General features: G+C 40.1%; 1 protein-coding gene and 1 long non-coding RNA gene across 4 annotated transcripts; one reads left to right on the top strand and one right to left on the bottom strand.

Moving 5' to 3' along the window:
- Window positions 1–285: 285 nt before the first annotated feature.
- Window positions 286–21,963, bottom strand: LOC114684497 (zinc finger protein 883-like). The gene is made up of 4 exons (XM_028859091.2): window positions 21,733–21,963; window positions 21,095–21,133; window positions 19,230–19,356; window positions 286–2,681 (listed from the first exon to the last, which is right to left on the bottom strand). Exons 1-4 carry the CDS (start codon window positions 21,808–21,810, stop codon window positions 892–894), a joined length of 2,034 nt encoding a protein of 677 aa, XP_028714924.1. The 5' UTR covers window positions 21,811–21,963; the 3' UTR covers window positions 286–891.
- A 22,567-nt stretch (window positions 21,964–44,530) lies between these two features.
- LOC119087775 lies at window positions 44,531–52,964 on the top strand. Of its 3 annotated transcripts, none has more exons than XR_005091256.1 (5): window positions 44,531–44,567; window positions 47,518–47,572; window positions 50,383–50,535; window positions 50,640–50,723; window positions 52,923–52,964. It is a non-coding gene; the product is annotated as an uncharacterized LOC119087775 (long non-coding RNA). The 3 variants fall into 3 exon arrangements; XR_005091255.1 differs by lacking the exon at window positions 44,531–44,567 and adding an exon at window positions 44,581–44,716; XR_005091254.1 differs by lacking the exon at window positions 44,531–44,567 and adding an exon at window positions 44,581–44,716 and having other exon boundaries at window positions 47,518–47,588.
- The last annotated feature ends 2,131 nt before the right edge of the window (window positions 52,965–55,095 follow it).

Below are 55,095 nucleotides of genomic sequence, written 5' to 3'. Positions count from 1 at the left end.
GAAGGTAACCTGTAGTCTAAATAAAAACAAAACACCCTCCTCCCAACAACAAACAAAAAGCAAGCACTGAGGTAAAAAGCGAGGACTGAACACCCTGTTTTGTCCCACTAAAGGTCTTGGAAAGCAACATAAACGAGAAGTACTCTTTCCCATGACAGTATCCCCACTGAGGCACAAATGGAGCTGCCTCAAAAAACTGTTCCCATCTATACAAACAGGGCCTATGGTAGCATTTTACCCACTCAAGGCTGTGAATAGAAACTCTTGATTAAAAATACACAAAAATAACATAAGGCCTTTATTATTGCACAAAACAGCAGGAAGTTACTGGCTAGTGATCATGGAGTATGTAAACAGTAATATGAATCATATGAGACAAAGAATGAAAAAGAAGATAATCCTTTCTTGAAGCCTCCAGCTAAACCCAGACCAGGTTCTTTTAGGCAAGATATAGACCAAAAAAAGGGATTAAGGTCATTTGCAAGGCACAGGCAATTGAGGCTTTCACTAGGGGAGGGGAGAATATGGGCATGTTGGGGGGACTATGCACTCAATTCAAGATGCTAGAGAAGAGACACTTTCGAGGAGACACTATGGCAGTTATTTAATTCTGGCAAAAGAGACAGACCATATAGAATGTGCAGGGGACCTCCAGTACAAATTACACATGCCTGGAACTCATAGCACTTTGCCCCTCTGAATACTCATGTCAGGCTCTCTAGTCTGCTACAAGGAACAACAATGCAATTCTCTGGGAGGCCTAATGGTGTCTTCAAATGTAGGCTTCCAGGAGCTGTGATGGTCTCCCCAGTGCTGAAGGATTTCCCATATTTTCTGCCTCTCTGACATTTTTCATGTTAGAAGATGCTGGAGGGTTGTCTAAGACATGCCTCATTTGCTATATTTAGAAGGTCTTTCTCCAGCGTGAAGTAACTGATGCCGAGTGAGCGTAGATACTTGGCTAAAAGATTTCCCACACTGGTCACACTCATATGGCCGTTCCCCAGTGTGAATTCTGCTGTGTTGAACAAGGTTGGTGGTTCGGCTGAAGGTTTTCCCACATTCGCCACATGTATAAGGCCTTTCTCCAGTATGAACCCTTTGGTGCTTAACCAAGTCAGCTCTCCGGCTAAAACACTTCCCACACTGATCACAATTGTAAGGCTTTGCTTTTGTGTGAATTTTCTGGTGTTCAGCAAGATTGTAGCTTTCCCTGAAGAATTTCCCACATTTGGCACACTCATAAGGCCTTTCTCCAGTGTGAGTTCTTTGATGGCGATCAAGTCTGGATTTGTACTCAAAGGCTTTTCCACATTCCTCACATTTAAAAGGACTTTCTCCTGTGTGGACTCGCTGGTGTCTAAGAAGGGTGGCTTTTTGCGTGTAGGATTTCCCACACTGTTCACACTCATAAAATTCTGTTGTAGTGTGAATCCTACGGTGTTCAATGAGGTAGAAGTATTGTTTAAAGAACTTACCACATTCCCTACATTCATAAGGCCTCTCTGAACTGTGGGTTCTCTGATGTTTCATGAGGGTGGCTCTTTGACGAAAGCATAGACCACATTCCCCACACTCATAAGGCTTTTCTCCAGTATGAATTTTGGAGTGTTTAATAAGGTTGGCGCTTTGGCTAAAGGACTTCCCACATTCTTCACAATTATAGGGTTTTTCTCCAGTGTGAACTCTCTGATGCACAGTAAGAGTGGCTTTGTGACTAAATGACTTTTCACACTGTCCACATTCGTAAGGCTTTTCTGTAGTGTGAGTCCTCTGGTGTGTAATCAGGCTGACGATCTGTCTAAACAATCTTCCGCAGTCACCACATTCGTACGGCCATTCTCCTGTGTGTGTTCTCTGGTGCCGGAGAAGACTAGAGTGGCACCCGAAGGCTTTCCCACAGTCCACACACTCATAAGGTCTTTCTCCACTGTGAACTCTGCAGTGTTCACTGAGGTTGGAGCTTTGACAGAAAGACTTTCCACATTCGCCACACTTATACGGTTTTTCGCCAGTATGCCGTCTCTGGTGTATTCTAAGTGTGGCTTTTTGGCCAAACAATTTCCCACAGTCATGACACTCATATGGTCTTTTGTCAGTCTGGTCTGTCTGGGATGGTACAAGTGTGTACTTGTTTAAGTCTTGCTTACATTTGCTAGATTCAACACCCCCCTTTTCACTACAAACTCTCTGGTACTCTAGAAGCCTGTGTTGGGGGCCAGAAGATTTCTTATACTCATTTGACTTAGAATTATTTTTATCACTGTGAAAAGTCCTTCCATGCTTAATTTTGTTTTGTTTCTCACCTTGGGGAATGACCTGGGGTTGGAGAAGATTCCACATAGCTGGGAATTTCTCTCCAGTCTTACTACAGATGAAAGGATTCCTTGATACATGGAATATACAACTCTTCACAAGGGAGTCCACATCTCTTTTTAACCAGTTCTTGGCTCTAGGATGCTTCTGGTCCAGGAGGTTTGCACACACCTCATTCAAATATGGTTTCTGACCAGGAAGGTCATTCAGATGCAAGATGTCTTTCAAGACTGAAACACAGATGTCAGAAGGATGAGTCTTCTTTGTGGGTAGACCCTCCTTTGAAGTCCTGACCTGTGGTTCTTCAACTGGCGAAACACTCTGTACACAGGTTGTTTCTTCAGCGTCTGCTTCATGCCAACAAACTGAAAGGGCACAGAACATATTCACTGTGGCTGAAACTGCTAATTATGCTTTAAATTTATTTTCCTTATTGACCTCACCATGAAGAGTGGCTATTTAAAAAAAAAATATATGCTTAGCTTTATATTCAGATTATCTTATGATTTGAAAGGTGCATGAGAAGAAAACATTTGCTTGAGCTTCTAGTTACTTTTATTGCAAAGACATAAGTTGTGTCAACTGGAGAGAGGGAAAAATGACATAAATCAATTTAATCTTTCAGAGCAAATATCCCTCTTTGGCAGATTTCTATCTGAAAGACTAGCTAGTGTTCAGCAATCTGCTTGTAGCCAACTATCTACAGGTGGATTTCATTTTTGTGCTTGTTGGAGGAAAAAAGGAATATTGTTTAAACCTTTCCATACTGAGAGCTGATGGTAGCAAAAGTCCATGGCAGTATACAGCAATGACAACTAGAGTTCAGAAGGTCAAGCTATCAGAACTAAGGGTTCTGTTAGAGGAAACCATCACGAAAGGCATTAAGGAATTACTGCCTTTTGAATGAACCGGCTGTCTCTTGTTGTAAATTGTTTCTTGTTCAATAACAGCTATGATTCTCCCCATTTACCGTGCATTTCCATGTTATGTGTACATGTAATTTTACGACTGCAACTCAATCTTGGGCACAACTTTCCCTATACATTTGGGGTAATTGGATAACTGTACCCAGCTGTGTTTATTTTTTTTCATTAACATAAATCTGGCCAGGGCCATTTTCCAGACACAAGTATTTCAGCTAAGATATCTTTTTATCCAAGGACAAATGCAGATCAACATTAGTTCATCTCAGTTACAGATAAGAAAAAAATAGCCACTAGCAAATAAATCTTTAACTCCTTACCTTCACCCTGGGTTATTTACACAAGACCTTAATTTAAGGGATTTACTGCTCACATTCCTGGTATGATGTTTTAGTAACTTGCTAGTTACTGAGTTAAGGTAATTGCTTCCCACTAACCCAAGGAGATTGCTGTCAAGGCCTGCATCAAGGCCAGGCAGGTTCTTTCTTGTACAAATTAAGTTTTACTTCCTTCTCAGCCAGGTGCTATTCCTTGATTCCCTAATTGATGTTAGCCTTTAGTTGCCACTACCAGAGACCTCCCCTTTAGTCACTCCCCTTTTGGGTTGTAATTAGAGGCTGACATTTATTGCTTTATGTGTGGATCCTTATCAACTCTCTCTGCAACCCTGAAAACTTCAAGGCTCGAATTACTTTGCCAAAGAATTACTGCTTATGTATATATACTGATTCCCTCACAGCCTGGGGAGAATGGATTTAGAAGAACAAAGATGAGGATAGGGATGGAAAGAACTAGATAGACATGAGAGAACAGCAGAAGGGACTGAGAGCAGGAGGGACTGCGAGGAGCTAAGAATGAGAATAGAAAAGAAACTGCAGATAAAATTGATTTAGAAGAATAAAGTGGATGGACTAAAGAATTTAGGTGCTTAGATTAATTTGATATCCCTCAGATTAGAATCCTCACCTGGTTGTTAGACTCTTCCAAGGACCCTGGGAGAAAACAATAAAGGCTGGACCTTTTATTGTTTTTGTTATTTCCAGAAAAGATGAGAGTAAAGACTATAGGGCAAATAACCAGTCCTTCCCTTATAGGCTCCAATCTAGATGGTAAATGGAAACATCTCTCCAATGTCTACCTCTTTAGCTCCTTTTTTTCTTAAAGATTTATTTTTGCATTTCTATGTATTATGTACATAAGTGTATCTGTGTATATATGCACATACACACAGGCCACAGAAGGTGTCAAACCTCTTGGAGCTGGGTTGTAGATTCTGAGCTTCCTGATGGGCATGCTAGGAATCAAACTCCATTTCTCGCCAAGAGTAGCAAGCGCTCTTAACCATGGAATCCTCCTCTCTCTCTATCTCTTTTCCTTTCCATTTTTTTCCGTCCTCTCTCTCTTTCTTCCTCCCTGCCTTCCTCCCAACCATTTCATTCCTTCATGTGTGGGTAGGGAGGTCAGTTCCTTTTTTTTTTGGGGGGGGTGTCAGTTCTTAATAGATAGCATAAAACTTAACTTAGTTCAGTTGCTGCTAGAATAATCCAGATCCAGCACTGCAACCATGTTTTCATAGTTTGTATATCCAAGAGTAGACTCCTTTGCCCTAACTATCCCAGTCATATTCTAGACAAGAAGGCCATATCCTAGGGATGGAGATGTGTCTCAGTGGTTAAGAACAAGCACTGCTCTTCCAAAAGATGCAAGTTTGGTTTCCATCATCCACATCGGGTAGCTCACAACCATCTGTAAGTCTAGCTCCAGGAGACGCAATTTTCTTTCCAACCTGCACTCAAGTGCACATGACCTGCCCTCCAGTTAATCCCTTTCTTACATTTGCATCCTCAGCACCTGCTGTTTCCTCGCCATACTCTGAATGATGCAGTGTCCCTCCTTCTCTCAGAAATAAATCCCCTTTCAGTAGCATTCACCTCTCCATGCTGCCATTCAGTCATCTCTAGAAATTAAAGCCCACGGTATGTATCAATGAGAGCATGACAGCAAGCAGGGCCGCTCAAGTGGTGCAGCAGAGGCCGTTCCCTGGATTACTCCAGTTACTGCCTGAAGTACTGATCAACACATGCTGCCTGACCGCCCTTCTGAGCACAGCATGCCTGTGCTCTGGTAGGTACTTGTTTGTGCACTGTTCAACTTAAAACTGTTACAGGTCACACTGTATGGTAAGTGTTATGTTTTCTCAGTGTATCTTTGGGTCTAAGGGCTGCAGGTTACTTGTGTGTCTCTGGGCCTGTTTGTTCCTGGGGACCATTGGGTAAGGTCCCCATAGAGCAGGATGGGCTATTGCTGTAGCTGCAGGAATTGTCAGGGCTACTGGCTATCTGATGGGAGAAAAAAGCCCCAGAAGAAAAGAGAGTGAGGTGTCCCTCAGTATAATTTAAAATGGCTGAGGGTGCCACTGGACTGGCAGGCAGTGAAGGGTAACATGATGGGCTAAAGGTTGGATACTGAGCCTCAGTGGCATTCTACATTGACTTTATAACATACTCTCTACCTTTATAGATGATGGTAAAGAGGGTCACAAGGCCCCTAGTTGATAAGCCTATTTAGTTATCACAAAACAAAGAATTCAGAAAAGAAAGTTAAGTTACCACTGTTCTCCCAGATATAGAGTCCAAGCACATTATGTGAAAGCAGAATATCTAAGAAAGAGAGGTCACCATTTCTAACAGAGACTATTCCTAACATGAGGAGCTCATCAAGCAAACATCAACCCAGAAGGTGAAGACCCCAGGCCTTTCCTACCTCCTAGGGTCATCTGATGTGCTAAAAATGGAAACTTAAGAAACCAAAGGTTCAGGAAGTTAAAAGCCCATATTCAACAAATAGCAATTCAAACAGAGATAAAGAGGGGAAAATTAAAAAAGAAAAAAATTGGTAAGAAAAAGTAATACTATGATCATATATATATACACACACACACATATATACATTACTTTGATCACGTATGTGTGTGTGTGTGTGTGTATGAATGTATGTTTTAAAAGAAGATTCAACTCCACACCCAAAGGTCTAGCTCCAGACTAAGGTTCTCCTCAGACTGGCTTTGCCTGGCCTAGGATCAATCAAGCAGTTAATATACCAGTTTTATCTGCCTAGCTCCATCCCACAGATCCCACACTTGCCCAATCTAAGGCAGGATGGAATCTCACATCAGACACACAACCAAAGAAACAAGTCTACATGCCCAGGCTACACTGAAAAAACAAATCATTATGAAAGGCCAAGACAGCATGTCTCCCATCAAAACCACTGGTCTGCTAGAAATGTTCTTTTATGAGAATTACCTAGCTAAGTCCCAGGATACAGAATTGAAAAGGAATATCATCATCAGGTGTAGTGGTACACTGCTGAGAGTTTGAGGCTAGCCTGGTCTACATACTGAGTTCCAGGACAGTCAGACGTACATAGTGTGACTCTGTATAAAAAACAAAGAAAACAAAAACAAAAACAAAATCATAAACTTTATCAGAGACTTCAAGGAGTTTAAAGAGAACATGAACAGACACCTAACTGAACAATCAACAGGATAACAATAAACACCCGAGTGATGTCCAAGGAAATACAAATAAAAGGCTAAATGAAATGACAAATATGATTCAGGATTGGAAATCTCAATTCAGTACAGAAAACTCAAGCTGGAATGAAGATGGAATTGAAAAACCTCAACAACCCAACTACAAAACTAGCAAAAGCCTTACACATGGAATAGATCAAGCAGAAGACCAAATACCAGGTCTTGAAGATAACTCAAGAAATCAACTAGAAAACTCAACAGAAAGCCTTATAAGCAGAATGGATAAAGCAGAAGGCAGAAGATCAAGTCTTGAAGATGAAGTAGGAGAATTAGACCACGCAAACGATGATTTTGAAAAAAATTAAAAACATAGGAAAGGAATATGCAGAAACTTTGGTGTGGTGGTAATCTAATTGTACTGAAATATTATTTTGATTGTATGTAATAAATAAAGTTGTCTGGGGGTCAGAGCTATTAGAGCCATAGCAAGAGTGTGGCGGTGGTGGCACACGCCTTTAATCCCATAAGATCTCTGTGTGTTCAGGGTCAGAGCTATTAGAGCCATAGCAAGAGTGTGGCGGTGGTGGCACACGCCTTTAATCCCATAAGATCTCTGTGTGTTCAGGGATACAGTCAGCATTGGAGACATATGCCTTTAAGACCTAGGGGGCTGTACATTCAGACAGTGACGAGGCAGTCATGTGTTTGGGTTTACAACCAATGAGAAGGCAGAACGACATACTATAAAAAAACGAACCGACAGGAAGTAGGTCTCTTTTCGTGAAGCTGGGACAGCAGAAGGAAGGGTGAGATTTAGCTCTGAGCTCTGACCTCTCGGCTTTCTCTTTTACATTGTTTCTGTGTTTCTTATTTAATAAGACGGTTGGTTACATCTACATCTGGCGCCCAACGTGACAAGAATCCATTAAAAACTGCTTGGCTTGGCGGCAGGTCCGCTTTCCCGCAAGGGCGGCAGGCGGCGGCGGCGGCGGCACGCGGCGGCGGTGGCACGCGGCGGCCGGCGGCGATCGGCTTCTTAGTCCGAGCAGCAGCTTCTTAGCCTGGGTCTAGTTCTGCTTGACCTCAGGCTGGACTATCGGTGAGCTGCTTGCTTAAATCCTGCTTGCTTAAAGCCGGTGCTACAAACAACTCAGAGTTGCCCTGCCGAACAGGGCCCTGCCTGTAAAGCCAACGCACGTGGTCGGAGCTTAAGGAAGCCAGACCCAAGCCTTGACTCGGCACAAGAGGGAACACGTGGCTGCATTTAAACTTCAGACAGCTACGCTTTCTTGCTCTCTCTCTCTCTCTCTCTCTCTCTCTCTCTCTCTCTCTCTCTCTCTCTCTCTCTCTTTCTCTTTGGATTTACACCTGGGACACTAGGTGGCTGCTTTGAAAATCCCCTCGGATTTCTACTGTTCTACGCAGATTTGGTAAGTCATAATATATCAGATATTTTAAAGGAAACTATCTAAAAGAGAATTTTTTTCCACATTAAAAAACAAATGGGTTTTATGTGTACATTGGAAGAAAATTGGTTTTTGTTCGAAATTTTAGGCAGTCTGGCAATGGAACAACTATATAATATTAGTATTGGTGGAATTATGCACCTTATCACTATAATAATCCACATTTTAATATTTAAAAAGATAGTCAATTTAAGTGCCAGGATAACAGCTTTAGAAGAACTTGTTAAACCTGTAAAAATTCAGACAGAAGAAATTAACAGTGAAGTTGTTTCAAGTCGGGATCATAAGGTTGCAGAAAGAAAGCCTGTTTTCACACAGTCACCCTTAATTTATCCTGTAACCGTACATCAGATGCCTGATCAAATGGCTACACAAAATACTTGGGCTCCAATTGAAATGTTGGATTTAAAAAGGTTTAAGGAGGCAATAGTATCTTATGGCATGCATTCCCCATATGTAAAGCAAATGTTAAACTCTTGGTCAACATATAATAGGATAGTACCACAGGACTGGCGGGACCTCGCACAAGGTGTTCTGGAACCCAGCCAGAGACTTCAATTTCTGACTTGGTTTAAGGAGGAAGCTAAAAACATAGAAAAACAATGGAGGGATAAAGGAATACAAGTTTGCCAGGATCAGCTTATGGGCGAAGGCCAATATGCTTCAGCACAAACACAATGTTTATATGATGTCCAAACCCTAATTTTATGTCGAACGGCAGCCTTGAATGCATGGGACAAAGTTGAGGAACCAGGAAAAAAATCTGAGTCATTTACAAAGGTGAAGCAAGGCCCAAAAGAGTCTTTTACAGATTTTTTACAAAGACTGGCTTCAGCAGTAAAGAGAATGGTCTCGGATTCAGAAGCTAGTAAGGCAATAATTGAATCTTTGGCCTTTGAGAATGCGAATGCAGCATGCAAAAGAATAATCAGGCCATTAAGGGCAAGATCTGCACCTATGGAAGATTGGATTAGAGAAACAATTAATGTTGAAGCTGATGAGCATGATGATACATGGGTAGGAGAAGTAATTTCAAAAGGTTTGAGGAGTGTTAGATGTTTTGGATGTGGAAAGCAAGGACATTTGAAAAGGGACTGTAGACAGGTCATTCCCAGAAACAATGTTTCTTCAAGGAACAATGGCAACAGAAGGCCCCTTCCTTCTGGAGTATGCAGAAGGTGTGGTAAGGGAAAACACTGGACCAAGGAATGTAGATCAACAAAGGACAGACAGGGTAATCCTTTGCCTCAGTCTTCGGGAAACTCCCAGAGGGGCCTCGCGCAGGCCCCCAGTGCAAATCCAGTTCAAACCTTTCCTGCAGCCATAGAGGAAATGCCTGCTCTGGAGAGCGATTAAATAACCAAATGCCTATTGGAATAAATCATGCTGGTCAGGATGATGAAACAGAGAGAATAGAAAATTCAGGAGAAAACATAAAGAAAATTTTTTGGCAAACTTCTATTAATGAACAAAGACCAAAATTAACAATAAAAATAAATGGTGTTTTGTTGTCTGGTCTGGTAGACACAGGTGCGGACGTTACCATAATTGCACCAGAATTTTGGCATCCAACTTGGCCTCTTCAGGAGGTAAACGTTCAACTGTTAGGAATTGGGACATTATCTCAGGTGAAACAGAGTGCAAGATGGCTCGAATGTATAGGTCCAGAAGGACAGAGAGGAAAATTAAAACCATATGTGGCTAACATAACTATGAACCTGTGGGGTCGAGACTTGTTGCAACAATGGAATACTCAGATTAACATCCCTCCAATCTCAGAAACAAATCATAAACTAGCACATGTTACTGAGAGAAATATTAGAAGATATTGTTCTAATGAGTGGTCACCAGCCATCCATATTATACAAGAACAGGGCACAATAACTGATGATCTTCCAAAGACACCAACAGCTCTACCTTTAAAATGGTTAACAGACAAGCCTGTATGGGTCCAGCAATGGCCTTTAACAACAGAGAAACTCCAGGCTTTAGAAGAGCTGGTAGAAGAACAGTTAAATGCTCAGCATATTGAAGAATCAACCAGCCCTTGGAATTCTCCTGTATTTGTTATTAAAAAGAAATCTGGTAAATGGAGAATGGTAACAGACCTTAGAGCAATTAACAAAGTAATTCAGCCAATGGGCTCTCTACAATCTGGGATGCCTTTGCCTACTCTGTTACCAAAAGGATGGCCTCTCATAGTTATTGATTTAAAAGACTGTTTCTTTTCAATACCCTTACAAGAAAAAGACAAAGAAAGATTTGCTTTTACAGTGCCTACTTATAATAATTCTCAACCGGTTAAAAGATTTCAATGGAGGGTCCTCCCACAGGGAATGTTGAATAGCCCAACTCTGTGCCAATATTTTGTGCAACAGCCATTGGAAGTGATACGTAAAAAATTTCCTAAATCTATAATTTATCATTATATGGACGATATTTTACTAGCTGACTCAAATGCAGATACTTTAGAAATAATATTTGAAGTAAAGAAAATTTTGCCTTGCTGGGGATTACAAATTGCTCCTGAAAAGATACAAAGAGGAGATTCTATTAATTATTTAGGATATAAAATAGAGCTACAAAAAATTAGACCCCAAAAGGTGCAAATTCGGAGAGATAGACTACAGACTCTTAATGACTTTCAAAGATTATTTGGAGACATTTCTCATCTACGAACTATTGTTGGGGTAAAAAATGATGAACTGACTAATTTGTTCAGAACCTTAGAAGGTGACAAGGACTTAAATAGTCCAAGAGAATTATCACCTGAAGCTGAGAAAGAATTAGCCTTGGTAGAAAAGAAAGTGCATGAAGGACACGTGAATCGTATTGATCCAAAGCTGGATTGCATTTTGGTTATCTTACCTTCTAGGCGTTCTCCTACTGGAATATTAATGCAGAGGGAAGATATTATATTGGAATGGATATTTTTACCAAATAAACCAAATAAAAAATTAAAAATTTATGTGGAAAAAATCTCTGACTTGATTTACAAAGGAAAATTGAGACTTCGTCAATTAGCAGGCATAGACCCAGCAGAAATTGTCGTACCATTAACTAAGGAGGACATTGAAAAATTATGGTCAGAAAGTGAACCTTGGCAAAGAGCTTGCAGTAATTTTTTGGGAGAAATTAACAGCAAATATCCCAAAAGCAATAGAATTGATCTTATAAAGAGAGCTGAATGGATCTTGCCTCAAATTGTACGGCAAAAACCCATATCTGGAGTTCGTACATTTTATACAGATGCCAACAAAGAAGGAAAGGCAGGTTACAAATCAGAAAATTTAAGTAAAGTGGTTCAAAGTCCGTATAATTCAGTTCAAAAATCAGAATTGTATGCTATTCTATTGGTATTAATGGATTTTTCAGAACTTCTCAACATAGTAACTGACTCTCAGTATGCTGAAAGAGTGGTGTTACATATTGAGACTGCAGAATTTATCCCTGATGCTTCAGAATTAACTTCACTATTTATTCAATTACAAGATACAATCAGGAAAAGGAATCATCCTTTATATATAACTCACATTCGATCCCATACTGGTCTGCCAGGCCCTCTAGCACAAGGCAATGATGAGATTGATAAATTATTGATAGGAAATGTGCTGGAGGCCTCAGAATTTCATAAAAAACATCACGTCAATAGTAAAGGTTTAAAAAAGGATTTTTCCATAACCTGGCAACAAGCCAAAGAAATAGTAAAGAAATGTCCTACTTGTTCCTTCTACAATCAAACGCCATTACCAGCAGAATGTAACCCAAAGGGTACTCAGAGAAATGAAATCTGGCAGATGGACGTGTTTCACTTTGCAGAATTTGGAAAACTGAAATATGTACACCACACCATTGATACTTTTTCAGGATTTCAATGGGCAACTGCTTTGAGTTCTGAAAAGGCTGATTCTGCAATCACTCATTTGCTAGAAGTTATGGCCATCATGGGTATACCTGCACAAATCAAAACTGACAATGCTCCATCATATGTCTCTGTTAAAATGAAACAGTTTTTTGCTTATTACAATATAAAGCATATTACAGGCATACCACATAATCCTACAGGTCAAGCAGTTATAGAAAGATCAAACAGAACTCTAAAGGATATGCTAAATAAACAGAAATGGGTAACAAAAACCCCCAGAAATAGACTGCATAATGCTCTTCTAACTTTGAATTTTCTGAATGCCAATGAGAAAGGAACAACAGCTGCAGAGAGACATTGGATAATAGAAAAAACTACAGAATTAAATCAGCCTATATACTTTAAGGATGTGCTGACCTCAGAATGGAAACCAGGGTATGTATTACATTGGGGACGTGGTTTTGCTTTTGTTTCTACAGGAGAAGATAAGCTGTGGGTACCATCAAAATTGATAAAGGTTCGATTTGAACAAGAGAGACCTCTTAATTAGAGGAGGTGATAGTTCATCAACCAGCATGAACATTCAATTTAAACTAACTTGTATCAATAAAACATGCCTTTTCAATTAATCAGATAATAACTTGCCAAAAAGGAACATCCCCAAAATTAGTCTTGGGGAAAGGTTTTTGTTTTTGTCTTTTAGGAGAATGAAGGTTAAGGAATCTGAAGAACACTGGACAAATGAGACAACTGAAGAAAAGTGACAAATCATCTATCCCAAGAAACAGAGTGAAACGGTGTATGGGTATATATTATCTAAAAAATTTTTTATGTCTTCCTAAATGTTTGTTTCTGCTTTTCTCTAAAGATTTAACACTATTGGTTTTCTAATAGTCCCAGTTCAATTAAAATTTAAAGCTGACTTTGGAGTTGGAGAATGGCTCTCTCCTTCTTTAAACTCAAGCATGTTGTTAAAAGGAAAATGCAAACTCCCTGTATCATGCCAGAATAAGAGCCATCTTCTGCTATGGTACAGGACAAAAGCAAAATTAATTAAGGGACTATTCTATTACTAATCTCAACTCTTTGATTCTATTCCGATTCTTTAAACTTTTCTCAAAGTATAAATTTTATATCAAAATTTACAAGATTAATATATATATATACATTTTAAACATTGTTAAGATATGAATGGTCACATAGAGTACTAACTAATTCTAGAAAAAAGGCTAGCTGCATATATATGTTTTTGTGTTCGAGTCTCTTATCAGTTTTCTGCAGGAAATCACGGCCAGGCCTAACATCAACTGAAGTCTCCAGAAAGAAGATGGGGCCCCACAACAACAACAATTCCACGTGGACAATAATAATATCATTAAGCTGACAAACATCATCCACAGATCAGCTTTGAACTACAAGGTGCTCAGAGCAATTTTGAGATTACTAGCTGAGATGATCCAGTCTCAAAGACTACTTGAATAAGGACTTGAGATAAACCCTGAACTTTGGCATTATACACAGACTGGATAATGAAGGATATAGTTACCTCTCCTAGAATTTGACAATTAACCTAAAATTTTTCTTTCAGGATAAAGAAAACTTCGCCCATACCCAGAATACGACGCCCACATTCCCAAAGAGGTGGTGTGGGGCAGGTGGTTTTTTGGTCTTTTTAATGGGTTTTGGGTCTGGGATAATTTTCAGTGTTTAGGGGGGTTGGTTACAAGTTATTGTCAAGGGTTAGGAAAAAGGCTAAGCAAAGGAGATTAGATTTAAGGTTCTTGTTTAAAAAAAAAAAAGAAAGAAAGAAAGAAAAGAAAAAGACAATTACTAATTTTAAATACTTTACATTGGATTGGATTGTTTTATATTGTATACAAATTTGAAATTGATATTGTTAGAAAATGCTATATGTATATTTCTAATTGTATTTATTCCATCCATTTAACAATGTAATGCAAATTTCTGATCCTTGAATGTTATTATTATCAACTATTAGGATATAAAGAAATGAAAGCTAGTAGTTAGACATTATCATAGAACTTGTAGTCATATTAGATATGTTTTAAAATTGAGCAGAGATGTTTTAGACAGGTCATCTTCAAACCCTTCAGAGATCTACAGAATATGGCATTTAAAATGTTTTAATAACTTAGAAAATTTTTCTTTTTTGAGACATGTCAGCTCCTGGCAGTACTAATCTACTTCAGAGAAAATATGGGCATTGAAGAAACTGCATATGGAGTCAACTTTCCTTGTGGCAAAAGTTAGCCACTGGACAACAAAGTATCCTCGAATCAACAGGACAAAATGGACAGACAGAACACGAAACAAGGGACTACTGATTCTTGCCAAAACAAGTGTGGTTATGGCTTTATCAAAAGGCATCTTCTGAGGCCAGGACAATACGGCCCCATCCCTGAAATGGCCTTCGCATCCGGAAAAGGTACGGTGCCCTTTTCTTCAAAGCAGCTTAACAGGCAGAGGGCCGATGGATTCTGTTGTACAATGGAACAGCAGCTGAAAGCTCATGCCTCTCGAAAGTAGACTGGCATTTAATAGAGGGATGTGGAGAAGAAGGGGATGCTGAGATGAAGCCATATATACACAGCCAAGAAGAATGGACAGCTGAAATTAAAAAACTGTCAACAATTTCCAGAATTTAAAATCCTGAATCATGACAGGACACTAGTGGAATTCAGGTGTTTCTGGTACGTGGACTGCTCTCACCCAATGTGAGGTTGAACTGTTGACCTTGTGTACATCCTACTTCACAAATGAGTCTGTCAGATACACTAAGCCTATAGGCTGAAGATGATGCCCCAACACTGCGGAGAAACCTCAGGTGACTGCCCAGGCAGCTGGCTGTTTCTGTCAACTCACAAAATTTTTTGGAAGTTGCTTGCATGCACTTCCTGTTTTTATTTTTGTTAGCTAATATTATTCCCTTCTTGGGTCTCTGAGGAGTTGAAGATTAGTTAGTTATGGCTGAAGATTAGTTAGTTATAGTTGAAAATTAATTAGGATAGAAAGTGCATTAGATACATCTTGGATTTACCAAAATAGGATAGATAATGGAATTATTTTCTCTGATTTGTCAAATACCTGTTTAGGTATTTATTACTTGTATATATTGTATATAGTTATTGTACTTTTGTATATAGTTTTTCTTTTGTTAGTTATAACCTTTTGCTTTTTTTCTTTTTATTAAAATAGAAAAGGGGAAATGTGGTGGTAATCTAATTGTACTGAAATATTATTTTGATTGTATGTAATAAATAAAGTTGTCTGGGGGTCAGAGCTATTAGAGCCATAGCAAGAGTGTGGCGGTGGTGGCACACGCCTTTAATCCCATAAGATCTCTGTGTGTTCAGGGTCAGAGCTATTAGAGCCATAGCAAGAGTGTGGCGGTGGTGGCACACGCCTTTAATCCCATAAGATCTCTGTGTGTTCAGGGATACAGTCAGCATTGGAGACATATGCCTTTAAGACCTAGGGGGCTGTACATTCAGACAGTGACGAGGCAGTCATGTGTTTGGGTTTACAACCAATGAGAAGGCAGAACGACATACTATAAAAAAACGAACCGACAGGAAGTAGGTCTCTTTTCGTGAAGCTGGGACAGCAGAAGGAAGGGTGAGATTTAGCTCTGAGCTCTGACCTCTCGGCTTTCTCTTTTACATTGTTTCTGTGTTTCTTATTTAATAAGACGGTTGGTTACATCTACACTTTGGGATATCATGAAAAGATCCAATCTTCTAATTTTATTTATTTTTTTTAATTTTTAAAATTTATTTATTTTTTTCCAATCTTTGAATTTTAGACATGGATAAATGAGAGGAATTTGTGGTCAATGGCAAAGGCCAGATCTACGACAAGACCATAGAGAAACTTCCCTAAACTAAGAAAAGACACACACATATAGATACAAAAGCACACAGAACACCAAGTAGACAGTACCAGAAAAGAACCTCCCCAAGACATATAATAGTTATAACACTAAATGTACAGAATAAAGAAAAACTATTAAAAGCTATGAGAAAAATATACCAAGTCATTTATAAAGGAAAAGCCATCAGAACAACAGCTGATTTCTCAATGGAAACTTTGAAAACCAGAAGAGCCCCCGAGAAATGTACTCCAAATTCTAAAAGACCATGACCACCAGCCTTGACTACTCTACCCATCAAAACTATCTTCCATAATTGAAGGAAGAAAATATTGAAGGAGAAAGAAAAATGTTCCATGATACAAACAGGCTAAAAGAATTCATATCCAGCGGATGAACCCTAAACATAATGTGGAAAGCAATACTTTGGAATGAAAAGAAGAATAAGCATTGCCAAGAGATACGGACAGCAAAACAGTGACTGTAATCAACCGACACCTTTAAGTAACTTTAAATATCAATGGCTTTAATTCTCCAATCAAACAGGCTGAGTGGATCAAGATACAAAAATCCAGTCAGGCAACCACCCAGGAGGCAGCAGCAGGTTCTAGGATAGCCTGGGCTGTTACATAGAGGAACTCTGTCTCAGCTCTTCCCTGTCTCCCCGGCCCCCAACTGCCAAAAAAAGAAAAGAAACAAAAAAGTTTCTTTCTGTTGTCTACAAGGAACTCACCCTAGTTTTTGAAAAGAGACAACACCTTCAAGTGAAAGACTGGGAAAAAATACTCCAGTAAAATGGGACCAGGAAGCAAGTAGGTATTGCTATACTAATATCTGATAAAACAGACTTCATACTATAACTAACTATAGGTGATAAAGAAGGACACTTCATTCTAATCTAGGGAAAAATTAACCAGGAAGATATTACTATCCTAAACATATATACAATCATACCTGATTTCATACAAAGTGAATTACTAGAAATAAAGACTCAGATAAGCACCAACCCACTAATAGTAGACACTGTCAATACTCCACTTTCTCCATAGACAAGTCAGCTGGACAAAAAATACACAGAGAAACATCAGCATTAAAAAGACATCATATATCAAATGGACCTAACAGATAACTACAAAATATTCCCCCAAACACAAAAGAATATACATTCTAGCTACAGCCCATGGAAGCTTCTCTAAAATAGACTATATCCTGGACCTAAAACAAATCTTAACAAATTCAGAAAAATAGAAACAACTCCATATATCCTATGTGACCATAAAATGATAAAACTTAAAACTAGCAGCAAACAAATCTCTAGTAAGTGCACAAATCCAACGGAATTAAATGCACTATTGAGTGTTGGGCTGGCAGTATCCCAGAGAGAAAAGAAAATGGAAACATAACACAACAAAACCTCTGGGACACATTAAAAATTGTCCTATGTGGAGAGTGTACAGCTCTAAGAGCCTACATTAAAAAATCAGAAAGTGCTCAAATCGATGACTTAACGAAGGCAACTCAAGAATCTGGAAGGCACGAGAACAACACAAACCTAGATCAGTAGATGGCAAGAAATAATAAAAACCAGAAAGAAATTAGTGAAACAGAAATAAAGACAATGCAGCAAAGAATCACAGACCTTGACCCAACTAATCAAAAGAAAGAGAGGATCCAAATTAACCAAATCAGAAATGAACAGGGAAATATTGCTACTGGTTACTGACAGCAAAGACATTCAGAACATTACAAGAGAATACTAAAAAACCAACCAACCAACCAAACAAACAAACAAAAACAAAAAAACCTCTGCATTTAAGTGGGAGCAGTTTTTTTCTTTTTTTCTTTCTTTTCTTTTTTCAATTGTGTGATCTATTTGAACTCCTGCTAGATAAACTGAATCATAGGACACCAGTTGCTACCTGGGAAACAGAGACTTGGTGTTATGAAAAACTACAACTCTTAGCTACTTTCTTTTTGGTTAGTATGTCAGTTACTTTCCATTGCTATGAGAAAACATGCTGACCAAGGCGACTAATCGAAGGAAGGATTTATTACAGTTCCAGAGGGCTAAGAGTTCATGATGGCAGAATGGAGGCAAGGTAGATGGAATAGGAGGGAATCACATCTCAAACTGCAAGCAGGAAACATTTCACCCCACACACTTACATCATAATACTGTTAGACACACTGCAGATTTCTGGCTTGATCTGAACACAACCCAGATGTCATACCCTGCATCAGCTGTTACTCACTCATGAGGAACAGGCAACTGTTGTGACCATCTTGACATATCCACCTTGTGAAAGAAATCAGGACTTCCTCCCAACCCCAAGTTGTTCAACTCCATAGGAAATAGAAAACATAAGTCTTAAAGAAAGACACGACAGTTGAGTGATTGGTAAACAAAAAATGATCAGTATTTTAAAAAGGCCTGGATAGAGGGTCATGTACAACAGTTCAAAGTCCACATAAGCACCAAGCATCACAGCGTATGAAATTTCTGAAAGACAAAGCTATCAGACACCAGCCAGAAGGAGGCAGAATTTGGAGAAAAAGGAATTATGGATATAACATGGCCATCTGGACAAGAAAAGGGCAATGCCACTTTAGAAGCTGTGGTTATTGTTAACTGTCAATTTAACACAGTCTTGGATGACTGGAAGAAGGGCCCTCTGGTACGTCTGTGGGGGAACTGTTCTGATTACCTTAATTGAGGTGGATGATCTGCCCATTATGGGTGTCACAATTCCCTGGGCTTGGGATCTTGGACTGACTATGCATGAGAAAATCAGCTGAGCACTGGCATGCATGAATTCATTGTGCTCTGCTCTTGACCGTGGATGCAATGCAACCAGTTTTCTCAAACTCCTGCTGCCGTGACTTCTCTGCCGTGATGGAACGTAATGTGGAACTGTTGAGTCTAAATAAAGCCTTTCTACCTCACGTTGCTTTTGTCAAGGTATTTTATCAAAGCAACAGAAGAGAAAGTAAGACAGCCCCATGACTATGACCGTAGGACTTCTGCCACCCAGACATTTTGACGAATACTCGGGGTGGCAAGCGTTAGGGCTGCTCAGGGCAGTGAATGTAGCTCAGCACTGATACCCATAACATACCTGTCAAGAAAGTAGGGGAGTCAACAGGGCTTATAGTTTGGCTGTGGAAAGGGCAGAGCTCGTTCTAAGAGAAAGAGGCAGATGGGAACCAAGACACAGAGGAGGTACAGGGGCCTTACCCAGTGAAGTTATAAGTGCAAAGTTCTCCAGCATCACAGTGAGATACAGTAGCCTCTGAGCTTCATCCAGGAGCTCCCACTCTCCCTGGCAGAAGTACACAGCCACGTCTTCAAAGGTCACACAGCCCTGTCAGGATGGGGATACATCACTCAATGACTAACTTCTTTTAGGATTCCTAGTTTACTCACCACCACCCCCTTGCTTACTCCCCTCTTGAGAAGATAAAAAGCCCAACACATTGAGACTCACCTGTGACTTCATTCCCAGATCACTACAACCTCCCAACGCACCCAGAGAAAGGTGAGGAGGGAGTAGCTATGCATTTTGGACCTGTCAATAACAAGGCTATCAGAACTTCTTTTGAGGCCATGGGCCCTTAGGAGGGGAGAAGGTGGAGCATCAAACCACAGTGTGAGGACTTTTTAAAAATAGCGTTTTGCCCTAAGCAACAGGCAGTCAGTTTTGACTCCTCTGAAACAGCCTATTTCCTTTTGCATGTGGTGGGTCTCTCTGTGTCTGTTATACCACAGAGAACAGAAGGGGTTGGGACGCCCACTCTTATCCCAGCCAATCCACAGTTACTCATGCACTAATGGAAGGGGCCCTGTTACAGCTGCTTCCTTGCTCACAAACTGAGTCACAGGGTCCTATTGCAATGGCTTCCTTGCTCATGGACAGAAGTCGAGGTTCAATTGAAGGGGTATGAGACGCCTATCAACCAATAGAAAGGGGTATGGCTGGGGGGTGGGTGCACCCTGAACCCAAGATAATTCCAAATGGTAGTCAGCTCTGAACGTCCCTCTCCATGTTCTTGAAGAATTTTATCAGTAAACTCTGTTCTGCTCTGAACTCTTTTCCTGTCTTTAACCCTTTAACTGACAGAAGCAACTCACAAAGTCTAGCTGACCTAACTTTGGTCAAGCAAATTTCCTCGGGTTCCCCCACCAAACCAAGTAAGAGATTGCCTGGCATCCTAATCCCAGGGACTGCAGGTGTCCGGCTAACCTTTCCCATCACTAGGGGTTTCTTTAGTCCATACCTCTCTTATAACAGCTCACTCCCACAGCCACCTCAGACTCCAAGCCCCATACCACAAGGATCTCCTTGGGCATTGTTTAGCAGAAGGTATTTAGAGAAAGCTTCCTAAATGGAGGCAAGAGGCTTTCTAGTGTGAGAGGCAGCTGCCAGCCCCTCCCAATGCCTTTATGGCTGATTCTGTTCCTTGCTCTAAGGCCAGCCACCATCAAAACTTGGGGAATGACAGGTTGGTTCCCCACTTGTGTGGCATTCAATGCCATCTCACCAGTCACAGGCTTCCTCTAACTAAACTCGACTGAATGTCTAGCTACAGAAACCCTCCTCTCCTGACATACTGATCCTCCCAGATGAACACCTATGCCCCCGAGCTCTCCATCCGTCTGAATGAAACTCCTCAGACACTCCAAAGTTCCCTCCTAAATGTTGGTGAGGCTGCTGTGTGTGTGTGTGTGTGTGTGTGTGTGTGTGTGTGTGTGTGTGTGTGTATGTGGGTATACTCACAGAAATCAGGGGGTAATCTGCAGGAGTCAGTTCTCTCCTTCTACCATGTAGGTTCTGGGGATTAATTGAGGTCCTCTGGCTTGCCACCCAGGCACTCTGTCTTTCTTAGGGTCTCACCATGTAGTCCAGGCTGGCTTTGAACTGGTGATCCTTTTGCCTGTCTCCCCAAATGTTGAGATTACAGAGGTGTGCCTCCATGCTCGACTTCACATCCCACTCTTAAGAAGTCCCACAAAAATGAATTCTACTACCAACTTGAGACCAGGAGTGGGGTCACACTGCTGAGGTTCTCACCACCTCACCACTCACTCATCTCCTCACTCACCTGTGTGCAGACCATATGCGTTTCTGTGGACCTCGAAATCTGTGGGAAGAAAGGTGTAAGAGTCAAGGACCACGGTAGGGTTTCATGGGCTCAGGCCTTCCGGTGACTCCTGTCCAGTCCCAGATCTTCATGACCTTTGCATGTCCAACTTATCTCTAAATCTTAGTGCACAATGCTGAGTCACACCAGCTGTGGGATGTTGCACAAAGCTTAACCTTCCTGAGGATCCGTATTATCTCCTCCCAGCCCGTTCTAACTCTGTGCAGCTTTTGGAATATTTTGTAAAGCCCGTGACCACATTCATCTTCCATTAGGTCCCGATGGCTCCTAGGTCCCTGAGGACCTAAGTAATAGGCTTCACTTTGCCATTTTTAAGCTATAATGCTTCCGGCTCATGTGTCCAAATATGACATTACCAATACCAGTCAATCACTCTCCTTCTGGTCCCACTCTCCCATGCCTCATTACACTAGTTATGAGAAATGGGGACCCCACCCACAGGCTTGGCACTCTTCTGGACTCAGGTATTTCTTCCATAGGGACATGAGCTTAGCGGGGGTGGGGTGCGTGAGGGCTGCTCAATAGGCTTTAGGATTGAAGTGTCTGGGGTAGGGGAACGCCTAGCCTGCAGCACTCACCTGAGCCGCAGTCGCCATCGGACTCTGCTGATGGTGCTGGGACCCGCGCACGGCCACCACCGCTGCCGGAGGTCTCATCGGCCGTCACTCGGCGACTGCTCGCTCTCTTACCTTGAGTCCAACTTGGCTATCCCAAAGCTCAGATTCCTCCAAAAATTTACCCAAGGGAAGTTAAACCACAGACAGGACGCAATGTAGGAAGTCCCACCCAGTGCCTGTCGGTCCTCCCAGTCTGAAACTGCGCTCTTTGGCTCAGGATTTGCTATTCTGCTCTTGGCATTCTGGGTAATGTAGTTCCTACTGCTCAGGCCCGCAACAACGTCAACCGGTGGTCCATCCTCAGAAGGACCTTTACTTATTTCTGAATACTTCTGCAGTAAAGGAAGAGTGGGGATTTTATTTGGGGGAACTTATACGTATTCATAAAGGAAAGCATTCCAGACCGTGGCATATCCCAGACCATGTCTAGTGAAGGAATATGTTACTCCCTAACCAAAGGTGTTTGCTACATTGCGGTGTGATTTAAATAGAGGTAATTTAGCGCAAATTTAGAAAGTTAAAATGGCAGACAGGAAAACCTATACACGCCTCCTTTGCAAGATTTTGTAAACCTCTCTTTGCCTTTTGAACGAGCGAGTTAAGGATAGAGTAAGCCAAAGTAAAAAAAAAAAAAAAATTAGCAAGCGATAGAGAAATATCAAAACATCAAACTGAGATCTGAAAATATCCAGCAGAAACGGACTGGGGGATCCCCTTTAAAAGGCAGTCAGTTGGTATTCACACTGGGGAGGGTCCCAGGCAGAGCAATGTCTCCTCAGGTGAAATTTCTTTGGGAAAGAACAAACACCATCAAATCAGGTGTTCACCACATCTAGCAGATACTGACAGGGAGGCAAGGCAGGGGCGGTAGTTTCTGACTGAGCTTTTTCCCCTAGGATGAGCGTCCCCACGCTGAACATCTCCTTCGAATTGCATGGATTTATTTATTCTTTGTTTTTGAGACAAAGTCTCACTTCATAACCCTGGCTGTCATGGAACTCATTCTGTAAACCAGGCTGACCTGGAATGCATAGAGATCCTTCCTTCTGCCACTGCCTCTGGAGTGCTGGGATTAAAGGTGTGTGCCCTCATGCCTAGCAAATTGCAGGTGTTTTTATATCAGGAGAAACAGTGGTAGAGTCTGTTGGAAATGTTCACTTTTGAACTGTTCTTTAAGAACACGAGATTGATTTTACTCTGGGGCTGTTTTTCTACACCCTCGTCATCACAGAACCTGGCAAGGGAGCAGTCTATCTCTAGACAAGGGGATTTCGGAAAAACACTTGCATTGAGAGAGTGCCTTTTCTAGGTTGGTTTTGAGAGGCTCATCAAAGAAAGATTCCATAGAAGTGTGTGTGTGTGTGTGTGTGTGTGTGTGTGTGTGTGTGTGTGTGTGTATGTGTGTGTGTGTTTGTGTCTGGAGATCACACCCAGGACCTTGCACATGTTAGGCATGCACTAAATCACTCTAAAAAATAAAACAAAGAAAGAGCCAGGCGGTGGTGGCGCACGCCTTTAATCCCAGCACTCGGGAGGCAGAGGCAGGCGGATCTCTGTGAGTTTGAGGCCAGCCTGGGCTACCAAGTGAGTTCCAGGAAAAGGCGCAAAGCTACACAGAGAAACCCTGTCTCGAAAAACCAAAAAAAAAAAAACAAAAAAAAAAACCAAAAAAAAACAAAGAATAAAAAATAAATAAAATATAAAATAGAGACATATTACATTTAAAGATTAATCTGTAAGCAATTAAATTATGTTAAAAACACCCCAAATTCATTTAAAACTAGTTGGAAGTATCATAAAAAGAGAAATAAATAAATAGCATTTGAATGTGAGAAGGAACTCTGATGTAAAGAAATAAGGCATTAATACAAGCCACAATATAGATGAATATAAAAATATATCATGAAGGAAACCTGATGCAAAATGTGGCATGTTCTCTGACATCATTTATGTGGAATATACAGAACTGAGCCAGGTGTGGTGATGCATGCCTTTGATCCTATATTCGGCCTACTGAATTCTGGGATTAAAGACAGGGGCCAGCACAACCAGCTTATTTTATTTTACTTTGAGACGTCTCATGTCATGCAGGCTATCCTTGAACTTGCTAGATAGCCAATGATAATCTTGAACTCCTTATCCTTCGACTTCTAATTCCCGGGTGCTAGGACTAAAGATGTGCCACACCTTGCCTTGCTTAATCATGTACTTTAGATAAATATTGTGCTAATGTTTAAGATACATGTATTATATAACAGTAAAAAAGTCACTTAATAAACACAAACACACACACACACACACACACACACACACACACACACACACACTACCATTCCTGGGCTCCAGGCTAAGTGACACGTAGAATTACTTGCAGTCATAACCCAGGAATCCCAAGTCTAAATGCTGATTCCTCCCATGTACTTCTGTGAAGGACCAGGAGAAACTTGTCACCTCCTACACTCCCAGCTTGACCGTTCCTTTTCTTTAAAATGAGAGGGAAAAATAATGAATAAATGAATGCTACTATCACTATCTGCTCCTCATGCTGACCAGCCAGTCATTCACGAATCATTTACTGATCCCATGATGGAGTTTGCAGCATTGAGCAACAGCCATTGTCAGTTCTTGCCAAGACCTTTATTCAAGGAAACAGTATGGAGTTTAGCATTCTGTCTAATGGTTGGTTGCATATTTTATCCACTATAATGAGCTCCCCTGCCCCTCCCACCATGTGTGTGCTCACTCCTGCTTGAACAGAGGTCAGAGGCCAATGAGCTGAGCCTTCCTTAATTACTCTCCACCTTATTTTTTGAGGCAGCATTTCTCATTGAACCTGGAGTTCTCCCTTAGGCTAGACTGGGCAGCCAGTAATCCTCCGGGGAATCTCATCTCTGATGCCCTAGCAATGGGGTTGTGGACACACATTACTCTCCAAAAGAGACTTTGCTCTGCATTTATTGAACAGCATGGAGGCTTCACCTGGAGGAAGGAATGAGGGATGCTTTACAGAAATGTTTAAGAGAGCTTTACAAGAGGTTAAGTTACTGACTCAGTGTAAAGTCAATCCAAGTTGAGTGGCCCTCAACTGACCCAGACAACAAACAGTGCTGCAAACATCACTGCACACAGATCTATCAGCCTACAATCATGTGCCTTTCAACATTTATGGTGGATATTTGCTTTGTAAGGTTGCTTTCAAACTTACTTGCTCTTTGCAGCATTTAATGCCATAACATACACCCACACCTGCATGACTCTAGATCATGGGAATGGAAGACTACACATTCTAAGATTAAAGCTATGCATTAGCTTAGGTTTTAAAAGCTGATTACATGAGAAATCCAAGGCAAGTACAGTTGGTTGTTACTTTGTTCTCTTAAAGGCAGGTTTAAAAAACAGACTGAGCACACAGTAGGATAGCAGTCTTAAATCTTAATGAACTCAAGGTGCATTAACTCTGGCTGTGGGATCCAGCAAAACTTCCAGTCTCTTAGAATGTAAGTGATATTTTCATAACGATGCATCACCACAGTAGAGAGAACTTTCAACTTCACCCTTTGCCCTCAGTCTCTGCTCCCTAGAATGCAATGGCTGTCTGGTTATCCTACGTGAACTCTCAGCTTCTGACATCACAGGAGAGAAGAGTGACTTTACACGGCTAAATGGCCCCTCTGTGTTGCTCACTACTCATTTAAAAGTTTTTCTTGCTTATTAATGCGAACAAGTGAGTTTCATCGGTGATATCAACTCCCTCGGCATAACTGTCACTGTTCCTTCTTGCGACATGATCCCGTCGTTCTCTTGGGGGATGAACTCAGAGAACATTCAGCCTTCATCTTGGGGGTTGCCGTCAACTTTGGAGCCATATTACGGTTGTAGGCGCGATTAGCCAGTGAGTCCCCATGGAGCAGCCAGCACCACAGATGTATCCTACCTGCATACGTGAGGTGGTCTCTTTCAGACACCCAGTCTGCAGAGGACAGAGCAGTCTCTGGAAGGTGGGTGAGAGCACGGCACCTCTGAACTGATCCTCCTCCTTCAGGAAACAGCTGCTGCACAGGATGAATGCTCATCGGGGCAGGATCCGCCAAAGACCTGAACCCAAAGTGGTCTGACGGAGGCTGCAGGTGAGACAATAACCTGGATTCCTACTTTTGGTGTTCTTTTCCAAGACAGTGACAGTGTATTTGTTCTCAGTAATGTGAGGGTCCTGGTGACTAAAACAGTTTATGACTGTTTCTCAGAGTTCACCTGCACTTGGTTTTCTTCTGGGAATCCTAGACCCTGGTCACTGGGCTGGTAAAATATCTGCTAAATTTAGTTAGTTACAAGAGCAATTCGAGAAGTGTTTGATGGCCTCTGAATATTTACACCTCAAATTCTGCTGCCCACAGGGGCTTTATGTGAATGCAGAATATTTTTTCCCTTTTTGGAAGTGGGTATATAGAGGGGCATAATGACAAGTTAATATTCTTGTAGAGCGCTTCTTGTTTTGGGTTGTGAAAAGAGGAGCAACAGCAAACTGATGTTTTAATATCTAAATTTCAAGTCTGTTGGCATTTGAGTAACTGGGTAAGTTTAACCTCATGTCCTCAGGTCCGAGGCCCCTACTATTCCAACTTCCCCCAGACACAGATGTCCATGTCACCCAGAGCTTACTTTTTATTTGTTTGGTTTTGAGACAGGGTCTCTTTACACAGTCCTGGCTGTTCTGGAGCTTGTTATGCAGACCAGGCCAGCCTCAAACCCACAGGGATCTTCCTGACTCTGCATAAAGTTTTTTGGAATTAAAGGCATGTGTCACCATTCCCAACACATATCCTGCTTTTGAATCCTACAGTTACGTCAACTATTATTGGCTGTATGTTAGGGACTCGTTGCATCTTTGACTGACAGTATTCTAAAATCTGTCAATTTTCATAACATTTATCATTATATTAGTGAAATTTTATATCCCACAGTGAAAAATAGATGCTACTATAGTTCATTATTTTTTGTTGCATTTACTCTGCTTTAATTTCCTTACAAGGTTAGGAATCTCACTAGCGGTCCTCTTAATAAATAAATGCATTCATTGGATGCTGTTTTAAACACATTCACAAGTTACTTCTTATTTCTTATTAAATAATATAGAGTAATATTTTATACTATATACAATAAATTAAAAGGTTAGAAAGTAATTTTGAAAACACTTAAAGGCAAAAACAAGCGCATACATGTACACACAGACATGCAAATTCAATTACATGTGAGTGTGCAAAGAATTCAAATGTTTTCTTACCTGGTGTCTGAGGGTCACTAGTCTCTTTTCTTGTTTTTTTTTTTTATTACTCTCTATTGTTAATTCTCCAATTTGATTGCTTTTTTATTATTCTCTATGATGTTTTCTCATGTTTCAACTTTGGAGAAATTTGTATAATATATGTTGATCATTTTCATACTTCCCCCTGTTAGGATCCGGCTCTCATTCTTCCGGGTCTGGCGTCTTACATCATCGGCAGGCGCTGGCGACTACACACCCCCTGCATGGTCAGCAATCTGCGCCTTAAGCAGGCTTGTTTGGAGGTTCTAGCAGGGGAGCGCAGCTACTCCTATGCCCTTGACCGAAGACCCCAGCACTCCGGAGGCAGGCGGATCTTTGTGAGTTCGAGGCCGGCCTGGTCTACAGAGCGAGATCCAGGAAAGGCACAAAGCTACACAGAGAAACCCTGTCTCGAAAAAAAAGAAAGAAAGAAAGAAAAAAGCTGGACCCCCATGCCCTCTTTCTGTGTTCTCTCTCTACTCCTGCCATCTTTCTTTCTCTCCAGGCCTGGCTCCCTTCCTCTCCCCTCCTTCTTTCTAATCAAGCTCTTTCTAACTCTGGTAGTTGTGGCCGTGGACTGTGACTTTTCTGGCGGTAACCAGTGCCACCCACCAGCACTATTTTACTATCACCCCCACTTCTCCCAAATTTACCACCTTCCTCTACCTACCTACTTTTGTGTCTCTTAGAGTTTTTAACCCGTAAAGCACAGTTTGTGCTGCCCTGTGCTCTTGGGTGTGTGACCACTGACTGGAGCAAGGCTGATTTATTGGGGCCACCTTTTAAAGGAAGCTGACTACCCTTTCCTAGTAGATATCAGTTATTAATTGTATCTTACTCAGGGGTTACTATTTTCTCTGGAGATGAATAGTTACCTTTCTTATAAGTCTCTGCTTTTTCCCTGCTGGGTAATGGAAATTGGAGGTGTGTCTGCATCCAGGACACTCATCTGAATGCAGGCTGATCATTAGACCCTCTCATAACAGCACTGTGGATTTTAAACCAACTAATAATTGTAAAGTACTTGAAAATGCTAACATCTATTCATGGCAATATAATGTTTAATTTTTCCCACAGTTTCCTAGCTAATTATCTGCAATTCAAACACAATAAGAATTCATTGAAACCTAGTAAGCTTCTTACTAGAAAGACACATTTTAACATTATTTATGAACATAAAGTGGTAGTGACTATGCAGTACATTGTTTGACATGCTAAGAAGAAGGTATTCCAACTTGTGTAACAAGTGTTTTCTGGACCTGTTGTGCAGGTGCCCAGGACCACGACAGAATGACCTCCAGACAACTGGCTGCGGGGATCTTCTTCATGTCTCAGACTGCACTGGGAATGCTGGGGAACTCAGCCTTGCTTTGTTGTTTTATCATTGCTGACTTCTCTGGAATCAGGGCAAAGCCCACAGACCTGATTGTCAAACACCTGATCTGGGCCAACTTCATGGTTCTCTGCAGAGGAATCCCACACACCATTGCTGCTTTTAGTCAGACTTACTATCTAGATTATGTTTCATGTAAACTTCTCTTATATTTTCATAGAGTTGCCAGAGGAGTATCCCTTGTCTCTACATCCCTTCTGAGTGTCTTTCAGGCCATCACCATCAGCCCCAGTAATTCCAAGTGGGCACAACTCAAGGTCAGAGCCCCCGGTATCATTGGCCCTTCCTTAGGCCTGTGCTGGGCCCTCCAGATGCTGATATATGCCTTTATTCCGGTGTATATAACTGACATAAGGAGTGGGAGAAATGTTACTGGGATAAAATTTTTTCAATACTATGCTGTTGTGAATCCTGGGAGACAAATTAACACACTTAATGCAATCCTGTTGACATCCAATGATGTCATGTTTTTGGGACTAATGATGTGGGCCAGTGGCTACATGGTGTTTATCTTGCTAAAACACAAGCAGAGGGTCCAACACATCCACAGATTTCAGTCTCTTAGGTCATCCCCTGAGACCAGAGCCACTCGAACTATCCTTACTCTAGTGAGCAGCTTTGTGCTCTTCTATGTAATGTCTATTGTCTTTACATTTTATCTGTCTATCTTTGATAGATCTAGTAGGTCGCTGTCTGATGCAAGTGTAGCCATGGCTGCATGCTTCCCAGCATTTTGCCCTTTTCTGCTCATTAGACACCACACCTCCATTTTCAGGCTCTGCTGTCCCAGTTCTTACCAGACAACATTCTGTGCTTGTGTTGTTAGGGAGCTCTAAAAGCTGTGCTGTCTGCATCCCCCTTTCCATGTCTCAGGGGTTAAGAAGACTGCTCATTCAGAGGACTTGGGTTCAATTCCAAGCACCCACATGGCAATACAGAACTGTCACAACCACAGTTCCAGGCAAACTATTCAGCTAGATGTGCTGGCCTGCAAAAGTCAGTTAACTCTTCTGCCTCTGCCTCTTCAGTGCTGACATGATAGGCACTGTTATCCTGGCTGTTTAAAGTTTTCAGTTTTATTTCACAAGTTTTCAACCTGCATATACTTTCTGATATTATCAACCCATGATTCTTAATTATAACCCCACACCAGTTTCCTCCTTTCCCCCAACCAATCTGTATTCTACCTTCATGTCTTTATTTTTAATGCCCCATAGAATTTAATTAAAGCTTATTGCATGAGCACTGGTGGGTGATTATTTACTTGTATAAGTGCTGTTTACTGGTGCCCACATCATTGAGGGATATGATTCCCTTCCTCCAACAAGCAGAAAGTGTCTTCAGCTCCCCTGATATGGCTGGGATCTTATGAGTCACACCTGAATCCATGATGGAATGGAGGGATTGTCTTATGCAGGTAGCTAGGGCTGCTCTATGTGCATGAATGCATGAAATTTCCAAGAGAAAGCAGTTCACTGAAGAGTATCCTTCTTTATCTTAAACTTTCCCCTTTTTCAAATTAAGAAAATATTTTTCATTCATTTTACACACCAATCAAAGATCCCCCTCTTCCCTCCTCCCACCCCCAACCTCTCACTCCCACCCCCTCCCATCCACAAGAAAGCAAGGCCTCCCATGGGGAGGCACATGCAGTAGAGGCAAGTTCAAGCCCTTCTTCCTGCCTCAAGGCTGCAAAAGTTGTCCCATCATAGGTAGTAGTGGGCTCCAAAAAGCCTGCTCATGCACCAGGCATGGATTCTGATTCTACTGTCAGAAGACCTCTCAAGCAGATCAAGCTACACAACAATCTCACCATGCAGAGGGCCTAGTCCATTCCCATGTTGGCTCCACAGCCATTAATCCAACTTTCATGAGTTCCTTCTAGTTTGGTTTGGTCATCCCTGCATGTTTCCCCATCATGATCCTGATGCACTTGCTCATGGAATCCCTCTTCTCTCTCATCTACTGGACTCCTGGAGCTGTGCCTGGTGATTTGCTGTGGATCTCTGCATCTGCTTCTATCAGTCATTGGAGAAAAGCTCTGTGATGACAGGGTATTCACTGGTTTGATCTCTGGGGCAGGCAAGTTCAGTTCAGGCACTTTCTCCTCTATTGCTAGTAGTCCAGGCTGGGGTCATCCTTGGGGATTCCTGGCAACTTCCCTACCACCAGGTTTCTCTCTATCCCCATGATATCTCTCTCTATCATGGTATCTCTTTCACTGCATTCCCCCTCCTTCTCTGCTCCAGCTCAACCAACTCATTTTCTTATGTTCTCATCCCCTATCCCCTACTTCCATTGCCAACCCCCCATCCCCAGTTTACTTATGAATATCTCATCTATTTCCCATGCCCAGGGCAGGCCATGCATCCCTCTTTGGGTCTTCCCTGTTAGTTAGGTTCTCTGAAGGTGTGGGTTGTTGCCTGATTACCCTTTGCCTTATATTTAGTATTCACTTATGAGTGGGTACATATCATGTTTGTCCTTCTGAGTCTGGGTTACTTCACTTGGGATGATATTTTCTACTTCCATCCATTTGCCTGCAAATTTCAAGATGTCAATTTTTTTCTCTGCTGAGTAGTATTCATTTGTGTATATGTACCACATTTTCTTTATCCATTCTTCGGCTGAGGGGCATCTAGGTTGTTTCCAGGTTATGGCTATTATGAATAATGCTGCCATGAACATAGTTGAGCATGTGTCCTTGTGGTATGATTGAACATTCCTTGGGTATGTGCCCAAGAGTGGTATAGCTTGGTCTTGATGTAGATTCGTTCCTAATTTTCTGAGAAACTGCCATATTGATTTCCAAAGTGGATGTACCAGTTTGTACTTCCACTAACAGTGGAGGAGTGCTCTCCTTTCTCCACATCCTCTCCAACATAGGCTGTCTGCAGTCCTTTTGATCTTAGCCATTCTGACAGGTGGACGATGGTATCACAGTTTTGTTTTGATTTGCATTTCTCTGATAATTAAGGATGCTGAGCAATTCCTTAAATGTCTTTCAGCCATTTGAGATTCTTCTGTTGAGAATTCTCTGTTTAGCTCTGCAGCCCATTTTTAAATTGGATTGTTTGCTATTTTGATGTCTAGTTTTTTTGAGGTTTTTTTTTTTAAATGTATTTTGGAGATCAGCTCTTTGTCAGATGTGGGATTGGTGAAAATCTTTTCCCATTCTGTAGACTGTCATTTTGTCTTATTTACTGTGTCCTTTTTCTTACAGAAGCTTCTCAGTTTCAGGAGGCCCCTTTATTAATTGTTGTTCTTACTATCTGTGCTACTGGTGTTATATTTAGGAAGTGGTCTCCTGTGCCAATGCATTCATGACTATTTCCGACTTTCTCTTCTATCAGGTTCAGTGTACCTGGTTTTATATTGAGGTCTTTGATTCACTGGGTCTTGAGTTTTGTGTATGGTGATATGTGTGGATCTATATGCAATCTTCTACTTGTTTACATCCAGTTATTCCAGCATCATTTGTTGAAATGCATTCTTTTTCCCATTGTAAACATTTGGCTTCTTTGACAAAAATCAGGTGTTCATAGGTGTGTGGATTAATGTCAGGGTCTTCAATTCGATTCCATTCGTCCACATGCCTGTTTTTATGCAAATATCAAGGTGTTTTTTTTCTATTACTATAGATTTATAGCAGTGCTTGTGGTCAGGGATGGTGATGCCTCCAGAAGTGTCTTTTTTGTACAGTAATTTTTTTTAAAATCTATCCTGGGTTTTTGGTTTTACATATAAAGTTGAGTATTGTTTTTCCACATCTGTGAAGAATTGTGTTGGGATTTTGATGGGGATTGCATTGAATCTGTAGATTGCCATTTTTAATACATTAATACTACCTATCCATGAACATGGGAGATCTTTCCATTTTCTGATATCTTCTTCAATTTCTTTCTTCAAGGTGCTAATGTTCCTGTCATACAGGACTTTCACCTGCTTTGTTAGAGTTACTCCAAGGTATTTTATATTATTTGTGGCTATTGTAAAGGGTTCAGTTTCTCTAATGTCTTTCTCTACTGATTTATCATTTGTATATATGAGGGTCTCTAATTTTTTTGAATTAATCTTGTATCCCTCCCCATTATTGAAGGTGTTTATCAGCTTGAGGAGTTCCCTGGTAGAATTTTCGGGGTCACTTATGTATATTATCACATCATCTTCAAATAGATAAAATATGACTTATTCTTTTCCATTTTGTATCCTCTTTTGTCTTATTGTTCTAGCTAGAACTTTTAGTACTATATTGAGCAGATACAGGGAGTGTAGACAGCCTTTTTCCTGACTTTAGTGGAATCACTTTGATTTTCTCTCCATTTAATTTGATGTTGGGTGTTGTCTTGCTGTAAATTTCATTTATTATGTTTTTATTATGTTTAGGTATGTTGCTTATATTCCTGATCTCGCCAAGATCTTTATCACGAAGGGGTGTTGGATTTTGTCAAAGGCTTTTTCATAATCTAATGAGATAATCATGTTTTATTTCTTTCTATTTGTTTATATGGCATATTACATTGACAGATTTTTATAAGTTGAACCATCCTTGCATCCCTGGGATGAAACCTACTTGGTCATGGTGGATAATTTTTTGATGTGTTCTTGGATTATGTTTGCCAGTATTTTAGCATTAATGTTCACGAGGGAGTTTGGTCTGTAATTTTCTTTGTTGCATCTTTCTGTGATTTGGGTATTATGGTAATTGTAACCTCATAAAAAGAGTTTGGTAATGTTCCTTCTGTTTCTATTATGTGGAACAATTTGAAGAGTATTAGTATTAGTTCTTCTTTAAAATACTGGTAGAATTCTGAACTGAAACCACCTGGCCCTGGGCTTTTATTGGTTGGGAGACTTTTAATGACTATTTGTATTTCATTAGGGCTTATAGGTATATTTTAGCTGTTTATCTTATCTTGATTTAATTTTGATATATAGTACTTGTCCAAAAAAATTTCCATTTGTTTTAGGTTTTCCAAATTTGTGGAGTATAGGTTTTTAAAGCATGACCTGATTATTCTCTGGATTTCCTCATTGTCTGTTGTTATATCTCCTCTTTCATTTCTGAATTTGTTAATTTGGATGTTCTTTCTCTGCCTTTTGGTTAGTTTGGATAAGGGTTTGTCTATCTTGTTGATTTTCTCAAATAACCAGCTCTTTGTTTCATTGATTCTTAGTACTGTTTCCTTTATTTCTATTTTAGTGATTTCAGCCCCTAGTTTGAGTATATCCTGGTGTCTCTTCCTCCTGTGTGAATTTGCTTCTTTTTGTTCTAGAGCTTTCAGGTGTGCTTTTAAATTGCTAGTGTGAGATTTCTTCAACTTTTTCATGTAGAATATGAATTTTCCTTTTAGCACTGCTTTCATAGTGTCCTGTAAGTTTGGGTGTGTTGTACATTCATATTTACTGAATTCTAGGAAGTCCTTATTTTCTTTTTTTATTTCTTCTTTGACCCATTGGTGATTAAGTTGAGCATTATTAAGTTTCCATGGGTTTGTAGGCTTTCTGTAAATTATGTTCTTGTTGAATTGTAACTTTAAGCCATGGTGGTCTGATAAAATATAGCAGGTTATTCCAATTTTCTTGTGTCTGTTGAGATTTGCTTTGTGACTGAGTATGTGGTCACTTTTAGAGTGTTCTGTGGGGTGCTGAAGAATGTATATTCTTTTGTGTTATGGTGGAATATTACATAGATATCTATTAAGACCACTTGAGTCATAACATCTGTTAGATCCCTTATTTCTCTGTTAATTTTTTTGTCTGGTAGACCTGTTCATTGATGAAATTGGGGTGTTGAAGTCTTTCACTATTAGTTTGTGAGATTTGATGTATAATTTAAGTTTTAGTGTTGTTTCTTTTAAATATATGTATGTCCTACTATTTGTGGCATAAGTATTCAGAATTGAGATTTGATCTTGACAGTTTTTTTCCTGTGACTAATATGTAATGTCCTTCTCCATCTCTTTTGAGTGATTTTATTTTGATGTCTATTTTGTTAGATAAATGGCTAGATATACCATCTTGCTTCTTAAAACCATTTTATTCAAAAGTCTCTTCTCAAATTTTTACTCTGAAATAGTCTCTGTCTTTGAAGTTTAGGTGTATTTTTGTATGCAGCAGATGGATGGATCTTGTTTTTATATCCACTGTATGAGCCTGTGTTTTTTTTAAAATAGGCAAACTGAGTCCATTAATATTAAGGGATATTAATCATCAGTGACAGCTAATTCCTGTTATTTTTTTGGAGGTAGTATGTGTGTATTTCCCTTCTTTTGGATTTGCTGCTGTGGGGCTATCTATTGCCTGTGTTTTCATGGGTCATCTAACTTCCTTAGGTTGAATTATTCCTTCTAGTGCTTCCTGTGGGGCTAGATTTGGGGGTATTGTTTAAATCTGGTTTTGTCTTGTGTACTCTGTTTATGGTGATTGAAAGTTTGCTGGGTATAGAATTCTGGGATGGCATCTGCTGTTTCTAAGTGTCTGCATAATATCTTTCCAGGACCTTCTGGCTTTCAGAGTCTCCACTGAGAAGTCAGTGTTATTCTCATGGGTTTGATTTATAAGTCACTTGGCCTTTTTCCTTTGCTACACTTAATATTCTTTCTTTATTCTATATGTTTAGTGGTTTGATTATTATGTGGTAAGGAGGCTTTTTTGAGGATCTAGTCTAACTGGTGTTCTGTAACCTTCTTGTATCTTCATAGGCATTTCCTATTTTAGGCTGGGAAAGTTTTCTTCTATGATTTTGTTGAATATATTTTCTGTGCCTTTGTGTTGATATTCTTCTTCTATCCCTGTCATTCTTAGGTTTGGCCTTTCCATAGTGTCATAGGTTTCCTGGATGTTTTGTGTTATGACCTTTTTGGCTTTAGTGTTTTCTTTGACTAATAAATCTATTTCCTCTATTGTATCCCCTACACCAGAGATTCTCTCTTCCATCTCTTGTATTCTGTGGTTTTGCTTGTATCTGTAGTTCCTGTTTGTTTTCCAGATTTCCCATTTCCAGCATTCCCTTAGTTTATGTCTTCTTCATTGTTTCTATTTCAAGTTTCAAGTCTTAAACGGTTCCCTTCACCTGCTTGCTTTTTCATGGTTTTCTTGGATTTCTTTAAGGGATTTATTGATTTCTTCCATTTTTGTTTGTCTTTTCTTAAATTTCTTTAAGGGAATTTTTTATTACCTCTCTAAAGGCCTCTAACATCTGCATAAAGATTTTTTTTTAGTTATTTTCTCCTGTGCTTTGTTTGTTGTGATGTTCAAGTCTTGCTGTTGTAGAATCAGTAGGTTCTGGTGGTGTCATATAACTCTTTATGTTTTTGTATGTATTTTTGCACTGGCATCTACCCATTTCTTCCTGCAATTAGTGCAAGAGTTGTCTGTGTCTGATGGTCACATCTTCAATACTGTATAAATGAGGACAATTTCAGGTAGGGCTGTTCTAAGGAAGACAAAGGAGGTGCTGTTCTGACTATGTGCAAGGAGCAAGGATTTTCTAAAAGATATATATACTCTCTCTCACTCTTCCTCGCACCCATCTATCTGCTTGTTGATCCCTTCCTCTCTCCTCTATCTCTGTGTGTCCTTGCTTACAGTAGTGTATTCTAAGCCACAAGTAAAGACTTATATCACTATATTCTAAGACGCACAGAGTTTTGTTTATGTGATTACTTTCTTGCACCCATTTGAACAAATCAAACCTTCTTTTTCAAATGAATGGTGTGCACAGGATGGCTGTGGAGGCTGAGTATTCAGTGCAAGTAATTTAATGTGGCCAGGATTCCTCAAAGGATCTACATCATATTACACACATAGTTATTTCAAATTTTATGTATTGATGTCATACTTATGATTCTGCCTGTCCTGATGGGTATCTTTATGAATTAATTTGAGCAGTTGTCAGACATGCACAGCCTATTAATTTATTTCAATTAATGCGGTTTTGTTCACAGGCAGCAGACAATATCAGAGATCACATATCTATACAAAATCTATGAGGGACCAGAAATGGTCGCTCATCACATCAATGGAAGCTAATGAGGGAGATTTTAAAGCTTAAGCAGATCTGTGAAAAGTACATCTCTCTCTCTCTCTCTCTCTCTCTCTCTCTCTCTCTCTCTCTCTCTCTCACACACACACACACACACACACACACTCAAACACATATGCACATACAGACAGATACACAAACATACCATACTTGTACACACTCCTTCACTTCAGCCCTGAAGATTTCAAATGTGTAGCTACCAAAGTACCCAGATCTGAATAAATAATGGAAAATAAATCTGTAATTTTCCTTGATCGAGTTATATAAGATATTAGAAATATTAGAATAACATATATCCTTCTACTGCCTCCTACAAGTACCTACCTTTGAGTGCTTGCCGTCCAGGCATAGCATGCTGAGTTGCTGTATGAAGATGTTCAATGGCGTGTTACATATGTGTTTGCAATTTAATAACCTCATATCCTCAGTGGGAAGTTATTATTTCATCTACTAATTCAATGACAGTGTCTGTATGTGGACTGTAGTTAATCTGCAGAGGAGCTTGTGTACTATGCAAGTTTTCAAGTGCTTCTCAAAATTATCAATAATGGTGCCAGTCAGAAGATGCAGAACTGGTTCCTGAGATATAATCTCAAAATAAACAATAATCCCACAGAATTCATGAAGAGCTCAGGGAGGGTGTCATGAGTGCTACAATAAGTTGAATACAGGGCTCCGCCTGAGTTTTAATTACCTTGATGTTAGGGGTTTTTTGCTAATTTTGAGAATGCCAAGAACATGGAGTCTCTCTTCAGCTTCCTGGTATCAAACCATATAAGTGATTCCTCCTGAATTTTGGTGGCTAGTGAAGTCTTGAAGAGTTAGGAATAATTGCAAGGTGTGTGTTCCATGGAGCTGGTTGGATATAATTTCAGAATAATGCTTTTACAACATCATGTGATTTCGTATTGGGGGAAAGGAGCATTGTTAAATGAATTATACATGTCTTTATAGCTTGGGGCAGTACAGATGTCCTGTGAGAAACAGAGACTGATAAATCTGTGGTTACCTGAAATGTGAACATTGAAGTGTATCTTGGTTAGAGTCATGGTTGAAGAAGGACATGGAGATAAGTGGGTAAGTTTAGAATTCAGTTTGATGTGATGAAGAGCAGGAGAAGGAGAAAAAGCAGCAGCAGCAGCAGCAGCAGCAGGAGGAGGAGGAAGAAGAGGAGGAGGAGGAGGAGGAGGAGGAGGAGGAGGAGGAAGAGGAGAAAAACATAGTTCTTAAAATATAGGTTCTCCAAAACCAGTTTAACTAGAGTTGGTGCCTCATGCCTCCCAAGATTGTTAGGATTTGGTTTCTGTTTGGAAAGAACAGATACTAGTGACCACGTAGTTCCAGGCCTACAGCCTTCTGGGTTCTAGGTAGAGTACAGCATCCAGTGTCAAGAGACCTGTGATCTTGACACAGAAGATGATGTTGATGACCTGCTCAGTGGGAACTGGATAGCCATGGTTACTGAATGCAGCTCAGCACAGTTCCTCTTTTCACTGTAGCATCTTTGTCCCCAGAGGCCACAGTCGGGCCACTTTTTGTCTGATCAACAGTGTTAACAACATTGACTTCTGGACAAGTATTTGGCATGCGCTCACTGAAACTCTCCTGGCAGCATTATTTAATATGTGTTGCAGAACCCTTGTGCTACTAAAGTCATGGATCTTAAAGAGACTGTACTCCTGCTGTTGAGGATAATTTTCCTCTGTGTTTGAACCCTTCCATTCTGCAGGGAAGGCTCTTTAGCAGTGTCTTATTAAGAGTTTCAATCATTGTGAAAGACCACCAGGACCATGTCTACACTTATAAAGGGAAACATTTTATTGGGGATGACTCATAAGCTCAAAGGTCTTGAACATTATTATCATGATGGGAAGAATGGATGCACACAGGCAGACATGGTGCTGGAGAAAGAGCCAAGAGCTCTATATTCAGACTGGAAGGCAGCATGAAGGGAAAGGCATGCTGATATTGGCTTTAGCATCTGAAACCTCAAAGCCCACCTCCAGTGACACAATTCTTCCAACAAGGCCACACTTACTCTAACAAGGTCATATCTCCTAATAGTGCCACTCTCTATGAGCCTATGATGCCAATTTTCATTCAATCCACCTCAAGCATGAAGGTAGACAACTCAAAATAGCAGAAAGTCCCTGACATTAACCTGATTCATAAGGTCCCCCTCTTCTGCCGTAAACAATAAAAGCTGAGAATCCCCCTCAGACAAGCAAATCTGCAAAAGCCAGACAAACAAACAAACAAAAAACAAAACCATTGAGACAAAGCCAGTGACCTGGAAGAAACAAAAATAGCAGAATCGAATAGAACAGTACTAGACCAACTGAATTACTTGTAAAGACACTCTCTAACCTGTTGATCTGTTTGAAGGCTGTCCAGTTTGCTCCAGATTTCTAGCTTTATTGAGTTGTCTCACATGATGGGGTGGGCTCTGATGATACATGAGATTTTGAATCATTTCTGCTCTTGTAAGTAACCCCTCACCTTTATTCCTATAAATAACACCAATAAAACTCAGGACTTTGGAGGTATCCATACTTCAGTCCACCCTGGGATTCCTACCTGGGGTGAATAGAGATGGGTGTTTTATTCCCAGGACATACTTTATCACACATCAACTACAACTTTCCAATGGAAGTATAGTCCTTACTTAATCTTATTCTTAGTTCACCAATAAATGTAGCTAATATCCCTCATCAAGGAAACTTCTCTGTACATTAAATTGGACCAGGACAGCAAAATCACAATTTGACTCTGGAACAAGCACAGCAAAACCACAATTTGATTCACTGCAGATCAACAGATGGTGGGTAGCCCAGCTCCAGTGGATACATCTAAACCACAGGTCTTTCATTTTTTGCTCAGAGAACATCACAGAAGAGGAAGCAGAGCTATTGTAAGTGCCAGATAACACAAAGCCTGTTGTGAGGTTGGCTTATTGGGACCATTTTGGAATATTTGAAACTATATAACATGTTTCAATATCAAATATTGAGATAGAATTCTATGTTTTGGTCTGGAAATTATATGCAAGTTAACAGGATTAGATATCTGTTAATTAATCCCTAAGTATGTAATCCTTGATCTTGGTATTTTAAAGGACATGGATATATAAAGAAGTTTGTTCTGTAATGTATATATAAACAACTGAACACAGTAGGGTTTGTACAATATTATTTACTGAGTTTATTAAGTTTTTTTTAAAAATTTATTTTGTGTGTTTGGGGAAGAAAATCATGGTGTGTGATGGCCAAAGGCAACTGGCAGGAGTTAGTTTTCTCCTTACACCATGTGGGTCTTGGTGCTAAAACCAACTTTTTAGGCTTGGCAGGAAGTACCTTTATGTCTCATCCATCATTATTAAATATTTAATAAGTATAATGTTATTATATGTTACCTACATGTATTTCTAAATCAGTCTTCTGTTCACATGTCTAGTGCTATGAATTTTAAAGGAAGAGAATTGAAATTATTGACAGAGTCCAAAATCATGCTAAGCTAATTTTAAAAAGTATGTATGTTGAAAATCTACACTGTCAGAAGTAAAGCAGTCACCTTTATGCCACATTGTAATATGTGAATTAAAGTTTTCATTGGACAGGGATTTTTTTCCTCATTGATTTCTGTGTCTGAAGTGAGACAATACATGGCAGGGGAAGAGAAAACATGTGAGCCCCTTTTCTTCTGGGAAACAAAGAGTGGAGACAGGGTGTTACCAGGATCCCAATGTCTTCTTCAAATGTACAACCTAAATGGCCCAAGTTCCGACTACTAGACTCTACCTTTTGAAGTTTCCACAATGTCCAAATAACACTGCAGGCTGCTGACCAAGCCTACACATTGCTTTGGATCTTTGAAAAAGGAACCAAAGCTTAGTGCTACAGCTCCTGGCCAGTGTAAAGAAGAACTTAGCATCGATTTTCAACACTTCAAAATAAAAAGAGGAAGAGTCTGACATTGTAGAAGACAGTTACAAATGCTGAAGAGGATGATCAAGGAAGACCAACAGATTGAAGGCATCTGGATCTACACCTATTCTCTTTCATTCTGAAAGATTGGTGTAGACATAAGACTAGAACTGGCTACTATGTATGGGGAATATGATGATGAGACATGGAAAACAACTGTAAACTATGGAATAACAGCCAAAAGTCTACTTTAGTGGCAATGGTGAATAGGAAATACTACAACGAGGAATGAGGATAAAATTCAGAGTTCAATGTGAAACTTGTGAGCAACTTCCCAGTGAGAGGAAACAATGGGAGCCATACTTAAGAACAAGCTTCAAAAATAGGGCACATACTCTCAAAATTAGATTTTTGTCTTTTCATTTCATTTTATTTCTTTTCTGTTTCCCCTTCCATTCCTTCCTTTCATATTCTTTTTGTGAGAGTCTTATGTAGCCCACGCTGACCTGAAGCTATATACCAGAGGATGACCCTAGATGTCTTGCCTTTATCTTCTGAGTGTTATAGAATTACATGAATGTGGCACTACACCTATTTATGAGGTATGAGAGATCAAATGTAGGGCTTCATGTATGATGGGGTAACAGACTGTCAACTGAGCTACATCTCCAGATTCAGTAGCAGACATTTTATTTTATTTTTATTTTTCTTTATTAAGAAATTTTCTACTTACTCCACATACTTTCCACAGATCCCCCCTCATCCCCCTTACCACCCCCCAGGCCTCTTTCCCAAGCCACCCCACATCTCTACCTCCTCCAACTTGAGGTCTCCCATGGGGAGTCAGCAGAGCCCAGCACACTGTGCCTAGGCACCAAGGCTGTGTAAGGTGTCACACTACAGGCACCAGATTCCAGAGGCCTGCCCATAGACCAGGGACAGATCCCAATCCCTCTGCCTGGGTGCCCCCCCCCCAAAACAGTTTGAGCCAAACTACTGTCTTCCATATCCAGATGGCCTAGTCCAGTCCCATGGGGGCTCCACAGCTACCAGTACCCAGTTCTTGGGCTTCTACTAGTGTGGTCAGTCATCTCTGCATATCCTCCCATCATGATCTCGACGTCCCTCGCCTGCAGTATCTCTCTTCTCTCTCATCAATTGGATTCTCAGAGCTCAGCCTGGTGCCTGGCTGTGGATCTCTGTATCTGTCTCCATCAGTCACTGGACAAAGGCTCTATGATGACATCTAGGTTATTTGTTAGGCTGGTCACCAGAGTAGACTGGTCCAGGCACCCTCTAGACCACTGCCAGCAGACCAAAGTGGAGTCAACCTTGTGGATTCCTGAGAGCTCCCCTAGCACCCTGCCTCTCCTATTCCCATGATGTCCTTATCTATCATGGATCTTCCTCCCTGCCCTCCCACTCTGCCCCTGTTCCAGCTTGACCCTTCCATTTCCCTATGTTCTCATCCCCCACTCCTCTCCCTCTGCCACCCCCCCAGTCCCTCATGTAGATCTCATCCACTTCTTTGCTGGGTCATTCATGTGTCCCTCCTAGAGTCTTTCCCTGTTAGCTAGCCTCTCTGGAGTTGTGAGTTGCAGTCTGGCCATCCCTTCCCTCACATTTAGTATCCACTTATGAGTGAGTAATACTCTGTTTGTCCTTCTGAGTCTGGGTTACCTTGCTCAAGATGATATATTCTAGTTCCATTCATTTGCCTGCAAATTTCATGATATCATTGTTTTTTACTGCTGAGTAGTACTCCATTGTGTATCTGTGCCACATTTTCTTTATCCATTCTTCACTTGAGGGGCATCTAGCATCAAGGTTGTTTCCAGGTTTTTGCTATTATGAATAATGCTTATATGAACATAGTTGAGCATGTGTCCTTGTGGTAAGATTGAGCATTCCTTGGGCATATGCCCAAGAGTGGTATAACTGTGTCTTGAGGAAGACTTATTCCCACTTTTCTGAAAAACCACCCTACTGATTTCCAGAGTGACTGTACAAGTTTGCATTCCCACCAACAGTGGAGGAGTGTTCCCCTTGCTCCACATCCTCTCCAACATAAGCTGTCTTCAGTGTGTTTGATCTTAGCCATTCTCAGGGGTGTAAGATGGTATCTCAGAGTTGTTTTGATTCAGTAGCAGACATATTAAACATAAAGAAAAATGATTGAGGAATGAAGACAAAAGTTGTTACAGCAGTAAAATGAGGCAAGGGCAGAAAACACCCTTCACATCTGATTATTGCTAGGATGAGGGATCAAACATCATTTTACCTTATTTTTTTGATTTTCATTGTGAATGTTTATTGAACATGAAACAGTATTACAATAGGTGTTTTTATGCAACAATATATTTCCCTCATATACTTCAGCTTGCTTTTTCTTCTTGCTCTTTATCTCTGTTCTCATTGTCCCACTTGGCATTTTTTCTCATTTATTTATGCAATGTATATACATCCATAATTTTATGTACTTTTATACCATGTATGAACCATAAACAAGAAAATATATGTAACTGCCTTTTCTTTCTTTTTTTCTTTTCTTTTCTTTTTTGAGATAGGATCTCTTTACATAGTGCTGTCTTTCCTGGAACACACTACATAGACCAAGTTGATCTAGAACTCACAGATCTGCCTGCCTTGCCTCCAGAGTGTTGGGATTAAAGGTGTGCTACCACCACACCAGACCTGTAACAGTTTTTTACGTAACTAGCTTATTCACTTAATATAATTGTCTGATTTTTATGACTGGTTTATTCAATTTATGTAACTATCTCTTTGCATACATTTCCCTACAAGCAACATAACTTTCTCCTAGTTAGTGATAGAAAAGATAATTTATTTTTTTCCTTTTAAATTTTTATTTATTCTTTTATTCATTTATTTATTTGTTTTTTTTAAATTTATTTTACAATATTATTCAGTTCTACATAATAGCCATAGATTCCCTTGTTCTCTCCCTTCCTGCCCCCCTCCCCTTCCCCCCAGCTCACCCCCCCATTCCCACCTCCTCCAGATCAAGGTCTCCCCCGAGGACTGGGATCGACCTGATAGACTCAGTCCAGACAGGTCCAGTCCCCTCCTCCCAGAATGAGCCAAGCGTCCCTGCATAAGTCCCAGGTTTCAAACAGCTAACTCATGCTACGAGCCCAGGACCTGGTACCACTGCCTAGATGCCTCCCAAACAGATCAAGCCAATCGACTGTCTCACCTATTCAGAGGGCCTGATCCAGCTGGGGACCCCTCAGCCTTTGGTTCATAGTTCATGTGTTTCCATTCATTTGGTTATTTGTCCCTGTGCTTTATCCAACCTTGGTTTCAACAATTCTCGCTCATATAAACCCTCCTCTTTCTCACTAATTAGACTCCCATTTATTATATATGTATATATCTGTATATATATATGCATGTAATTGTTTATAATAGATTTTTCATATATATACATATACATTACATTTTGTTGGATTTTGCCTGTGTTTGGTTTAAGACTGCTAATGGTTGCATAAAAAGAATTTGGAAATTTTTCTCCTTTAGGCAGGGAAAAATGCCTGGTGCTGGAAGCCTATCCAACTACCCAGAAGTAGTGAAGTCATGGATTTAAGGATAATCCGATACTGTCACTTTACTAAATCAAAAAAAAAAAAAAAAAAAAAAAAAAAAAAAAAAAACAAAAAAAAAAACAAAACAAAACAAAACAAAAAAAAACCTAAGTTGATCTGTCTTGGAAGAAATTACCAAATTCTGAAATCCAATGGGACATAGAGACTTTTCTAACTTTCTCACAAATCTGACCTCAAACTTTCTAGCACTTCCGAAAGGATCCTGGTCAGCCTTCAGGGATCATGAAAACTCAATGGCTCTTCAAAACACCTCATCCATTTGGAGATATTCACAAGAAACTCTTAAGTATATTTGTTATTTAGTCATTGGAAAAAGTTTGAGTTGATTTTGTCTCCCAAGGCCAACACTGTCATTGCCACTGCAGGTGAAATGAAAATACAGTTCTGGAGGGAGGTGATGTCACAGAGACACAATCTGTACTCAGGTGACTCTCTCACAGTGCTGGTTATTAACAAGTCTGGATCCACCTAATGGGCACATCACCATGTAGAGGTGAGAAGGCAGGTGAGTACTTTGTATTTCAGTCTGAGCAGGAGAGCCAGCAAAGGGGAGAAGGCCTTCTTAGTAACTGATGTCTAGTAATGGGAATCTTGCCTAGAAACAAATCTGTGGGACAGAGAGAGAACTCACAAGAATGGTTGCATAGCTAAGAGGTGAGTGAGAAAATCAGAAGCGTAGAGAACGATGTGCCAGTCCCTGTTACTTCTTACTGAAATATAAGTCTCTGACAGCGGGTGACTGTGGGTAACACCAGGATAATGCTGTCAGCCTATGAAAGTGTTGAAGGATTGTGGTAAAAAGTTAATGTGATAATTCATCTTACCTTACCTCATATGTAGACTAGTTTTTGCAGTATTATTTTTATAACTGAAGTATGATTATAGTTTGCAGTATGATTACTATTGTTACTCTGGTTTCATAACCAGAGTAAACATTTTCATGGATATATAGGACACAATCCTGGAAGATATAGATGTAAATCTTTATCTTGAGTATAAGATATTCTTATGTAACATTACACATATGAATTAGACAGGCAGTTCCTCACTGTATTGAATAACCAGAGGTAAAATGACTTGCTTGAAACCTCCCTGTTTTACTTGGGATTGAGTTATCTATCCTGTTTCAAAAATAATCTAATGATGAGTACAAACTGATCACATACCTTCCCTTACTGATCATCATTGTTGCTAACAGAGCATTTGTCTTTATGGATAGTAAGGCAGGGCTCTTTCCATCAGCCATATTTTTATTCAAACTTAGTTCTTTATTTTAGTTTGGACAATGTTAAAGTTTTTCACATTATTTGGTTTCATTTTTACGTAAATCATATGCATTGCCTTTACTTGAGTGTAGTATGAATTGTAGAAAAGTAGTAAGTATGCATAATTTGAAATGGAATGTTATATTAACTTAATTTTCTTCTTAACCTATTTCAGAACACATTAGCATTTTATGATGCATATTTTAAAAAGTAATGACATTAGTAATTCATCTATAGTTATCACTTTAGCATTTACTCCTCCAATTCAAGGAAAACATATGTCTATTGGCATCATAAACATCAGGTCCCCCTCTGTGCTACTCTCCACAACAGACAGCTATAAATGTCAAAAACAATGATGTCCAACTGACAGGATAGCTGTGACTCATGTATTGTTACTTCTGCTGGGCTTTTATACAATTAGCTATTAAAACTTCCATGTGCCATTTCTTATAACTTTAAGCATTCAAGAGCAGAGAATATTGAAAAAACCAGTATAAAACAACAATGAATATTAACTTGTAATCCCCGGAAAGCAAAAGATGAAAGTTTGAGTATTGAGATAGGTTCTTTAACAGTACAGGGAATTAGGGAAACTAGGAAAAACTTTATCTGAACTGCCTACATTGTGTATCTTCACAACAAGGGAAGAAGTAGTATCTCCTAACCTGGTTCCTGAAATCACTGAAAATGAATCTGATGGGATCAGTGTGAGATCTTCAGAAGCAGAGAAATTGAGGAGTGCAATTTACCACTTCCTTTCAAGCACAGGATACACATGAGTGAATATAGGATAAATAAGTCCCCGATTGACATGATCTAATGTGTTACTAATATATGTTGTTATTTCTGGCTGATATTTCAGTGACTATAAGGGACTAAAACATCATAGAAGATGGTCAGGCATGATTGAAGGAGCTGTACACATGAAACAGAGCTTTTGCTGTCCAATTCATGGAGGAGAAAAGGACTGTGTTCACTGTTGAGTTAAGAAAGGAATCTGGTGATGGGATGGCCAGACACCCTGTTAGTTGTGCCATAAACCCCATCCAAGGAAGGTCTGAGGAATCTGGATGCAGACATCCACGGCTGGGCCCCTGGTGGAGCACTGGGAGTCTAATTAGTGAGAAAGAAGAGGGTTTATATGATCGAGAATTGTTGAAGCCAAGGTTGGATAAAGCACAGGGACAAATAACCAAATGAATGGAAGCACAGGATCTATGAAACAAAGGCTGAGGGGCCCCCAACTGGATCAGGCCCCCTGAACGGGTGAGACAGTCATTTGGCTTGATCTGTTTGGGAGGCAGCTGTGTGTTGGTGCCGGGTCCTGGGCTCGTTGCATGAGTTGGCTGTTTGAATCCTGGGACCTATGCAGGGACGCTTGGCTCGGTCTGGGAGGGGGGGACTGAGTCTACCAGGTCGACCCCGGTCCTCGGGGGAGACCTTGATCTGGAGGAGGTGGGAATGGGGGGTGGGGTGGGGGGAGGGGGAGGGGGGCGAGAGTGGGAGAACAGGGGAATCTGTGGCTATTATGTTGGACTAAATGATGTTGTAAAATAAATTTACTAAAAAATAAAAAAAAATGAAATAAAAAAACAAAACAAAAAACAAAAACAAAAAAAAAAAAAAAAAAAAAGAAAGGAAATCAAAGCAGTGAGATCTCAATACTGGTATTGGTTTTTAGGTCTGTGTTGATCCCCAGCAGGAGACATGATTAGGTAAACAAGGCTGCATGGGTAAAATGATACAGACTTTTATGAATACAATAAAAAATAAATCTTTAGAAATTATATTTTCCAGTATACAATTAACTCTTATTAAAATATAGCAAGGTGAATATTTAAGAGTGAGAATGGTGTTTCAGTGGAAGTGACTAATATGAACACAGGGTACTTTCTTGTGCAGAATGCTATGGCTGTGGAGACAAATTATCATTTCCTGAATTGGGCACAGTGATTGCACATGTCTGCGCACAGGAATGTTCTCAAAATATGGTGGATGTTGGTCACTGGTTTTTTACTTTAACGTTCATTCTTACCATACTACACTGAAGGGAGTTGGATACTCTAATCTCTAGAACATGGTACAGATGTCTTATTCATTGCCATTCAGGGATTCTCAAAGGACACAACAACCCTTCGGGTGAAACATCTTGTTAAAAACTATATATATATTTTTTTATCTGCACAGATGTGGCAGGAGGGTCCACTGGCAACTTCTTCTTGGGAAAGTTCATGGCCTCTCAGTAAGTACGACACCAGGTAGGCAGAGCTTTAAAAATCTTCCAGGGATATTGACTTTTCACATGAGCCCTGTTGATCAGTGCATATCCTAAATGATGTCATATTTCCTACATGTATGATCAACACTTGCATCAGTGAAATTACAAATGATGAACAATTTGTGATGTTGTTCTTCAATTGAATTCCATTGATCAATATGTCTGTCTTGTGCCAATACCATCTGTTTTTATTATTATAGTTCCGTAGTACAACTCAAAATCAGGGATGGTGATACCTCCAGCTGTTATTATATTCCTCAGGATTGTTTTAGTGATGCCCAGTTTTTTGTTTCCATATGCAACTGTGAATTGACATGTTTTAGAATTTTGATTGAGATTGCCTTGGATCTCAAAATTCAGTTGTTTTTAGGTAGGATGGCCATTTTAAATACAATATTCTTCTAGATCCATGAGCATGACTGATCTCTTCATGCTCTAATATCTTCTTAAATGAGTCAAAGGTTTTATCATACAAGTCTTTCATTTGCTTGGTTAGATGTACTCCAGATATTTGGTATTATTTCAGGCTATTATCATGGATCAAATGATCTTTCACTAATTTCTTCTGTATGGTACTTGCTATTTGTATATAGGATAGCTAATGATGTCTCTGAATTTATTTTGGATCAGGAGACATTACTCAAAGTGTTTATCATCTGTGGATATTTATAGTAGAATTTTTAGGGTCATTTCCATATACTATAAAATTACCTAGAAAAAAGATACTTTGACTTCTATTTCAATTTATAACTCCTTGATCTTCTTCAGTTGTCTTATTGTTCTTGCTAACACTTCAAATACTATGTTGAATGTTTATGGAGAGAGTGGACAAGATTGTATTGTTCTTGATTTTAATAGAATTACTTTTAGGTTCTCTCCATTTAATTTCATGTTGGCTATAAGTGTGGTTTAATAAAGTTGAGAAATGTCCATAATATCTATAATCTCTCCTGGCCATAAATAATGATGGATATTGGATTTTGTCAAAAGCATTTTCTGCATCTACAAAAAATGGTCATTTTTTTCTTTCAGGTTGTTTAGTTGGTGCATTAATTACATTTACTGATTTATAAATGCTAAACTGCTTCTGCACCTTCAGAATCAAGCCTGTTTAAACATGGTGGATATTTTCTTCTTGTTTTTATGTATTCTTAGACTCTTTTTGCAAGTACTGTATTGAGGAATTTTGCATCTATGATCACAAGAGAAAGTGGTGGGTAATACTCTGTCTTTTTTGGGTCTCTTTGTGGTCCTGGTATCATGGTAACTGCTTCAGTGTAAAGCAAATTGCCAGTGACCTTCAGTTTCTAGTTTGTAGAATAATTTGAAGAGTAATGGGATTAACCTTCTTTGAAAATCCACCAGAATTCTGTCCTAAAGCCACCTGGTCCTGAACTTTAAAGTGTAAAGGAATGAGTGGAATAAGGGAAATTAGTAAAGGAAGTGTGTGTGGTCCACTGTACATGAGGACAGGAGAAGGAAGTTAAATTTTGTGCAGATAGACTAAAAGAATCAGGGGCTATTGGAATGAATAAATTAGTAGTATCCATGAAATATTTAATATGTGTCAGGGCCATATTAAGGAAAATAATTTAAGAAACACTTTCTCCAGTCATTAAACCAAGAAAACCCAGATTTTAATTCTTTACTTCTCTTTCCTGGTGTCTTCTGTCATTCTCTGTCTGTTGTATGTGTCTAAATCAGTACCTACCTGATTGATGAATTGTGAATTTGTCTCTCCCTGTCTCTGTGTGCCTCACCAAACACTTAGCACTATATTTATTGAACAGTGCGGAAGTTTCACGTGGAAGAAAGTATGGGAGATACTTTACAGAAATCTTTAAATGTGTTCTAAAATGTATTAACTCACTGAATCCAAATTTATCCACCTGATCTAGATATCAAACAGGGTTGTAATCATCATTGCATATAGATCTATATACTTATATCTTGGACATTTTCAATACTTATGGTGGATATTTGTTTCATAAGGTTGCTTTCAAACTACTTCTTCTATTCATCATTTGTTACCATAACATATATACACACCTTTACTACTTTTGGATCAGGAGACTGGAAGACTACATAATTTAGGATTAAAGCTATGCATTTACTTATGGTTTAAAACCCGATTACATGGGAAATGCAACGCAAGTAGGGCAGTTGTTGCATTGATATCTCTTTTTAAAAAATATTTATCTACTTATTATATATACAACATTGTGCCTGCATGCATGCCTGCAGGTAAGAAGAGTACACCAGCTCTCATTATAGATAGTTGTAGGCCACCATGTGTTTGCTGGAAATTGAACTCAGGGCCTTTGTAAGAGGAGTTGGTGTTCTTAACCTCTGAGGCATCTCTCCAGCCCCTGCATTGATCTTTTTAAGTAAGGAATAAAAAACAGGCAGAATGCACAGTAGGATAGCAGTCTACCTCATGGTGCATTAACTCTGTCTAGAAGGTACAACAAAACTTCCAGTCTCTTAGAATGTGATATTTTCACAATGATGAAATCCCAAAGTCGAGGGTACTTGTAACTGCACACATTGCCCTCAGTCCCTGTCTCCTAGAATGCAAGCTGCCTGGTTATCCCACCTGGAATCTCGGCTTCTGACACTGCAGAAGAGAAGAGTCACTTTACACTTTTATCCTGTCCCTCTGTAATGCTCACTACTCGGTTAAAAGTTTTTCCAGTTTATTGATGGGCACAAGTATTTTTCAGAGGTGATGTCAACTGTCTCAGCATAACTGTGATTGTCCCTTCCTGTGACAGATCCTGTCATCCTCTTGGGGATGATCTCTGAGAACATTCAAACTTCATCTTGGGTGTTGTCATCAACTTTGTGTCTTAATGAGGTTTGTAGGTCCCAAGGCCACTGAGTCTCCTTCTAGAAGCCAGCATCACTGATGTATCTTACCTGCAAAGGTGAGTTGCTCTCCTTCATACACCTAGTGTGCAGAGGACAGTGCAGTCACTGGAAGGTGGGTGAGAGCACCCACCCACCTTCTGAACTGATCCTCCTCTTGCAGGAAACAGCTGCTGCACAGGATGAATGCTCATGGGGCAGGATCTGCCCAAGACCCAAACCCAAAGACGTTTGATGGAGGCTGCAGGTGAGATACAATAAACTGAATTCCTCCTTATTGGTGTTCTTTTCCGAGAAAGTGACAGTGTATTTGTTCCCAGTAATGTGGGGTCTTGGTTACTAAAACAGTTTATGACTGTTTCTCAGAATTCATCTGCCCTTGGCTTTCTTTTATGAATCCTAGACCCTGTTCACTGGGCTGGTAAAATATCTCCTAAATATAGTTAGTTTTGAGAGAAATTTCAAAGGTGTTTGATGGCCTCTGCATATTTATACCTCAAATTCTGTTGCCCATGGGGACTTTATATGAATGCAGAATATTTTCCCCTTTTGTAAATTGGTGTGTATTGTGGAATAGTGAGAAGTTATTGATCTTTTAGAGGTCTTCTTTTTCTCGGCTGTGAAATGAGGAGCAAGTGGCAAGTTGCTGTTTCAATAGACAAATTTTATGTCTGTTGGCCTTTGAGTAGCTGAATGAATTCAACCTCATATCATACAGTTCTAAGGCCCTTAATTTTTTAACTTCCCCCGACATATATGTCCATGTCCCCCAGAGCTTACTTTTAATTTGTTTGGTTTTGAGATAGTTTTTTTTTCCCCACATAGTCCTGGCTGTTCTTGAGCTTGTTATGTAGACCAGGCAAGTCTCAAACTCCAAGAGATCCTTGTGACTCTGCCTAAAATGTTTTGTAACTAAAAGTATGTGATTTAGTTCCCAACACATACCTTGCTTTTTAATCAAACAGTTAGATATGTCAATTATTATTGGGCTACTGTTAGGGAACCATTGCATCTTTGACAGTATTCTAATATCTGTCAATTTCTGTAACATTTATCCCTATATTAGTGAAATTTTATATCCCTCAGTTAAAAATACATACTACTTTTGTTCATTATTTCCTTATTTGTCTACTGGAATTTTATTTCATTACAATGAGGTGAGTGACTCACTAGTGATCCTTCTAACGAATACGTGCATCCTTTGTATCCTGTTTTAAACACATTCACAAATCACCTGCTATTTTCCATTTTGTAGACTTGTTTAAGTATTACAGTTATATTTTAAATTATATACAATCAATTAAAAGATTAGAAAGTATTTTTGGAAACACTTAAGACTTAAATAAGCACATAAATGTAATCACAGACATGAAACTTCCATTACTTGTGAATATGCAGATACAGAAAAATTAAAATGTTTTCATTCTGTTATCTGAGAGTCTCTTTTCTTGTTTGTTTATTACTCTCCATTTTTCATTCTCACTTTGATTGCTCTTTTATTATTCTCTATTATATTTTCCCATTTTTCGACTTTGGAGAAGTTTGTATAATATATGTTGATCATTTTTATACTTCCCTGACTTCTCCCAAATTTACCACCTTCTTCTACCTACCTACCTTTGTGTCTCTTAGAGTTTTTAACCCATAAAGCACAGGTTGTGCTGCCCTGTGCTCTTGGGTGTGTGACCACCGACTGGAGCATGGATGATTTACTAGGGCCACCTTTTAAAGGAAGCTGACTACCCTTTTCTAGTAGTTACCAGTTATTAATAGTATCTACTTAGAGGTTACTATTTTCTTTGGAGAAGGAAAGTTTCCTTTCTTGTAGGTCTCTGCCTTTTCCATGCTGCTTAATGGAAATCTGAGAGTTTTCTGCATCCAGGACACTCATCTGAATGCAGGTTGATTATTAGACTCTTTCACATATAGCACTGTTGATTTTAAACCAAATAATAACTGTAAAGCACTTAAAAATGCTAATGGATTCAACAATTCTTGCTCATATAAACCCTCCTCTTTCTCGCTAATTAGACTCCCGGCGCTCCACCCGGGGCCTTGCCGTGGATGTCTGCATCCAGATTCCTCAGTCCTTGGATGGGGTTTCTGGCACAACTATTAGGGTGTTGGGCCATCCCATCACCAGAGTAGGTCAGTCCTGGCTGTCTCTCGACAATTGCCAGCAGTCTTTTGTGGGGGTATCTTTGTGGATTTCTGTGGGCCTCTTTAGTTCTTTGTTTCTTCCTTTTCTCATGTGGTCTTCATTTACCATGGTCTCCTATTCCTTGTTCTCCCCCTCTGTTCTAGATCCAGCTGGGATCTCCCGCTCTCTTTCCCTCGACCCTTGCCCTTCATTGCTCCCACTCATGTCCAGGTTGTTCATGTAGATCTCAGCCATTTCTAGGTCATTGGGTAATCCTCGTGTCTGTCTTGGGGTCCTGTTTTCCAGGTAGCCTCACTGGTGATGTAAGCAGCAGTCCAGTCATCCTTGTTCCACATTTAGTATCCTCCTATGAGTGAGTACATACCATATTTGTCTTTCTGAGTCTGGGTTACCTCACTCAGGTTGATAAAGCACAGGGACAAATAGCCAAAGGAATGGAAACACATGAACTATGAACCAAAGGCTGAGGGGCCCCAAACTGGATCAGGCCCTCTGAATAGGTGAGACAGTTGATTGGCTTGATCTGTTGGGGGGACATCTAGGCAGTGGTACCAGGTCCTGGGCTCATTGCATGAGTTAGCTGTTTGAAACCTGGGACTTATGCAGGGACGCTTGGCTCAATCTGGGAGGAGGGGACTGGACCTGCCTGGACTGAGTCTATCAGGTCGATCTCAGTCCTCGGGGGAGGCTTTACCCTGGAGGAGGTGGGAATGGGGGGTTGGCTGGTAGGGGGCAGGAAGGAGGAGAACAAGGGAATCTGTGACTGTTATGTAGAATTGAATGGTATTATAAAATAAAATAAAATAAAAAATGCTAATGAAAATATAAATTTTAATTTTTTCCACTATGCCCTAGTTAATTTTCTGCAATCCAAGCCCAGTAGGAATTCACTGAGTTTTATGAAAATTCTTACTAGAAAGACACATTGTAACCCCACTCATGAACATAAGGTTATAGTGACTTTGCAGTACATTGTTTGATGTGCTAAGAAGAAGACAGTCCAGCTTGTGTAACAAGTGCTTTCTGGATCTGTTCTGTAGGTACCAGGACCATAACAGGAATGAGCTCTAGTACCATGAATGTGGGCATCTTCTTCATGTCTCAGACTGCACTGGGAATGCTGGGAAACTCAGCCTTGCTTTGCTGTTTTATCATTGCTGACTTGTCTGGAATCAGGGCGAAGCCCACAGACCTGATTGTCAAACACCTGACCTGGGCCAACTTCATTGTTCTTTTCAAAGGAATCCCAGAGTCCATTGCTGCTTTTAGTCAGACTTACTATCTAGATTATGTTTCATGTAAACTTGTCTTATATTTTAATAGAGTTGGCAGAGGAGTTTCCCTTGTCTCTACATCCCTTCTGGGTGTCTTTCAGGCCATCACCATCAGCCCCAGTCATTCCATGTGGGCACAGCTCAAAGTCAGAGCCTTGAGTGTCATTGGCCCTTCCCTGGGTCTGTGTTGGGCCCTCCAGATGTTGGTATATGCCTTCATTCTGGTGTACACAACTGACATAAAGGTTGGAAGAAACGTTACTGGTATAAAAATTTTTGAATACTGTGCTATCGTGAAGCTTCAGAGACCAATCAACACACTTACTCTAATCCTATTGACATCCAATGATGTCATGTTTTTGGGACTGATGATGTGGGCCAGTGGCTACATGGTGTTTACCTTGCTCAAACACAAGCATAGGGTCCAATACATCCATAGGTCCCTCTCTATTAGATCATCCGCTGAAACCAGAGCCACCCAAAGCATCCTCACCCTAGTAAGCAGCTTTGTGCTCTTCTATGTAATGTCTATTGTCTTTACAGCTTATCTGTCTGTCCTTGAGGGAACCAGTAAGTGGGTGTCTAATGCAGGTGTAGCCATGGCTGCATGCTTCCCAGCATTCTGTCCCTTTCTGCTCCTCAGACACTACAGCTCCATTTTCAGTCTCTGCTGTCCCAGTTCTTACTAGACAACACTCAGCATGTGTAGTTAGGGAGCTCTAAAAGCTGTGCTGTCTGCATCCCCCTGTCCATGTCTCAGGGGTTAAGAAGACTGCTCATTCAGAGGGCTTGGGTTCAATTCCCAGCATCTAACATGGAACTCAGAACTGTCACAACCACAGTTCCAGAGCAACTTTTCAACTGGATGTGCTGGCTAGCAAGAGTCAGTTAACTCTTTTGCCTCTGTCTCTTCAGTGCTGACATGATAGGTACTGTTATCCTGGCTGTTTAAAGTGTTTAAAGTTTTGTTTCATGAGTTCTCACATGCACATGTACTTTGATTTTATCCACCTATGATTCTTATTTATAAACCCCAAAAGACTCCTTCTTCACCCCAACCAATCTGTGTCCTACTTTCATGTCTTTATTTTTAATGCCCCATAGTGTGGGGCGTTTACCCACCACCCCCACAGTTCCCCAGAGTTTTCTTGAGTGCAATCAGCAGGAAATATTAGATAGAAGGA

This window comes from Peromyscus leucopus, chromosome 1, assembly GCF_004664715.2.
Source record: "Peromyscus leucopus breed LL Stock chromosome 1, UCI_PerLeu_2.1, whole genome shotgun sequence".
Taxonomy (NCBI): Eukaryota; Metazoa; Chordata; class Mammalia; order Rodentia; family Cricetidae; genus Peromyscus; species Peromyscus leucopus.
This window is presented reverse-complemented; position numbering and strand designations above follow the sequence as displayed.

What these genes read in the sequence shown, in the direction of transcription:
- LOC114684497 (XM_028859091.2), bottom strand. Translation starts at nt 21,810, where the DNA reads ATGAGACCTCCGGCAGCGGTGGTGGCCGTGCGCGGGTCCCAGCACCAT. An exon ending in CGATGGCGACTGCGGCTCAG is followed by an intron (nt 21,134 to 21,732) that starts GTGAGTGCTGCA and finishes TTCTTCCCACAG; the next exon opens with ATTTCGAGGTCCACAGAAAC. An exon ending in CGCATATGGTCTGCACACAG is followed by an intron (nt 19,357 to 21,094) that starts GTGAGTGAGGAG and finishes CCATCCTGACAG; the next exon opens with GGCTGTGTGACCTTTGAAGA.